The sequence below is a fragment of the Gorilla gorilla genome, chromosome 5 (genome assembly GCF_029281585.2).
Source record: "Gorilla gorilla gorilla isolate KB3781 chromosome 5, NHGRI_mGorGor1-v2.1_pri, whole genome shotgun sequence".
In the NCBI taxonomy this organism is placed as follows: Eukaryota; Metazoa; Chordata; class Mammalia; order Primates; family Hominidae; genus Gorilla; species Gorilla gorilla.
In genome coordinates this window covers 84,296,620-84,368,708 of record NC_073229.2, presented here as the reverse complement: position 1 = coordinate 84,368,708, position 72,089 = coordinate 84,296,620, and positions in this window count along the sequence as shown.

The following is a 72,089-nucleotide window of genomic DNA, read 5'->3' as shown; positions in this document are numbered from 1 at the left end:
AATAAGGCACAAGCAACCAATCCTAGAGTGACAAAGATACATAACCTTTCAGACAGGGAATTCAAAATAGCTGTTTTGAGGGAGCTCAACAAAATTCAAGGTAACCTAGAGGAGAAATTCAAAATTCTGTCACAGAAATTTAACAAAGAGATGTAAATGTTTTAAAAATATCAAGCAATCAAGCAGATATGCTAGAGCTAAAAAATTTAATTGACATATGGAAGAATGCATTAGGGACTGCCATTAGCAGAACTGATCAAGCAGAAGAAAGAATCAGTGAACTTGAAGACAAGCTATTTGAAAATACACAGAGGAGCAAAAGAAAAAAGGCTAAACAAGAATGAAAGATAACTACAAAACCTAGAAAATAGGCTCAAAATGACTAATCTACCAGTTGTTGGCCTTACAGACAAGGTAGAGAGAGAGATAGGGTTAAAAATCTTATTTAAAGGGATAATAAAAGAAAACTTTCCCAATTTAGAGAAAGATCAATATTCGAGTACAAGAAAGCTACAGGATACAAAGCAGATTTGACCCCCTTAAGACTATGCAGGACATTTAATAATCAAAATTCCAGATGTCAAGGATAAGGAAAGGATCCTAAAAGCAGCAAGAGAAAAGAAGCAACTAACATACCAAGTAGCTCCAATATATTTGGCAGCAGACTTCTCAGTGGGAAATTTACAGGCTGAGAGAGAGTCATGACATATTTAAAGTGCTGAAGAAAAATTCTTTTATCCTAAAATAGTATATCCAGAGAAAATATCCTTCAAACATGATGGAGAAATAAATAATTTTCCAGACAAACAAAAGATGGTGGATTTTATTAACACTGAACCTGTCCTAAAAGAAATGCTAACTGCAGTTCTTCAGTCTGAAATAAAAGGATGTTAATGAGCAATAAGAAATCATTTGAAGATGCAAAACTTATTGGTAGTAGTCCACAGAGAAATACAGAACATTATGATACCATAATTGTGGTGTTTGTAAGCTACTCATATATTAAGTAGAAAGACTAAAAGAAGAGCCTACCAAAAATAGTAACTACAATAACTTTTTAAGACATAGAGAGTATCGTACAATATAAACAGATACAACAAAAGGTAAAAAGTGAGAAGAAGGATGAAGTTAAGTGTAGAATTTTTATTAGTTTTTCTCTGTTAGTTTATTTTTGTTGCAATTAGTGCTATGTTGTAATCAGTTTAAAATAATGGGCTATAAGATGTTATTTGCAAGTCTCATGATAACCTCAAAACAAAAAACCTACAACAGATACAAAAAAAGAAAGAAATTAAAACATACCACTAGAGAAAATCACTTTTATAAAAAGGAAGACAGAAAGGAAGGAAGGAAAAAGGAAGGAAGGAAGGAAGGAAAGAAGGAAGGAAAAAAAAGACCAGAAAACAACAAAATGGCAGGAGTAAGTCCTTACTAATAACATTGGGCCGGGCTTAAGCCTGTAATCCCGGCACTTTGGGAGGCCAAGGCGGGTGGATCACGAGTTCAGGAGATCGAGACCATCCTGGCTAACACGGTGAAACCCTGTCTCTACTAAAAAAAAAAAAAAAAAACATTGAATGTGAAAGAACTGAACACTCCAATCAAAAGACATAGAGGGACGGAATGGGTATAAAAAGAGGACCCAACAATCTACTGCTATAAGAAACACACTTCACCTATAAAGACACACATAAGCTAAAAACAAAGGGATGGAGAAAGACATTCCACACAAATGGAAACCAAAAAGAACAGGAGTAATTATACTTATTAGACAAAATAGATTTTAAGAGAAAAAGTATAAAAAGAGACAAAAAGGTCATTATATAATGATAAAAGGAGTCAATTCAGCAAGAGGATATAACATCTGTAAATATATATGCACCCAGCACTAGAGGACCCAGATATATAAAGCAAAAATTATTAGAGCTAAAGAGAGAGATATACCCCAATACAATAATAACTGGAAACTTCAGAACCCTATTTTCAGCATTGGAAAGATCATCTAGACAGAAAATCGACAAAGAAACATAAAATGTAATTGGCACTCTAGTCCTAATGAACCTAATAGATATTTCATCAAACTATCTCATCTCATCTAAGAACATTTCATTCAATGGCCGAAGAATACATATTCTTTTTGTCAGCATATGGATCATTCTCAAAGATAGACCATATGTTAGGGCAAAAACAAGTTCTAAAAATTATAAAAATTAAAATAATATCACATATCTTTTCTGACCACAGTGGAATAAAACTAGAAATCAGTAACAGAAAAAACTTTGGAAACTATACAGACACATGGAAATTAAACAATTTGCTCCTGAATGACCAGTGAAGAAATTAAGAAGAAATCTAAACAATTTTTTGAAATAAATGTTAATGGTAACACACATGTCAAAATGTATAGGTCATGGAGAAAGCAGTATTAACAGAAAAGTTAATAGCAATAAGTACCTCCATTTAAAAAGTAGGAAATTCTCCAATAAATAACCTATTGATGCATCTTAAAGAATTAGAAAAACAAGAGCAAATGAAACAAAAGTAGTAGAGGAAAAGTTATAATAAATATTAGAATAAAAATTTTAAAAATGAAACAATAAAAAACAACTAAAAAGTCAATAAAATGAATAGTTGGTTTTTTGAAAAGATAAGCAAAATAAACAATAATTTCGCTAGACTAAGAAAAGAGAGAGAAGACTCAAGTAAATAAAATCAGAGATGAAAAAGGAGACATTACAACTGATACCAAAGAAATCCAAAAGATCATTAGAGACTACTACTATGAGCAACTATATGCCAATAAATAAAAAATTTAGAAAAAATGGATAAATTCTTATACAACTTATGACATTGAAAATGAAGAAATCCATAACATGACTACACTAATAACCAGAAGGAAGCTGTAATAAAAAGTTTCCCAGCAAGGAAAAGCCTGGGACCCAATGGCTTCACTGCTGAATTCTACCAAACATTTAAAGAAGAACTAATAGGAAATTGTACTCAAATTATTCAAAAATATAGAGAAGGAGGAAACACTTCCAAACTTATGCTATGAGTATATTTTGATAGCAAAACCAGACAAAGACACATGAAAAAAAAGAAAACTACAGGCCAATATATTTAATGAACATCGAATAAAAAATCTGCAACAAAGTACTAGCAAATCAAATTCAACAGTACATTAAAAAGATCATTTATCATGGAGATTATTAAAAAGACAGGAAACAACAGATGCTGGTGAGACTGTGCAGAAATAGGAATGCTTTTACACTGTTGGTGGGAGTGTAAATTAGTTTAAACATTGTGTAAGAGTGTGGTGATTAATCAAGGATCTAGAACCAGAAATACCATTTGACCCAGCAATCCCATTACTGGGTATATAACCAAAGGATTATAAATCATTCTACTATAAAGACACATGCAAACGTATGTTTACTGCAGCACTATTCACAATAGCAAAGACTTGGAACCAACCGAAAAGTCCATCAATGATAGGCTGCATAAAGAAAATGTGGCACATATACACCATGGAATATTATGCAGCCATAAAAAAGAATGAGTTCATGTTCTTTGCAGGGACATGGATGAAGGTGGAAGCCATCATTCTCAGCAAACTAACACAGCAACAGGAAACCAAACACTGCATGTTCTCACTCATAAGTAGGAGTTGAACAATGAGAACACATGGACACTGGGAGGGGAACATCACACACTCGGGCCAGTTGGCAGGTGGGGGGAAGGGGAGGGAGAGCATTAGGACAAATACCTAATGCATGAGAGGCTTAAAACCTAGATAACGGGTTGATGGGAGCAGCAAAGCACCATGGCACATGTATACCTATGTAACAAACCTGCACGTTCTGCACATGTATCCCAGAACTTCCAGTAAAATTTTTTAAAAAAAAGATCATTCATGATGACCAAGTGGGATTTATCTCAGGGATGCAAGGTTGGCTCAACATATGCAATTCAATCAACATAATACATCATATCATCAGCATGAAGGAGGAAAATTATACGATCATTTTAATTGATGTTGAAAAAGCATTTGATAAAATTTAACATCCCTTCATGATAAAACCCTCAAAAAAAAACTGATGTAGAAGGAACATACCTCAACACAATAAAAGCAATATATAACAGATTCACAGCTAGTATCACATTGAATGGGTAAAAACTGAGAGCATTTCCTGTAAGATCTGGAACACAAGGATGCCCACTTTCACTACTTTTATTCAATATAGTATTGGAAGTCTTAGCTAGACCAATCAGACAAGAGAAAGAAATAAAAGGCATCCAAATTGGAAAGAAAGAAGTCAAATTTTCTTAGTTTGCAGATGATACTGTCTTATATTTGGAAATAATTAAAGACTCCACCAAAATCTATTGGAACTGATAAATTCAGTAAAGTTGCAGGATGCAAAATCAATATACAAAAATCAATAGCATTTCCATATGCAGCAGTGAACAATCTGTTTAAAAAATTAAGAAAACAATCCTATTTATAATAGCTACAAATAAAATAAAATACATAGGACTAAACTTAACAAAAGAAGTGAAAGATCTCTACAATGAAAACTATAAAACACTGATGCAAGAAATTGAAGAAGACATAAGAAAATGGAAAAATATTTTATGTTCATGGATTGGAAGAATCAAAATTGTTAAAGTACTACATAAAGCAAGGTGCAGATTCAATGCAATTTCTAGTAAGTTACCAACAATATTCTTCAAAAAAATGGAAAGAAATTGTCTTAAATTTATATGGAACCACAAAAGATACAGAATAATGAAAGTCATCCTGAGCAAAAGGAATGAAACTGAAGGAATCACATTACCTTACTTAAAATTATACTACAGAGCTATAGTAACAAAAATGGCATTGTAACAAAAATGGCTATAGTAACAAAAAAGGCATTGTATTGGAATAAAAACAGACGCATAGACCAGTGGAACAGAATGCAGAACTCAGAAATAAATCCATACATCTACAGCAAGGTCATTTTCAATAAATAACCGAAGAAAATATACTGGTTAAAGGACAGTCTCATCAATAAATGACCCTGGGAAAACTGGCTATCCATATGCAGGAGAATGAAAGTAGACCCCTATCTCTCACCATATACAATAATTAAATCAAAATGGACCAAAATCTGAAATATAAGACTTGAAGCTATGAAACCCCTAAAGGAAAACCTTTGAAAAATTCTCCAGGAAATTGGTCTGGGCAAAGATTTCTTGAGTAATACCACAAAAACAAAGGCAACCAAAGCAAAAATGGACAAATGGTATCACAAGTTAAAAAGCTTCTGCACAGCAAAGGAAACAACCAACAAAGTGAAGATACAACCCACAGAATGGGTGAAAATATTTGCACATTATCTATCTTACAAGGAATTAACATATACCAGAATATATAAAAAGCTTAAACAACTCAATAGAAAAAAAATCTAATAATCTGATTAAAAAATGGGCAAAAGATTGGAATAGATATTTCTCAAAAGAAGACATACAAATGTCAAAAAGGTATATGAAAAGATGATCAACATCACTGACCATCAGAGAAATGCAAATCAAAACTACAATGAAATATCCTCTCACCCCAGTTAAAATGGTTTTTATCTAAAAGGTAGGCAATAATGCATGCTGGCGAGGGTGTGGAGAAAAGGAACCCTTGCACACTGTTGGTGGGAATGTAAATTAGTACATCCACTATGGAAGTTCCTCAAAAAACTAAAAAAAGAGCTATAACATGATCCAGTAATCCCATTCCTGGGCATATACCCAAAAGAAAGGAAGTCAGTGTATTGAAGAGATATCTGCATTTCCATGTTTAATATAGCACTGTTCACAATAGCCAAGATGTGGAAGCCACCTAAATGTTCATCAGTAGATGAAAGGATAAAGGAAACATGGTGGCCAGGGACAGAGGCTTATACCTGTAATCCCAACACTTTGGGAGGCCAAGGCAGGTGGATTTCTTGAGTCCAGGAGTTCAAAACCACACTGGGCAGCATAGAAAAACCCCACGTCTAAAAAAAAGTAGCCAGGTTAGTGGCACATGCCTCTTGTCCCAGCTACTCAGGAAGCTGAGGCAAGTGGATCAATTGAGTCTAAGAGGCCGAGGCTACAGTGAGCAGTGATCTCACCACTGCACTCCAGCCTGGGTGACAAAAAGAAACCCTGTTTCAATAAAAAAAAAGAAAAAAAAAGAAGAAAAATATGGTACATATACACAATGGAATATTATTTAGCCATAAAAAGAATGAAATCCTCTCATTTGCAACAACATGGATGGAACTGGAGGTCATTCTGTTAAGTGAAATAAGCCAGGCACAGAAAAACAAACTTCACATGTTCTCATTCATTTGTGGGAGCTAAAAATTAAAACAATTAAACTCATGGAGATAGAGAGTCAAATGATGGTTAGCAGAGGCTGGGAATGGTAGCAGGGGAGTGCGGATAGTTAATAGGTACAAAAATAAGATGAATAAGATCTATTATTTGATATCAAAAGGGTAATTACAATAAACAATAATTTATTGTATATTTTAAAATAACCAATATAATATAATCGGGATGTTTGTAACACAGCAAAGTGACAAATGCTTGAGGTGATGGATACCCCATTTACCCTGATGTGATTATTTCATGTAGTACACCTGTATCAAAATATCTCATATACCCCATAAATATATACACCTACTATGTACCCATAAAAATGGAAACATATTAAAAAGCTGTAAATAAACAACCTAATGATGCATCTTAATGAACAGAAAAGCAAGAGCAAAGCAATTACAAAATCAATAGAAGAAAAGAAATAAAAGATCAGAGAAGAAATAAAATTGAGCCTGAAAAGAAATACAAAATATCTATAAAATAAAAGGTTGTTTTTTTGAAATGATATAATAGCCAAACCTTTAGCCAGACTAGCTTAAAAAAACATGAAAAAGGAGATATTACAACTGATAGAAGAAATTCAAAGGATCATTGGAAACTGTTATTAGCAAGTGTATGCTAATAAATTGGAAAACCTAGAAGAGATGGATAAATTCCTAGATGCACACAACTTATGAAGATTGAGCCATGAAAAAATCTGAAACATAAACCGACCAATAACAAGTAGAAGATAGAAGCAGTAATAAAAAGTCTCCTATCAAACAAAAGCCCAGAATCTGATGATGTTCCTATGAATTCTGCAAATACTTAAAGAACCAAATACCAATCCTACTCAAGGTATTATTTCAAAAAATTAAGGAGTAGAGAATATTTTCAGATCCAATTTACAAAGCCAGTATTACCTTGATACCAATACCAAAGACACAACAAAAATTGAAAACCACACAGCACTATCTCTGATGAACATGGATGCAAAAATCCTCCATAAAATACTAGCAAACTGAATTCAACAACACTTAAAAAAGATTATTCATCATGATAAAGTGAGATTTGTACCAGGGTTGCAAGGATGGTTCAATATTTCCAAATCAATCAATGTGCTAAATCATACCAACAGAGTGAAGAACAAAATCCATATAATTATTTCAATAGATGTCAAAAAAGCATTTGATAAAAAGACTATCTAAAAAAAAATCCCCAAATTTGCATTTTTATTTAACCCAATATTATAATGTTTAGCATATCTGATTATACAAAATTCATGCAGTAAACATATATTTTGAAATTCTGTCAGCAAACTGTCACAAGGACAAAAAACCAAACACTGCATGTTCTCACTCATAGGTGGGAATTGAACAATGAGAACACGTGGACACAGGAAGGGGAACATCACACACTGGGGCCTGTTGTGGGGTGGGGGGAGTGGGGAGGCATAGCATTAGGAGATATACCTAATGTTAAATGACGAGTTAATGGGTGCAGCACACCAACATAGCACATGTATACATATGTAACTAAACTGCACATTGTGCACATGTACCCTAAAACTTAAAGTATAATAAAAAAAATTAAAAAAATGTTTTATTGAAGGACAACAGACATACAATAATGTATATAAATCATGTGTAAAGTTATATAAATTTTATACACACTTATTTATATTTATATTCACCTGAGTAATAACCTCATGGGTCAATATGCAAAATATTTACATGCATACCTTGTTTTATTGTGCTTCACTTTATTGCACTTAGCAGATATAAAATCTTTACAAATTGAAAGTTTGTGGCAACTGCATCAACCAAATCTATTGGTCCCGTTTTTCCAAAAGCATGTGTTTACTTTGTCTCTGTGTTACATTTTAGTAATTCTTATAATATTTAAAACCTTTTCATTATTATATCTGTTATAGTGATCTGTGATCAGTGATTTTTGATGTTACTATTGCAATTGTTTTGAGGTGCTACAACTACGCACATGTAAGATGGCAAACTGAAGAAATAATGTGTGTGTTCTGACTGCTCGACTGTCCAGTCATTTTCCCATCTCTCTCCTTCTTCTTGGAGCCTTTCTATTCCCTGAGACACAATGTTAAAATTAGGCCACCCAAAAATCTTACAATGACTTCTAAGTGCTCAAGCGAAATGAAGAGTTGCATGTCTCTCACTTAAAATCAAAGGCTAGAAATGATTAAGCTTAGTGAGGAAGACATGTTGAAAACTGAGAAAGGTTGAACTCTAGGCCCTGTGTCAAAAAGTTAGTCAAGTTATAAATTCAAGGGGAAATTTCTTAAAGGAAATTAAAAGTGCTACACACTTTTGTACTTTTGCTACACTCCAGTGAACACACAAATGATAAGAAAACGAAACAGCCTTATTGCTGATTTGGAGAAAGTTTGAGTAGTTTGGGTAGACGATCAAACCAGTGACAACATTCCCTTAAGCCAAAGCCTAATTTAGAGCAAGGTCATAACTCTTTAATTCTATGAAGGCTGATAGAAGTGAAGAAGCTGCAGAAGAAAAGTTTGAAGCTAGCAGAGGTTGGTCCATGAAGTTTAAGGAAATAAGCCGTCTCCATAACATAAAAGTGCAAAGTGAAACAGCAGCAAGTGCTAATGTAGGAGGAGCTGCAACAAGTTAACCAGAAGATCTAGCTAAAATCATTGATGAAGGTAGCTACACTAAACAACAGATTTTCAAGGTGAACAAAACAGCCTTCTATTGGAAAAAGATGCCATCGAGTACTTTTAACACTAGAGAGGAGAAGTCAATGCCTGGCTTCAAAGCTTCAAAAGACATGCTGAACCTTTTTAGGGGCTAGATGGTGACTAAGCTGAAGCCAATGTTCATTTACCATTCCAAAAATTGCAGGGCTCTTAATAATTATAAGTCTACTCTACCTGCACCCTATAAGTGGAGCAATAAAGTCTTGATGACGGCACTTCTGTTTAAAGCATAGTTTACTAAATATTTTAAGCCCACTGTTGAGACCCAATACTCAGAGAAAAAAATCATTTTATAATATTACCGCTCTTTGACAATGCATCTGGTGCCCTAAGGGCTTTAATTTGGATGTACAAGAAGTTTAATGTTGTTTTTATGTCTGCTGACAAAACAACCATTCTGTAGCCCATGAATCAAAACATAATTTTGACTTTCAAGTCTCATTATTTAAGAAATACATTTCATAAGGCTGTAAGTTGCCATAGATGGTGATTTCTCTGGTGGGTCTGGGGAAAGTCAATTGAAACCTCCTGGAAAGTGTTCACCATTCTACATGCCATTAAGAATATTAGTGATTCATGAGAGGAGGTCAAAATGCCCACATGCACAGGAATTTGGAATAAGTTAGTTGTAACCTTTACAGATGACTTTGAGGAGTTCAAGATTTCAGCAGTGGATATCACTGCAAATGTGGTAGAAATAGCAAGAGAAGCAGAGTGAGAAGTGGAGCATGAAGATGTGACTGAATTGCTGCAATCTCATCATCAAACTTGAATGAATGAAAACTTGCTTCCTATGGATAAGCAAAAAAGTGGTTTCTTGAGATGGAATCTATTCCAGGTGAAGATGTGTGAACTTGTTGCAATGAAAACAAAGGATTTAGAGTATTACATTAACTTAGTTCATAAAGCAGCAACAGGGTTTGAGAGGATTTACTCCAATTTTGAAACACGTTCTTCTCTGGGTAAAATAGCTTCACATGCTACAGAGAAATCTTTTCTGAAAGGAAGAGTCAATAGATGCCATAAACCTCAGTGTATTATTTTCAGAAATTGCTACAGATGCTCTAACCGTCAGTGACCACCACCCTTATGAGTCAGCAGCCATCAACGCTGAGACAAGACATTCCACGGGTAAAAACATTACAACTGGCTGAAGGTTCAGATGATTGCTAGTATTTTAAAATTAAAATATGTACTTTTTAGATATAATGTTATTGCACACTTACTAAACTTTTATATGCATTTAGAAAACAAACAATTTGTGTGATTCACTTTATTTGTTTAATTGCAGTTGCCTGGAATTCAGCCTGCAATATCTCTGAGGCACGCCTATATAAAACCCCAGATGACTCCCTCATTCCCTTTCTCAGTCAGCACAGTCCACCATCCACCTCCTTGCCACGGATGTAACCACTAGTTTTGTTACTGAAAATGGCTCACAGTCCAGACCCCAAAAGAGGGTTCCTGGATCTCACGCAAGAAAGAATTTGAAACGAATCCATACAGTAAAGTGAAAGCAAGTTTATTAAGAAAGTAAAGGAATAGGCCGGGCTGAGTGGCTCATGCCTGTAATCCTAGCACTTTAGGAGGCAGAGGTGGGTGGTTTGCCTGAGCTCAGGAGTTCAAGACTAGCCTGGGAAACATGGCGAAACCCTGTATCTACTGAAATACAAAAGAAATTAGCCGGGCATGGCAGTGTGTGCCTGTAGACCTAACTACTCGGGAGGCTGAGGCAGGAGAGTTATCTGAACCTGGGAAGTAGAGGTTGCAGTGAGCTGAGATGGCACCACTGCACCCCAGTCTGGGCAACAGAATGAGACTTTGTCTCAAAAAAAAAAAAAAAAAAAAAAAAAAAGAAAAAGAAAAAAAGATCGGTCACGGTGGCTCACACCTGTAATCCCAGCACTTTGGGAGGCTAACGTGGGTGGATCACGAGGTCAAGAGATCGAGACCATCCTGGCCAACATGGTGAAACCCCACCTCTACTAAAAATAGAAAAAAATTAGCTGGGCATGGTGGCCAAGCCTGTAATCCCAGCTATTCAGGAGGCTGAGGCAGGAAAATCTCTTGAACCCAAGAGGCGGAGGTTGCAGTGAGCCGAGATCGCACCACCGCACTCCAGCCTGGGCGACAGAGCGAGACTCCATTTTATTAAAAAAATGAATAAATAAATTTTAAAAAAGTAAAGGAATAAAAGAATGTTTACTTCATAATCAGAACAGTAGCCAAAAAAGAATGGCTACTTCATAATCAGAGCAGTAGCCTAGGCTGCTAGACTGAAGATATTTACAGTTATTTCTTGATTGTATGCTAAACAAGGGATGTGTTATTCACGAGTTTTCTGGGAAAGGTGTGGACAATTCCTGGAACTGAGGTTTTCTCCCCCTTTTTGACCATATAAGGTATTCCTGACATTGCCTTGGTATTTGTGAACTGTCATGGCACTGGTGGGAGTGTCTTTTAGCATGCTAATGAATTATAATTAGCTTGTAATGAGCAATGAGGACGACCGGAGGTCACTTTTGTTGCCATATTGGTTTTCGTGGGATTTGGCTGGCTTCTTTACCACATGATGTTTTATCAGCAAGGTCTTTATGACTGGCATCCTGTGTCGTCCTCCTATCTCAGCTTGTGATTGAGTGCCTTAACCTCCTGGGAATGCAGTGCAGTAGGTCTCAGACTTATTTTACCCAGCATGTATTCAAGATGAAGTCACTCTGGTTTAAACACCTCTGACAGTTGGAGATTAATTTTGCTTCTTCCTGAAATTCATATAAATGGAGTAGTTCATGCTTTTGTGTCTTCTTTATTTCCCCCTGTATATATTCTTTGAGATTCTCCCAAACCACATTTTGGTAATATAACACATTATTTGTTTTTGTTAAGATGCATTTTTTTGCTGGAAAGATGAGCACAAGACTGATAACCAAGGCCAATGCTTTGCTGAATTTGTCATTCCTAGATTAACATTTGCCTTGTTATTGTGCAATTCTTCCACCATTTTTGTCTAAATTTTAGATTATAATTATCACAAAAGTATAAAATTAAAAATTTTCTAATGATTATAAATCATCTGTGGATATGTGAAATCTGAAAACCCCAGTTTGGAATATACTGACTCAAAAGAAGAAATTGTCTAATACCTAATTAAATTAGCATTGACAGATGTATATGAGTAAAAACCCTGCTAAGGGCCTTTCATTAAGAAACTTTTTCAGAAGAAGGGAAGCAATACCACTTTCTAACTTGTCTGAGGACTGGTGCTGATTGCAGAACACATTTGATTTTAGCTAATGGGTTGTTTTCTTTTAGCTTACTTGGACAAAATTTGAACTTACATCATTAATGCTGACAATACTTGCAGGTTCTTCAGAAACTGCATCTGTGTTCAGCACTATATTTCAGAGAAAGTAACAATGGGGACACTGCAAATAAGTAGAACAATACCCATAATGTCAGGATAAAGTTCTTCTTTTGTAACTGAGTGAATTGATAAAAAGGATTGACACTAGACTAGCTTTGCTCTCAGGAGGGCTGTTAGGAAGCCTATGTAATGAAATTGAGGACAGTAAAAGGACCCTGTCATGCCATTTGTAAAATTCTTTATAGCAGCACTTGAAATTAAATGCATTCTTTATAGCTATGCTTAGATTGTAGTTTTATTCAAGTACTTATTTTGAGATCTTTGGGCAAGAGTGTTCTTACAGGCATAGAGAAAGTTGTAAAAGTGAGGTAAAAGTAGAAATAAATAAAAGGTAGCACTTAAATTGTATTTCTCCAGTTTAGGATGCTCCAATAGAGACAATATAAACCAATAATTAATAATTTGTCAGTTAGAAAACTATTTCCTTTATGTGTAGAGTCAAACTCTCTTTTCATCTCAGAAGGAAAACAAAGATGAGCATGCTCAAATTCTGACTATTGAAGGAAACCACCTGCACGTAAAATATATTTCAGTGGTTTTCAACTCTGACCACAAGAACTTTATCACTTACTGAAAAATTATAATACAGTATGAATCATAACAAACAGGTTAGGTAGTTTTTATTATTTTAATCCAAATGGCCATGTAATAAAATAAAAGTTCTAAATCCTACTTTGGGCTGAATTCAGCTTTCTTTTTAGATAAACATTTATGGTGCCTCAGGGGAATCTCTCTCATCACACCTGCTATTATTTTATAGTTTCCTAAGCTTTGGGTAATACCTAAGTCAAATATAATCGACCTACCAATGAACCCACCATACAAACAAACTGACCAACATGCAAACATAATTTGGTACTGAACTCTTTTTCCATGAAGAGTAAAAAATAAATTTCTTTTAGATATCTGAAGGAACTATAGATTTCTCATCTCATAAACCTAAATTATGTAATATGAAATAATATAAAAGAAGGGAATATTATAGAAAAAAATTAACTTTAAGTAAAAAAATGAATATTACCCTAAAATATTTGGTCAATAGTACTAGGAAGGATCAAACTTTTTGTTACTGATATGTATGTATGTACTGATACGTATGATCAGCTGTAATGGATCACATGCACTAACTTTTTGGTTTGTTCTTTGTAGTAGTCAGTAATGCTGTCTAAAAAATATTTGCCTTTCTGGTTTCTGAGATCAGTGGAATGGCAGTCTCCAGTTCTTTGAAATTAATTGTGGCCATGTGACTTGCTTTGGTCAATGAAGCATAAGAAGTTATATGGGTCACTTCTCTTTCTCTCTCTCTCTTTCTTTTTTCTTTTTAGAAAGAAACAGGGTCTTGCTCTTTTGTAAGACTGGAGTGTAATGGTGTAATCATAGCCCACTGAAACCTAGAACTCCTGGACTTAAGCAATCTTTCTGCCTCAGCCTCCTGAGTAGCTGGGACTACAGGCATGCATCACCATGCCCACCTAATTTATTTTTGCTTTTATTTTTTATAGAGACAGTCTTGATATGTTGCCCAGGCTGGTCTTAAACTCCTGGCCTCAAGTGATTCTCCCACCTTGGCCTCCCAAAGTGCTGAGATTGCAAGTGTGATCCACCATGCCTGGCCCATATGGGTCAATTCTGGAAGAAGGTTTTAAGAGCTGGCGTGTGACTTGCTTCTGCCTTTCTTCCTGGTGTGTTGACTTCAGGCAATGGTTGGCTGTCTTAGCCTCGTTCCCAGGATGAGGAGGACATGGTGCAGAGCCACAGCTATCTCAAGATGGATAAGGAGGGAGAATGAGAAATACATTTTTGTTTAAAGCTACTGAGAGTGGGGTGTTGTGTTACTGAGCCTTTATTGATGGAGTCCCATCTCATGTACTGTCTATGGAAGAATCCACATAGACAGACAACTTATATCAATTCTTGTGCTCAGAGTCTAAAAGAGGACACAAATAGAAAAAAGGCAAAAGAGCAAGGGAAAAGTGGAGGTGAGTTATGGTTACATAAGGGGAAGAGAAAGAAGAACATTTAGAGGGAAGAGAAAGACTAGAATATATTTTGATTATTTTACATTCAAATAATTATTCTCTAGGGTATTTGTTTTTTACTTGTAAAGATTAAGTTATAAAAAATAACTTGGAAAAGCATAAAACTTTAAGTATATTCCCCTGTTAATTTTGTACACACATAGGATGACTGGAGAGTAAAAGAACATAAAATTTTATGTTCCAGCGTGAAATAACTGATTGTGGTCTTCATTGCTTCTGTGGGAAATTCAGAGACCACTGATTCTAACTCTTCGGCAAATGTAGCTAATGCAAATTGAGGTGAAACATACCAAGTCTGTTTGCATGATGACAACTACTACAACATATGTTGAAAAGTGGGAAATACAGATACTTAAACATTTTGTCTGAATATCAGTCAGCTGCATGGACTCAGTATTTATTTTGCCTTTAAGACACTGCTAAGAAGAACATTCTTATTTAAAGAACTCAATTTGTCTGCTACCAAAATTACCCATTCAATACCAACAGAAAAGATTGTACACATTAACTATACTGCAAACAAACAAAAGGAATCAAAACAAAAAGACAGATGCACTCACATTCTTTCATTAGATTATAAAGCTAATTCAATTCAAGAATGATTCAGTATTTGCCACATGCTTTGTTTAGGAACCGTGATGTATTGCTCATATCATCCAACGAAGGAAAACAAGAACAGTTAACTCAGAATGCTAATGGATTTCTGAGATTGTTTTCTAAGTGCTTTAATAGAAGAAGTTATCTAAGCTTCTCAACCACACTGTTAGGTAAGTATTACCATAATCCCGTTTTATAGATGAGGAAACTAGGGCAAAGTGAGGTTAAGTAAACTGCCTGAGGTCCCCTGGTTAGTGAGGCAGAGAAGCCAAGAATCAAGCCCTGGATTCATAACTCCTCTGCGCTGCTGATCTTGGAGAGCAGGCAGCCAATGAGAGAGACTCAGGCATGAAGTCAGTCTGATTTTTCATAACTATGACTGGCTCTTATTTTGTATTTATAATGTACCTTCTCACCCACTGTGGTTAAACAATTTTTATTTTTCCATTTTTGTTCTAGACTTTAATAAAATACAGAATTTTTAAATACTTATGAGCTTTAGTATAATATACAACTTTATTTTTATCTATTTTCTTTTTCCACTAAGTACTTTTTATATATCAATGCAACTTTTAATAATCATACATTTTTAATGGCTGTCTAACATTTCATAGAGTTGAGGTACCAGAATTTACTTAATTATTTGTTCGTTTTGGCCATTTACATTGCTCTCATTCGTTTCATTTCATAAATAACACTGCAGTAGATTCTCATGAAATATTTCCTCAAGACATATTGTCATGTATCTACTTGTAATATATAACTTTTCTTTTTCCAAATTGTGTTCTAATTTATTGCATCACCGGTATATATGTGCAATGATTTTACCATAACTTTGCCAGTATTTGGAATAATCATTTTTTAGATTTTTGTTAGTTTAGAAGGTATAAAATGGTATCTGCTACTTAATTGGTTTCTTCGATGTCATAAATTGATCATTAACTGTCATAAATTGATGCCCTATGCGCTGATGTGCCAAAAATACATACATCTTTATTTCCTATGGTGACCTGATTTTTCTCATGTGTAAGTTCATATAGTGTCACTTCCTTATATTTTACTAAGGTTTATAAGTATTTAAAATATTCATTCTATTCAAAATTAAATTCTCTATTGGTGCTGACTTTGCTTTTTAAGATTATTCAGGCCCTTTAGATAAATGCTTAGTCTCTTATAGTTTCATCCCAACCCCCTCCCTCTTTGCATGTTGGAGTGTAGAAATCTAAGAGGGATTGTTTTGTCCATAAGCAGGAAAGGCAGAAGGAAGCTTCAGATTATTGCCTACCCCTTCTACACTCACTAATTGCTGCTGAAGAGTGGCTAATTTGGTTCTGCTTTTTGTGCTGGTGCAAGCTGAAGTATGACTGATGCTACTGATGACTTCTGGCTTTGGGGAGTGACTACTGGATGCCCTACAAAAGTGTATACCCTGAATAGTAAATCTCACACACAGAAGCCACTTTGTCATGCCACGATGTTTCTCCTTGCTCTCCTTGAAGTGCTCCTGCAGTGCTCACAATCTCTCACTGGTGGTTGTGGAAACTTATGGGTCTCCTGCACATACTGCATAGGTAACGAAGAGCTTGGAAGGCTGCTTCCAGGTCTGTACATCTTCCAGAGCTATAGCAGCAGTACTATCCTGTAGTAGGTTAATACTAATCATATGAGGGAATTTTCCCAGGGAATTTAAGCTGCCCAAACATGCCAGGGACAAAATTCTAGCAGCATCTACCATCTTGCCAATGGTCTTGAGCTTTCTAAACCTTGTTTAATATATTTTTCTGGACATTCCTCTTTGGAGTTCTACCAGCAAAGGATGAAAACAGGAACAAATACTATAACCACTCGTGACTCCTCCTGTCTTTCTTTTAAAGTGAAATATGCCAGGTAAGAAGAGACAGGATTTTACTGTTCAGTTCATATCTGATGTTACATTCTGTTTTTCCTAATGTGTTGTTTATCTTGCCTTCTTCTATAAAGTCCATTATGGCCAGGACATAGTGAAGGGAGGGATAGCTTGCTAAATAAGAAACAAAAATTTAGAACTATTCTTTAAACTTTTAAATTGAAGTGTAACATACATACTGTAAAATGCACACATCTTAAGCTATATGAACTTTTACACAGTGATAATACTTGTATAACTACCACCTAGGTTAAGATATAGAATATTAATAACATCCCGGACATTTCACTCAGGCTCCCTCCCAGACACTACCTATTCCATGGCTCAGAGAATGTGGCTAGAGTATGATTTTGTTTTTCTTTCTTCCCCCGTTTTTTTCCTTCTTATTTTTCCCCTCTTGAAGTATGAAGAGTTTCTTGAAACTTTGACTTGACGGCTCCCATCAGTTTTGAAAAATGCATGGCTGGTTTTCTTTATTCCTTCTGTCTTCAAAGCTTCTGGGGCTCCAAAAACTCTCCATTCGTTATATATCTTTTATGTATTTTCCACTTTTTAGCTATATTAGTCATAGTTTCTGCTATGTCTCATTTGGCTTTAAATTCATCTATTAAATGCTTATTTAGTTATTGTGTTTGTTTTAAATTTCTATAATGTTAATTAAATTTTCTCTATATATTCTAATTCTATGCTAAAATTCTTCACTTTTCATATATACTCAAATATATTAAGCATAGTTATTTAAAGTTAATGTCTAATAATTGCAATACTTGAACCACTGTTGGGTCTGTCACTGTGTCATTTTTTCCTTTTGTTTTTAAATTATTTGGTTCTGTATCTTGGCATGTCTGGTAATATCTTATTCAATTCAAGAATTATATATGTTAAATTGCATAAGCACGGACTGATTTTTTTTTCCTCTGCCCAGAATTTGTACATATCAATCAGACGTACCTTATTGATCATATTCTATAGTCTTCTCACCTTCTCAGTGGTCACTGAATGTTACTGTTCTATGGGTATTTGAAAAAAAAATGATGTATTCCCTATTTTCTGCCACCAAAAGTTATATACATCAGAGTAATCTTAGTAATTATATTATTCATATTCTATGTTTATTTTTTCTCTAATTTCATATGTAATATAATGAAGAGTAAATTAAAATCTTACTGCTACTGTCTCTCCTATCATTTCTGACATATAATTTTTGCTTATTCAATACATAATTGTATATTTATAACTGTAATATATTCATTATGAGTTGTAACTTTTAGCGTTACAAAGTGCCCTTTTGGTCTCCTTTAATAATTTGAGGTTGAAATCCATGTAATTTTATGTTAAGCTTGTGATATTGATATTATTTTTTAGTTTACAGTTGACACTTCTTTTATTTTCAGACTTAGAAAATCATTTTATTTTGCATGTGTCTCTTGTAAATATCCAAAGTTGGTGTTTGCATTATAATCTAAGCAGAACATTTCTTTCTTTAATAGGTCAAACTCATTTATATTTAATGCTATGACATATATGGGTTTTAATTTTGTCCTATGTGATGTTTTCTTTTTAGATGGCTCGTAAAGTTTTTTTTTTTTCTTCATGGTTGGTTTTTATTTATTGTTCGTTTTTGTGATTTTTTTTTCTTCAACTTTTATTTTAAGTTCCAGGGTACATGTACAAGATGTGCAGGTTTGTTACATGGGTAAATGTGTGCCATGGTGGTTTGCTGCACAGATCAACCCATCACCCAGGTATTAAGCCCAGCATCCATTAGCTATTCTTCCTGATGCTCTTCCTCCCCAAGCCCTCCACCGCACAACAGCCCCCAGTGTGTGTTATTCCCCTCCATGTGTCCATGTGTTCTCGTGATTCTTATTATAGTTAGAAAGTTTTCTATTGTTCTCTACCTCTCCACTCCTCTTCTTCATGATTCAATTTTAATCAATAGTATCCATTTCCTTAAATATACTTTTTCTCTTAAATATGCTAATACTCTTATTCCTTGATTTATTTATTAATTTGCTAAAACTCTTATTACTTGTTTATTTTTAATGATATTTTGTTGCCTCTAGCTCTTGAAATGCAAACTGCAAACTTATTCTGTCCTATCTTTTTCCCTTCTGCTTCTAAAGTGTTAAGAACCATATTCTTTCCATATAAAAATTATATTAAATTTGTCACCACCTTTGTCCTACCCTTTTTTGGTCTTCTGCAGTTAAATATTTTAAATCCTTATTCCTAGTCTTTTTTGTGAATTTCTCTAGTCATATTTAATTGACTAATGTTAGATATTTAGTAATTTTTTCAAGAAAATCTTATGAGTGCAAAATTACCAGAGTTAGTATGCATTCAAACATTTAGTTGCAGTGTTTATAACAGAGGTAAAATTTGGCTGGATGTAAATGTCAAACTTTATAACTTGGGTACCTTGTAAATGTTGCTCAACCATCTTCTAATAATGAATGTTGCTGTGTAGAAATCTGAAGCCAAGGTGACTTTTCCCTTCATTCTTAAGGTGACTTGGTAATATGTCTTCAAGAAAAATACACTATTTATAGGGAATAGAACAATAACTGCACAGGACACTAGAAAAACAGGTGTAACCCAGGGTTTTCTTTGTTAAATCGGAATGCATGAATACCTAACCTGATAGTGGCTTTCATGTATGTATAGCTGATTTTACTTTCCTTAGGGAATTTTAATTATGTCAATGTTGATGTTTGTTTGACAGTACATATTTACTTTAGAAATTTTTAAAAATTCCATTAAAATTTTTCCTCTCATTATCCTTTATTATCTTTTCCAGTGTTTAGCCTCTTTTTGCTCCTTCCAATGTTGTTATTTCTCTTATGTGTTTGTGTGTTTTTGGTCTATTTGTGTGTGTGTGTGTATGAGTGTGAGTTCTGCCAACTCAGATTTCATATCCACTTGTTGTCTTCCACTTCTGTGCTAAATTATTTTTTATTCACATGCAAAGGATGTCTTTATACTAGTCAAAAACAGAACCTATATTGAGACAAACTCATTATTTAAATAAATATCACACCAACTATTGGAGACATGCAAAAAATTCACAAAAACATAGTCATACGAACTGTAGTCATATATCCATACATAAAAATCTGTTTTGTACTGACAGGAATATGTTTCATTTTCAAGTTTCTAGGTATAACTTACTGAAATTTACTACATATGAGATGATGAAGAAAAGTTTAATAGAAACAAAATAATCCAAATATCTTTTTGCTGACCACAATGTAACAAACCAGAAATTAATAACTAAAGTAAACACGAAGTCTTGGAAATTAAAAAAAAAAGCTCTATCCTAAATAACTCGGGTATAATAAAAAAATTAAATTACAATTATAAAAAATAATAATTAGTACATTCTTTATAAAAATGTATGAGATATGATAAAAACTACTCAAATGAAATTTACAGTTTTATAAGCTGCTATTAAATGGAAAAAATGAAAAGAAAGCAAGAGAAGTTTTAGCACAGGAAGTTAGAAAAAGAATAACAAAATTTATCTAAGTAGAAAATATAAAAGAAACAAACATACTTAAAATCAGAGTCAATGTATTGGCATAGTAAAATAAGAGACTTGGCAAAAATCGTGGGTTAATTCCGACAGAGAAAATACAACGTCAAATCAATAGTCCAATTTTTCATAAAGGAGACATAATTTGAAAATTTTTCTAGAACATCTCGAAGGTCAAGGTGTTTTCATTTTTGAAAATGTGACAACTGTCTTATAATGAGGCCTACACTAAATTTCCTTTTAAAAACAAAATTATTCCCCCAACATTCCTTGCCCTTCTTAGTCTGCTTCATTTGTTTCTGTAATACTTACTGTCTTGTAACACACTATGGAATTTATTTGTTTATAATGCTTATGGCTTATTTTCTTTTCCCTAGCCCTAACTAAAATATAAGGTCTATAAGAGTAGAGATTTTGTCTTTGATTATTCACTAGAACTGTTCATGACATATAGTACGTGCTAAATAAATATTGAATGAGTAAACAAAAGTTTGTTATTTCAGTCTTTGTGGTAACAATAACAAAATAATATACAAAGAAAAGCATAAAAATAAGACCATGTTATTGTCAATTTTTTCACAATTTACAATGAGAAAACAGAGACAAAGAAAGTGATCAACATTTGACTTCTGAGTCTTGTAGATGGGACAAGGACTATAGTTTGTAGTTTTCTGGTCCATTTGTTGTTTCACTATATATGGTCTTTCTTGTCCCAAAGCTAAGCATTCGACCTTTAATTTTAATTACTCTGGCATATCAGATTCTAAATTTGTTCACACATAAGATAAAAATTCCAAAGCATAGGATAGTGAGTATGTCAGCAACATTTCATAGCTGGTTAGTAGTAGAACTTCTGACCCCTCCCTAACAGGTGTTATGTACTTGCTCCCCACTCTCATTATATGCAAAGGCATAAAACAGAAGAATATCAGCTAATTCTCATTTATTCACAGATGTTTCTTCCACCAGAGTATTTTACTGTTTAATTATAAAACTTTCTGAAGGTATTAATCATAAATCTTTTTGCTAAGTTTTTATTAGTCATCTCTTGCTTGGCTAAAGTTCATCTTGTACTAGTTTTCTCAAGACTCTTGTAAACAATGTTTTCTAACTCTTACTGTTCACAACTGTTTATAGCTGTTCTACTTAAAGGGCAGGTTGGATAATACTTCGTTTTCTTGAATAGTCAATGTGTAGCTTCAATGTCTTCCAGTATTGAATGTTCTTGTGAAAGCCTCATGCCAAACTGATTTTCTTCTTAAGTGACTTGATCTCTTTTATCTGACATATGCATTATTTCTTTATCTTTAAAATTTATTACCTTTGTAGCATATGTATTAGTGTTGATCTTTAGGTTAATTTTCCTCTACAGATAATGAGTCATTGCAATATGAAGAACCAAGCCTTTTTTTTTTTAATTTCATAATTTTTTTCTTGAATTTTTTTCAAATTTCAGATTCATTGTTTTTCTTTTCAGGACTCTCTACTTATGCTAGTTTGGATTGTATATATCTATGATCTATAGTTTTTATTTTCTCCCAATTATTTCATTCTTTCTGTGACTTCATTTTCATTTTATTTTGTTGTTTATCATTTTTTTTCACAAATTTCTTACTGGACTCTCATAGGATCTATTCCCCATTGAGTTCCTTATAATTTTTCTTCATTTCTGAAGTGATTTTGGTGTCTAAATTGTGCCATTTCCTGTTTTATCATGTTTTTTTAATAGAGATCATCCCTGGTCTTTGAGCATCTTTTCTCCAAATTCTTTTATTTCTGTCCTATAACCTTCCTTCATGCTTTGATCTTTGATTAAGAGGGCTACAGTGTTCATCTGCTTTGTGATGATTTTTTTTTTTTTGGTGAGTCTTCCTCATTTATAGAAAAGTTTGCATTGTAACTTTTATTGATGCTTGTTTATTTCTTTTGTTGTCACTCGTATTGGAATGAGTTGGATTTTCTGGGACTAAAGTTGAGTATCCCTTATGCAAAATGCTTGGGATCAGAAGTGTTTTGAATTTTAGCTTTCTTTTTGGATTTTGCAATATTTGCAGTTACAACAGTTGAACTTCACTAATCCAAAAAATAAAAATAAAACTGAAATGCTCTAATAAACATTTTCTTTGAGCATCATGTCAGCTCTCAAAAAGTTTTGGATTTTGGAGCACTTCAGATTTCAGATTTTCAGATTAGGGATACTCAGCCTTGCTAGAGTTCACCTCAGCATGTAAGATCAGGCCAGAGTAAATTTCCAGCAATCCATCCTTCCACACTGATGGATGGCTTCCTAGTTAACACATCTTCTCTGATTCTCAGAGGAGACTCTCAGAGCATCTCAAAGGTCAAAGTGTGTCATTTTGGAAAATGTAATTAGCTGATTTTAGTTTAACTGTCTTATAAAGAGGGCTACACTGAATTTCCTTTTTTTTTTTTTTTTTTTTTTTTTTTTTAGATGGAGTCTCACTCTGTCACCAGGCTGGAGTACAGTGGCAAGATCTTGGCTCACTGCAAGCTCCACCTCCTAGGTTCATGCCATTCACCTGCCTCAGCCTCCCAAGTAGCTGGGACTACAGGCACCCACCACCACGCCTGGCTAATTTTTTGTATTTTGTTTAGTAGAGACGGGGTTTCACTGTGTTAGCCAGGATGGTCTTGATCTCCTGACCTCGTGATCTGCCCGCCTCAGCCTCCCAAAGTGCTGGGATTCCAGGTGTGAGCCACTGCGCCTGGCCTGAATTTCCTTTTTAAAATAAAATTATTCCCCCAGCATTTCTGGGAACCATAAACATGGTACTGGATGACTTCTGCCTTCATCCCTGGACTTTCCTGGTTTTTTCACCAAGGAGATGGGTCTTGTTTTCCACAATGATACACTAATATTTCAAAGGTTTATCTTACTGATGCTTCCTAGATATTCCACCTCTGCCCTCCTCCCCCTTTCCTGTCTGCAAACTCTGCTTCTCCCAGTGCTTAGGCAATCCCTGTTCAAGACAGCCTGCACAGAGTCCTTCCTTTTTGTATTTAGGGCACGTACAGGATCTGCCACCACCAGACCACCAGATGCTGAGAGGTGAAGCTAGCTGGACTTCTGGGTTGGGTGGGGACTTGGAGAACTTTTCTGTCTTACAAGAGGATTATAAAATGCACTAATCAGCACTCTGTAAAAATGCACCAATCAGTGCTCTGTGGCTAGAGGTTTGTAAAATAGACCAATCAGCACACTGTAAATTGGACGAATAAGTGCTCTGTAAAATGAACCAATCAGCAGGACATGGGCAGGGACAAATAAGGGAATAAAAGCTGGCCACCCCAGCCAGCAGTGGCAACCCTCTTGTCCCCTTCCACACTGTGGAAGCTTTGTTCTTCAGCTCTTCACAATAAATCTTGCTGCTGCTCACTCTTCAGGTCCATGCCATCTTTAAGAGCTGTAACACTCACTGCGAAGGTCCATGGCTCCATTCTTGAAGTCAGTGAGACCACAAACCCACCAGAAGGAACCAACTCCAGACACATCTTGGGGGCTCGTCTGGAATATTTCCAAGTGGTGAGTACAATTGGACCCATTTTGCTTGCTATTTTCTCCTATTTTTCCTCAGAATTTGGGGGCTAAACACCGGGCACCTATCAGCCAGCTAAAAATGACTAGCGTGGCTGCAGGACTAAAGACATGGGTGTTAGGCTTTCTGGGAAAGAGCTCTCTAACTACTCCTGACTCTTCGGAGTTGGGAGCATTGGTTTGCCTGGAAACAGCCTAAACTTTTCCTGTACTTCTGGGCTGAGCTGAGTGTCAACAGAAAGGAAAGCCATTCAGCTCCAGGGTCCTGATAAAATGTTGGTTGACCCTATAGCCATGAGCAGAGCTCTCAAAGTCACGTCATCTAAGCAAGACTCGCCCATCTATCCTATCTAACTTGACCCTTGCCTCCTGGGTCCTAAAGCTTTTCAGACAAATTTCCTCCTGCCTCTCTTTTCTGAGGCTAGTCCCGCTTCTAAAAACCACTCCCTGTCTCTGGTGCTTTTCTAGTTTCTCCTGTAAGAATGATTTCTAGTATAAATTTTGGGACTCTGTTCCTTTCTTTAGGCACCCAGGCTTACCAATCAGAAAGACATAATTTTTGCCCAAAGCCCCACTGGGGGTTGGGGGAGACTATCTGGAATTTTAGGATCCCTCCTCAGACTAGCAGGCCTAACAAAGGCTATTTCTGAAGCTAGGCTATGGGGAGCCTCAGAAATGATATCCTTCCTATTCATGTGATGAGAAGTGAGGACAAAAGGTGTCACTCTTCCAATCCTGGAGATCCCTTCCCTCCCTTAGGGTGTGGCCCTCCACTCCATTTTTGGGGCATATCATCTTTATAGGACAGAGGTAAGGTCCCAATACTAACAGGAGAAAATGCTTGGGACTCTAATAGGTTTTTGAGAATGTGTCAGTAAGGACCACTAAATCTGATTTTTCTTGGTCCTCTTTGTGGTCTAAGAGGAAAGGCAAGGGTGCAGATTTTTGAGAATGTGTCGGTAAGGGCCACTAAATCCCACCTTCCTTGGTCCTCCTTGTGGTCTATGAGGAAAACCAGTGTTTCTGCTGCTGCTTCAGTGAGCACAACTATTCTGAATAGCAGGGTCCAGGGACCATTGTGGGTTCTTGGGCCAGTGAGGGGGAGACAAATAAACCAAAATGGTGGACAGTTTTTTTTTTCAGATGGGAAACACTCAGGCATCAACAGGCTCACCCTTGAAATGCATCCTAAGCCATTGGGACCAATTTGACCCACAAACTCTGAAAAAGATATGGCTCATTTTTCTCTGCACTACGTCCTGGCCCCAATATTCTCTCTGATGGGAAAAAATAGTCACCTGAGGGAAGTATAAATTACAATACTATCCTGCAGCTTAACCTTTTCTGTAAGAGGGAAGGCAAATGGAGTGAAATACCTCATGTCCAAGCTTTCTTTTATTGAAGGATAATCCACAACTATGCAAGCTTGCAATTTACATCCCACAGGAGGACCTCTCAACTTACCTCCACATCCTAGCCTCCTTACAGCTCCCCTTCCTATTAAGGATAAGGCTCCTCTAGTCTCCCTACCCAGAAGGAAACAAGCAAATAAATCTCCAAGGGACCACAAAAACCCCCAGGCTATTGGTTATGTCCCCTTCAAGCTGTAGGGGGAGGGGAATTTGGCCCAACCCAGGTGCATGTCCCCTTCTCCCTCTCTGATTTAAAGCAGATCAAGGAAGACCTGGGGAAGTTTTCAGATGATCCTGATAGGTACATAGATATCCTACAGGGTCTAGGGCAAACCTTTGACCTCACTTGGAGAGATGCCATGATATTGTTAGATCAAACCCTGGCCTTTAATGAAAAGAATGTGACTTTAGCTGCAGCCTGAGAGCTTGGAGATATTTGGTATCTTAGTCAAGTAAATGATAGAATTACGGCCAAAGAAAGGGATAAATTCCCTACCAGTCAGCAAGCCATCTGCAGTATGAATCCCCACTGGGACCTAGACTCAGATCATGGGGACTGGAGTCATAAACATCTGTTGACTTTTGTTCTAGAAGGACTAAGGAGAATTAGGAAAAAGCCCATGAATTATTCAATGATGTCCACCATAACTCAGGGAAAGGAAGAAAATCTTTCCGCCTTCCTTGAGCAGCTATGGGAGGCCCTAAGAAAATATACTCCCCTGACACCTGACTCCCTCAAAGGTCAATTGATCCTAAAAGGTAAGTTTATTACCCAGTCAGCCACAGATATCAGGAGAAAGCTCCAAAAGTGAGTCCTGGGCCATGAACATAATCTGGAGGCATTATTAAACCTGGCAACCTCGGTGTTCTATAATAGGGACCAAGAGGAACAGACCAAAAAGAAAGCAATATCAGAGAAAGGCTGCAGCCTTATTCATGGTCCTCAGACAAACAAACCTTGGTGGTTCAAAGAGGACAGAGAATGGAGCAGGCCAACCACCTGGTGGGGCTTGTTATCAGTGTGGTTTGTAATGACACTTTAAAAAGATTGTCCAATGATAAGCAAGCTGACCCCTCACCCATGTCCACTATACTGAGGCAATCACTGGAAGGCACACTACCCCAGAGGTCAAAGGTTCTCTGGGCCAGAAGCCCCAACCAGATAATCCAACAACAGAACTGAGGGTGCCTGGGGCAAGCACCAACTCATGTCCTCACCGTCACTGAGCCCTGGTACGTTTAACGATTGAGGGCCAGGAAATTGACTTCTTCCTGGACACTGGCATGGCTTTCTCAGTGTTAGTCTCTTGTTCCTGACAGCTGTCCTCTAGGTCCATTACCATCCGCGGAATCCTGGGACAGCCTGTAACCAGGTATTTCTCCCACCTCCTTAGTTGTAATTGGGAGACTTTGCTCTTTTCACATGCCTTTCTTGTTATGCTTGAAAGTTCCACACCCTTATTAGGGAGGGACATATTAGCCAAAGCTGGAGCTATTATCTGCACGAATATGGGGAACAAGTTACCCATTTGTTGTCTCCTGCTTGAGGAGGAAATCAACCCTGAAGTCTGGGCACTGGAAGGACAATTCAGAAGGGAAAAAAAGTGTCCACCCAGTCCAAATCAGGCTAAAAGACCCCACCACTTTTCCTTATCAAAGGCACTATCCCTTAAGGCCTGAAGCTCATAAAGGATTACAGGATATTGTTAGACATTTAAAAGCTCAAGACTTAGTAAGAAAATGCAGCAGTCCCTGAAACACCCCAATTCTAGGGTATAAAAACTGAACGGTCAGTTGACTAGTGCAAGATATTAGACTCTTCAATGAGACAGTAATTCCTCTATATCTAGTTATACCTAACCCCTATACTCTGCTCCCTGAAATACCAGAGGAAGCAGAATGGTTCATGGTTCTGGACCTCAAGGATGCCTTCTTCTGTATTCCCCTGCACTCTGACTTTCAGTTTCTCTTTGCCTTTGAGGATCCCACAGACCACATGTCCCAACTTACATGGACAGTCTTGCCCCAAGGGTTTAGGGATAGCCCTTATCTGTTTGGTCAGGTACTGGCCCAAGATCTAGGCCACTTCTGAAGTTCAGGCACTCTAGTCCTTCAGTATATAAATGATTTACTTTTGGCTACCAGTTTGGAAGCCTCATACCAGCAGGCTAGCTTAGATCTCTTAAATTTTCTAGCTAATCAAGAGTACAAGGTGTCTAAATTGAAGGCCCAACTCTGCCTACAACAAGTCAGATATCTAGGCCTAATCTTAGCCAGAGGAACAAGGGCCCCCAACAGGGAATGAATACAGCCTATACTGGCTTATTCTCACTCTAAGACATTAAAACTGTTGTTGGGGTTCCTTGGAATCACAGACTTTTGCTGACTATGGATCCCAAATACAGCGAGATGGCCAGGGCAGTCTATAATCTAATCAAGGAGACCCATAGGGCAAATGCTCATCTAGTAGAATGGGAACCAGAGGCAGAAACAGCCTTCAAGACCTTAAAGAAGACCCTAGTACAAGCTCCAGCTTTAAGCCTTCCTACAGGACAAAACTTCTCTTTATACATCACAGAGAGAGCAGGAATAGCTTGTGGAGTCCTTACTCAGACTCATGGGACAATCCCACAACCAGTGGCATACTTAAGTAAGGAAATTGATGTAGTAGCAAAAAGCTGGCCTCACTGTTTACAGGTAGTTGTGGTGGTAGCCATCTTAGTATCAGAGGCTATCAAAATAATACAAGGAAAGGATCTCACCATCTGGACTACACATGAAGTAAATGGCATACTAGGTGACAAAGGAAGTTTATGGCTATCAGACAACTGCCTGCTCAGATACCAGGAACTACTCCTTGAGGGACTGGTGCTTCAAATATGCATGTGTGCAGCCCTCAACCCTGCCACTTTTCTCCCAGAGGATGGGGAACCAATCAAGCATGACTGCCAACAAATTATAGTCCAGACTTATGCCACCTGAGAGGATCTCTTAGAAGTCCCCTTAGCTAATGCTGACCTTAACCTATATACTGATGTAAGTTCATTTGTGCAGAATGGGATATGTAGAGCAGGTTATGTCATAGTTAGTGATGTAACAGTAATTAAAAGTAAGCCTCTTTTCCCAGGGACCGGAGCCCAGTTAGCAGAACTAGTGGCACTTACCCAAGCCTTAGAACTGGGAAAGGGAAAGAGAATAGATGTGTATACAGATAGCAAGTATGCTTATCTAATCCTATATACCTATGCTGCAATATGGAAAGAAAGGGAGTTCCTAACCTCTGGGGGAACCCCCATTAAATACCACAAGGAAATCATGGAGTTATTGCATGCAGGGCAAAAACCCAAGGAGGTGGCAGTCTTACACTGCCAAACCCATCAAAAAAGTAAAGGAGAAAAGGCAGAAGGAAACTGTTGGGCAAACACTGAGGCCAAATTTGGTACCAGATGGAACCTTCCATTAGAAATTACCATGGGAGGACCCTTGGTATGGAACAACCCTCTCCAAGAGATGAAGCCCCAGTATTCCCTGACTGAAATAGAATGGGGACTTTCATGAGGGCATAGTTTTCTCCCCTCGGGGTGGTTAATGATGGAAGAGGGAAAGGTACTGATACCTGAAGCCAGCCAGTGGAAAATACTTAAAACCCTCCACCAAACTTTTCACATGGGTCTTGAGAACACTCATCAAATGGCCAAATCCCTATTTTCAGCACCAAATCTCCTCCGGACCATCCAACAAAGTAGTCAAAGCCTGTGAGATGTGCCAAAGGAATAATCCCTTGGTCCATCATAAGGCCCCTCTGGGGGAACAAGGAATAGGTCACTGTCCCAGAGAGGACTGGCAGTTAGACTTCACCCGTATGCCCAAGTCAAAGGGATTTTAATACTTGTTGGTCTGTGTTGATACCTTTACAACTTGGATAGAAGCCTTCCCCTGCAAGACAGAGAAGGCTCAGGAAGTGGTTAAAGTCCTAATTCATGAAATAATTCCTAGATTTGGGCTTCCTCAAAGCTTACAAAGTGACAGTGGTCTGGCTTGTAAAGCCACAATAACGCGGGGAATTTCCAGGGCATAGGGGTACAATATCACCTTCACTGCGCCTGGAGGCCATAATCCTCAGGGAAGGGTGAGAAGGCAAATGAAACATACTCAAGAGGCACTTAAGGAAACTAACACAAGAAACTCATCTCCCATGGCCTACTGTCTTGCCCATGGCCTTGTTGAGAATACAAAATTCTCCTCACAAAATGGGGCTCAGTCCAGTGAAATGCTGTATGGACGACCTTTTCTCATAAATGACCTCCTACTTGATCAGGAAATGGCCAACTTGGTCAAAGATATAACTTCTTTGGCAAAATATCAATGAAACCTTAAAAACTTACCTGAAGGATGTCACAGAGAAGAGGGAATGGAGTTGTTTCAACTGGGAGATCTAGTATTGGTCAAATCCCTCCCCTCTGCCTCCCCGTCTATGGATTCTTTGTGGGAAGGAGCATACTCAGTAATCCTCTCTACCCCCACTGCAGTTAAGGTGGCAGGAGTGGAATCTTGGATTCACCACACCCAAGTTAAAGTTTGGACACCCCCTGAGGAAACTGCGGGATTGACAGCTCAGGGGTCCCAAGATCAGCCAGACCAGCCTCGATACACCTGTGAACCATTGGAGGACTTGCATCTCCTATTTCAGAAGGAAACATCCCAGACTAAAAAGGCTTCTACCACTGATCCTGAGGAAAAACCCCTTCCACCTTAAAAAAGATAAGTGAAAACCTACATAATCTTTAACACTTCTCCCTGCTCCTTTAATGGAATCCTTTTACTGTTTCATCATATTAATAAGCAGCATACTAACCATGCTCTTTGCAATAGGACTATATACTGTAGCTCCTGCTGGGATTAAAATCCTAATCACATCAACCTTCTTTCTATCATCCTTTCTTCTGACAGCAATTTACTCCTACCTTTAACTCAGACTGGATAAAATGATCTCATGTTCCAGGTCACCCTCTTTACCTTCCTACTTACTCTTTGCCTATCTATCCCTCCCACTTCCTTGGATGCCCCAGACAGTTGCCCCTCCCCTTCCACTAGCTCCTAGTTATCTCTACAAGACTTTCAACCCACTCTCTGTTAAACCAGTCCAATCCTTCCCTGGCAAATGACTGTTGGCTTTGTATCTCTCTATCAACCACTGCTTACGTTGCCATTCCTGTTCCTGCAAAAAACTGGGTCTTTACTAATTGAACCTATCACCCTTGTTATGAAGGAAAAGATCCTTCCAACTTCTAAATATGCAATCATTAGCTGACTTCCCCATCTCTGATAGGACCAAGAATACCCTAATAGGATGTGCAATCCAACTTTTACGTTCTTACATTTCCAACTTCACCTGTTACACAAGCAATGAAAAACCCATACATGGCCCTGTAACCATGAATACCATCTTAACTTTCCAAGCTCCTTTATGCATCCAATACAGCCTGTTATCAGGCCTGCCCCTGGGGCACCTACTATCCCATCGGTGTAATTACACCCTACAACTTCAAACCCTAACTGATCATAGCAACTTCCAAGTCACCCAAACAGCTCCATTCAAAAGACTTCTCAGGGCCTCCAAAAATCATCACCTCCTCCCTGGTTAACAAACAGTCCAGGTTTTGTAATCCCCTCTTTCAATCACTCTCTCAAATGGTTCCTAGTAGATACAAAAATATTTTTTCTCCAATGGGAAAATAGAACACAGGGAGCCACTCAGTTTGCTCCCAACACCCCTTTCCAGCTGCTCACTGGAGCTACCTTGGCAAGTACTCTAGGAGTATGAAAAAATGAAAACAACAAACTCACACACCTTGTTAACATACACAACCAGTTCTGTCTACCCAGCCAAGGCATATTCTTCTTATGTGTAATTTCAACCTATATCTGCCTCCCCACCAACTGGACAGGAACCTGCACCTCAGTCTTCCTGAGTCCCGACATTAACATTGCTCCAGGAAATCAGACCCTATCATTGCCCCTCAAAGCTCAAGTCCATCAGCACAGGGCCATACATCTAATACCTCTACTTATAGGGTTAGGAATGCCACTGCTACAGGAACCAGAATAGCCTGTTTATCTACTTCACTATCCTACTACCACACACTCTCAAAAGATTTCTCAGATGGTTTACAAGAAATAACAAAACTTATCCTTACTCTACAATCCCAAATAGACTCTTTGGCAGCAGTGACTCTCCAGAACTGCTGAGGCCTAGACCTCCTCACTGCTGAGAAAGGAGGACTCTGCACCTTCTTAGGGGAGGAGTGTTGCTTTTACACTAACCAGTCAGGGATAGTATGAGATGCCACCGGCCGTTTACAGGAAAAGGCTTCTGAAATCAGACAATGTCTTTCAAACTCTTATGCCAACCTTTGGAGTTGGGAGACATGGCTTCTCCCCTTTCTAGGTCCTGTGACAGCCATCTTGCTATTATTCATCTCACACTTGGGCCTTGTGTTTTTAACCTCCTTGTCAAATTTGTTTCCTCCAGGATTGGTGCCATCAAGTTACAGATGGTGTTACAAATGGAACCCCAAGTGAGCTCAACTACAACTTCTATGGAGGACCCCTGGACCAACCCACTGACCTTATGGCTGGCCTAGAGAGTTCCCTTCTGGAAGACACTACCACTGCAAGGTCCCTTCTTCACCCCTATCCAGCAGGATGTAGCTTGAGTGGTCATTGCCCAATTCCCAACAGCAGTTGGGGTGTCCTGTTTAGAGGGGGGATTGAGAGGTGAATCCAGCTGGACTTCTGGGTCAGGTGGGGACTTGGAGAACTTTTCTGTCTTACAAGAGGATTGTAAAATGCACCAATCAGCACTCTGTAAAAATGCACCAATCAGTGCTCTGTGGCTAGCTAGAGGTTGGTAAAATGGACCAATCAGCACACTGTAAAATGGACCAATCAGTGCTCTGTAAAATGGACCAATCAGCAGGACATGGGCAGGGACAAATAAGGGAATAAAAGCTGGCCACCCCAGCCAGCAGCGACAACCTAGTTGGGTCCCCTTCCACACTGCGGAAGCTTTGTTCTTTTGCTCTTCACAATAAATCTTGTTGCTGCTCACTCTTCAGGTCCATGCCATCTTTAAGAGCTGTAACGCTCACCATGAAGGTCTGCAGCTCCATTCTTGAAGTCAGCAAGACCACGAACCCACCAGAAGGAACCAACTCTGGACACAATGGCTTCATGGCTTTTTTTTTTTTTTTTCTAACAACAGGTAGCATCATCATAGTCTCAATTGCCAATTGCCATGCTCACATGTAATTTGGAATTTGTGAGTTTTCTCATTCTTTATGTTTAGGAAGTATGTACTTCAGGTTTTTAACTATCTCTTTTATCTTTCAGGGCTTGTTTTGTATGTTTTCCAGTAGCACAATTCAGAATTAAGCTGCCATCACTTACCTAATAGATGAAAATATTTCTTCCCTTAGTTTTATATTTCTGCTTTGTTATTCCTTCATAGTGGCTAAATTTTAATATTATATATTAATCATATATATATATAAACTCATGGTGGAATGTTTGCAGCAATTTCCATCTGCTTTGTGTCTGAGGGTGTTTTATGTCTTCTTCTATAAAAACTTACTCATATTTTATTGGTGTTATGTTGTTTCTTTTTTATTTCTTATGGTGGGAAAGTTGGATTTTCTTGGAAGACCATTTTTCAGGACATTTTTTTGGCTGGGGAGAAAAATGTAGCTTCCAGACATTGTAATCATGAGTTCTGTCTTCTGTTGCTACAGATTCTTCTCACATATGGTACTTTGCTGTATTCCCCTGAGCCAGTTGAGCTCCTCTGTTTCCCCAAAGCAAACAACATCTAGAAGGATCTCTGCTGCCAGCCATGTTTTCCCCATTCCCCTGCTGACTACTGCAGTTAAAAAACATGGGCTCTGTTCCAAGGTAGGCTCCTCATTTTCAACAAGTAAATAATTGCTAGTGAATTCTGAGACCTGCTGCTGGCATCTCTCTGCCTGTAACCCCCAAGCTCTCAGCCCTGCTTAGACTCAGCTCTCTCTGAGCTCAGCCTTGCTCACAGCATATCCCACTAAAGTTATAGTAGAGTAGCATTGGGCTTTATTGTCAGAATAAAGTTGCCACTTTGGAAATCTGCCATGCTCAAGCCCCTTGACATTTCTAATGGCATTTTCTGTATGTCTTTTGCCAGTTCTCAGATCTTTCTGACAGCTTTATGTGTATTTTGGATTGGAAGATTTTCCTTTCTCTTAATTACATTGGAAATGGAGTGTGTAGGATCGTTCCAAGATGGGAGAATAGGAACAGCTCCAGTCTGCAGCTCCCAGTGTAAGTGATGAGGAAGACAGGAGATTTCTGCATTTCCAACTGAGGTACTGGGTTCATCTCATCAGGACTCGTTGGACAGTGGGTGCAGCTCATGGAGAGTGAGTTGAAGCAGGGTGGGGCATCACCTCACCTGGGAAGCACAAAGGGTTGGGGAATTCCCTTTCCTAGCCAAGGAAAGCCATGACAGATGGTACCTGGAAAATTGGCACTCCCGCCCTAACTCTGTGCTTTTCCAATGGTCTTAGCAAACAGCACACCAGGAGATTATATCCCATGCAAGCTCAGTGGGTCCCACATCCATGGAGCCTTGCTCACTGCTAGCACAGCAGTCCAAGATTGAACTGTGAGGCAGCAGTGAGGCTGGGGGAGGGGGGTCCACCATTGCTGAGGATTAACTAGGTAAATAAAGTGGCCAGGAAGCTCAAAATGGGTGGAGCCCACCACAGGTCAACAAGGCCTCCTGCCTCTAGACTCCACCTCTGGGGCCAGACATAGCTGAACAAAAGGCAGCAGACAACTTCCACAGACATAAACATCCCTGTCTGACAGCTTTGAAGAGAGCAGTGGTTCTCCCAGCGTAGAGTTTGACATCTGAGAATGGACAGACTGCCTCCTCAAGTGGATCCTAAACCCCCGAGTAGCCTAACTGGGAGACATCTCCCAGTAGGGGCCAATTGACACCTCATACACCCAGGTGCCCCTCTGAGATGAAGCTTCCAGAAGGATCAGGCAGCAATGCTTGCTGTTCTGCAATATTTGCTGTTCTGCAGCCTCTACTGGGGATACCCAGGCAAACAGGGTCTGGAGTGGAACTCCAGCAAAGTTCAACAGACCTGAAGCTGAGGGTCCTGACGAGGGTCCTAGTTAGAAGAAAAACTAACAAACAGAAAGGAATAGCATCAACATCAACAAAAAGGACATCCAAACCAAAACCCCATTTGTAAGTCACCGTCATCAAAGACCAAAGGTAGACAAAACCACACAGATGGGGAGAAACCAGAACAGAAAAGCTGAAAATTCTAAAAACCAGACCACCTCTTCTCCTCCAAAGAATCACAGCTCCTCACCAGCAACGGAACAAACCTGGATGGAGAACGACTTTAATGAGTTGACAGAAGTGGGCTTCAGAAGATTGGTAATAACAAACTTTTCCAAGCTAAAGGAGAAAGTTTGATCCCATTGCAAAGAAGCCAAAAATCTTGAAAAAAGTTTAGAAGATTGGCTAACTACAATAAACAGCATAGAGAAGACCTTAAATGACCTGATGGAGCTGAAAACCATGGCACTGGAACTATGTGACACATGCATAAGCTTCAGTAGCTGATTTGATCAAGTGGAAGAAAGAGTATCAGTGATTGAAGATCAAATGAATGAAATAAAGTGAGAAGAGAAGTTTAGAGAAAAAAGAGCAAAAAGAAATGAACAAACCTCCAAGAAATATGGGACTATGTGAAAAGACCAAATCTACATTTGATTGGTGTACCTGAGAGTGATGGGGAGAATGCAACGATTTGGAAAACACTCTTCAGGATATTATCCAGGAGGACTTCCCCAACATGGCAAAGCAGGCCAAGATTCAAATTCAGGAAATACAGAGAATGCCACAAAGATACTCCTCAAGAAGAGCAACCACAAAACACATAATTGTCAGATTCACCAAGGTTCAAATGAAGGAAAAAATGTTAAGGGCAGCCAGAGAGAAAGGTCAGGTTACCCACAAAGGAAAGCCCATCAGACTAATAGCTGATATCTCAGCAGAAACTCTACAAGCCAGAAGAGAGTGGGGGCCGATATTCAGCATCTTAAAGAAAAGAATTTTCAACCCAGAATTTCGTATCCAGCCAAACTAAGCTTCATAAGTGAAGGAGAAATAAAATCCTTTATAGACAGGCAAATGCTGAGAGATGTTGTCACCAACAGGCATGCCTTATAAGAACTCCTGAAGGAAGCACTAAACATGGAAAGGAACAATCAGTACCAGCCACTGCAGAAACATGACATATTGTAAAGACCACCAATGCTAGGAAGAAACTGCATCAGCTACTGAGCAAAATAACCAGCTAATATCATAATAATATGAGCAAATTCACACATAACAATATTAACCTTAAATGTAAAGGGGCTAAGTGCCCCAATTAAAAGACACAGAATGGCAAATTGGATAAAGAGTCAAGACCCATCAGTGTGCTGTATTCAGGAGAACCATCTCACATGCAAAGACACACATAGGCTCAAATAAAGAGATGGAGGAAGATCTACCAAGTAAATGGAAAACAAAAAAAACAAGGGTTGCAATCCTAGTCTCTGATAAAACAGACTTTAATCCAACAAAGATGAAAAGAGACAAAGAAGGCCATTACATAATGGTAAAGGGATCAATTCAACAAGAAGAGTTAACTATCCTAAACATATAAGCATCCAATACAGGAGTAACCAGATTCATAAAGCAAGTCCTTAGAGATCTAGAAAGAGACTTACATTCCCACACAATAATAATGGGAGAATTTAACACCCCACTGTCAACATTAGACAGATCAATGAGACAGAAAGTTAACAAAGATATCCAGGACTTGAACTCAGCTCTGTGCCAAGCAGACCTAATAGACATTTACAGAACTCTCCACCCCAAATCAACAGAATATACATTCTTCTCGGCACCATATCTCACTTATGCCAAAATTGATGACATAGTTGGAAGTAAAGCACTCCTCAGCAAATGTAAAAGAACAGAAATCATAACAAACTGTCTCTCAGGCAACAATGCAATCAAATTAGAACTCAGGATTAAGAAACACTCAAAACTGCAAAACTACATGGAAACTGAACAACCTGCTCCTGATTGACTACTGGGTAAATAACAAAATGAAGGCAGAAATAAAGATGTTCTTTGAAACCAATGGGGAAAAAGACACAACATACCAGAATCTCTGGGACACATTTAAAGCACTGTGTAAAGGGAACTTTATAGCACTAAATGCCCACAAGAGAAAGCAGGAAAGATCTAAAATTGACAACCTTCCATCACAATTAAAAGCACTAGAGAAGCAAGACCAAACACATTCAAAAGCTAGCAGAAGGTAAGAAGTAACTAAGATCAGAGCAAAACTGAAGTAGATAGAGACGCAAAAAAACTCTTCAAAAATTCTATGTATCCAGGAGCTGGTTTTTTGAAAAGATCAACCAAATTGATAAACCACTGGCAAGACTAATAAAGAAGAAAAGAGAGAAGAATCAAATACACACAATAAAAAATGATAAAGGGGATATCACCACTGATGCCACAGAAATACAAACTACCATCAGAGAATACTATAAACACCTCTACACAAATAAACTAGAAAATCTAGAAGGAATGGATAAATTCCTGGACACATATACCCTCCCAAGACTGAACCAGGAAGAAGTTGAATCCCTTAATGGACCAATAACATTCTCTGAAATTGAGGCAATAATTAATAGACTACCAACCAAAAAAAGTCCAGGAGCAGACAGATTCACAGCTGAATTCTACCAGAAGTACAAAGAGGAACTGGTACTTCTTCTGAAACTATTCCAATCAATAGAAAAAGAGGGAATCCTCCCTAACTCATTTTATGAGGCTAGCATCATCCTGATACCAAAGCCTGGCAGAGACATGCAAAAAACCAGAATTTTAGACCAATATCCCTGACGAACATCAATGCAAAAAACCTCAATAAAATACTGGCAAACTGAATCCAGCAGCACATCAAAAAGCTTATCCACCACAATCAACTTGGCTTCATCCCTGGGATGCAAGGCTGGTTCAACATACAAAATCAATAAATGTAATCCATCATATAAACAGAATCAAAGACAAAAACCACATGATTATTTCAATAGATGCAGAAAAGGCCTTGACAAAATTCAACAACAATTCATGCTAAAAACTCTCAATAAACTGGGTATTGATGAGACATATCTCAAAATAATAAGAGCTATTTATGACAGACTCACAGCCAATATCATACTGAATGGGCAAAAACTGGAAGAATTCCCTTTGAAAACCTGCACAAGACAGGGATGCCCTCTCTCACCACTCCTATTCAACATAGTGTTGGAAGTTCTGGCCAGGGCACTCAGGCAGGAGAAAGAAATAAAAGGTATTCAGTTAGGAAAATAAGAAGTCAAATTGTCCCTATTTGCATATGACATGATTGTATATTTAGAAAACCCCATTGTCTCAGCCCAAAATCTCCTTAAGCTGATAAGCAAAGTCTCAGGATAGGAAATCAATGTGCAAAAATCACAAGCATTCCTATACACCAATAACAGACAGAGAGCCAAATCATGAGTGAACTCCCATTCACAGTTGCTTCAAAGAGAATAAAATACCTAGGAATCCAACTTACAAGGGATGTGAAGGACCTCTTCAAGGAGAACTACAAACCACTGCTCAAGGAAATAAAAGAGGACACAAACAACTGGAAGAACATTCCATGTTCATGGATAGGAAGAATCAATATCGTGAAAATGGCCATACTACCCAAGGTAATTTATAGATTCAATGCCATCCCCATCAAGCTACCAATGATTGTCTTCACAAAATTGGAAAAATCTACTTTAAAGTTCATATGGAACCAAGAAAGAGCCCGCATAGCCAAGACAATCCTAAGCCAAAAGAACAAAGCTGGAGGCATCATGCTACCTGACTTCAAAATATACTACAAGGCCACAGTGACCAAAACAGCATGGTGCTGGTACTAAAACAGAGATATAGACCAATGGAACAGAATAGAGCCCTCATAAATGATACCACACATCTACAGCCATCTGATCTTTGACAAACCTGACAAAAACAAGAAATGGAGAAAGGATTCCCTATTTAACAAATGGTGCTGGGAAAATGGGTAGCCATATGTAGAAAGCTGAAATTGAATCCCTTCCTTACACCTTGTAAAAAAAATTAATTCAACATGGATTAAAGACTTAAATCAAACCTAAAACCATAAATACCCTAGAAGAAAGCCTAGGCAATACCATTCAGGACATAGGCATGGGTAAGGACTTCATGAGTAAAATACCAAAAGCAATGGCAACAAAAGCCAAAAAAGACAAATGGGATCTAATTAAACTAAAGAGCTTCTGCACAGCTAAAGAAACTACCATCAGAGTGAACAGGCAACCTACAGAATGGGAGAAAATTTTTACAATCTACCCATCTGGCAAAGGGCTAATATCCAGAATCTACAAAGAACTTAAACCAATTTACAAGAAAAAAATCAAAAAACCCCATCAAAATGTGGGCAAAAGATATGAACAGATACTTCTCAAAAGAAGACATTTACGCAGCCAACAGACATATTAAAAATGCTCATCATCACTGGCCATTAGAGAAATGCAAATCAAAACCACAATGAGATACCATCTCACACCAGTTAGAATGTCAATCAATTAAAAAGTCAGGAAACAACAGATACTGGAGAGGATGTGGAGAAATAGGAACACTTTTACACTGTTGGTGGGACTGTAAACTAGTTCTACCATTGCAGAAGACAGTGCGGCAATTCCTCAAGGATTTAGAACTAGAAATAACATTTGACCCAGCAATCCCTTTACTGGGTATATACCTAAAGGATTATAAATCATGCTGTTATAAAGACACATGCACACGTATGTTTATTGTGGCACTATTCACAATAGCAAAGACTTGGAACCAACCCAAATGTCCATCAATGATAGACTGGATTAAGAAAATGTGGCACATACACACCATGGAATACTATGCAGCCATAAAAAAGGATGCATTCATGTCCTTTGTAGGGACATGGATGAAGCTGGAAACCATCATTCTGAACAAACTATTGCAAGGACAGAAAACTAAACACCGCATGTTCTCACTCATAGGTGGGAATTGAACAATGAGAACGCTTGAACACAGAGTGGGGAACACCACACACTGAGGCTTGTTGTGGGGTGGGGGGAGGGATAGCATTAGGAGAAATGCCTAATGTAAATGACGAGTTAATGGGTGCAATACAGCAATATGGCACATGTATACATATATAACAAACCTGCACGTTGTGCACATGTACCCTGGAACTTAAAGTATAATAAAAAATAAAAATAAAAATAAATAAAAAGAAAATGGAGTGTGTGTGTGTGAGACATTTTTATTTTCCATGTTTCCTGGAATGTTTTTCAATTCGTTCAAAATATTCCTTAGAATTAGCACCTCTTCTTAACTACTTTCTTGGTGATAAAGAAGTGATTATGCCTTTAAAACTGTTACATCTAAATACTCTGTTAATTTCTGCTGTTATTCCTATACAACATAGAACTTCTTCCAATTCACAATGCTTATTCTTTGCTATCTTCATATGATTTATAGTACACTAACTTTTAACATGCAACTTTTCCTGTAGAAGAAATTAGAGCCATCCCTGTTCACGAAATTTCTGTTGTTTTGAATTAAATGTTAACATCTGCAAAATCTTGTGTTTCTAACCTCGGTTAATTAACAACGGTATTTCAGAAAATACATATTGATATGCTGTTCCTGAGGGATTTAAATTGTAAAAGAGTATTAACTTTGAATAGGCATTTAAATCTCATATTTTGTTTCTTTTTATCGGAAAAGTCAAGAAATTAACTTATGTGTCTGTCCTGCATGATTATCAGGGACCACAGCACGAATGGGGATTATAATGCAAGATGCAAATTTTAAAAGTGATCTCTTGGAATTCACTGTATTTTAGCAATTATACTTTCCTCTGCAAGAAAGAACAGATCTTCCATAAGCTCCTATCACTTTATAAAACCAAAAAGGGTGGTGGCCTGCTATGGCAGAGAAAAAAATTACTGGTTGTGTAATCATAAAGATTTTATTTAGATGGGATCATGGCAGGCGGGAGGCAGGACTAGATTGTCCATCTGGGGAGAACAGCATACGGAGGCTTGCATTGTAAATTTTAGCTTCAAATCGACTTGAAGAACAAACCGGCAATTCCAAGAGGACCCACAGTTCCTCTGAAGGAAGTGGACTGCTCCTGCATGACCTGAGAGACATCCCAAATTCTGTGAGTGCCACAACTGCATAAGTGGGAAAAGGAGAGCCTTCTCTCCTGAGCACACACCTCCACTGGAGAAGCTGAAGGTCCATTTGCAGAAGTTTCTGACTTTATCTGGAGCCAAGTCAAGTTAGAGAGCCAAACCAAGTGAAATACAGGGGTAGAGGGACGCAGCAGAAAGGCCCTGGGAGCTCGCTGGGTCCCCAAGCAGTCCATTCCTGCCTGGCACCACAGGGATCCATTGGGAGAGTGGCCAGAGGAGCAGTGGGTAAAACTCCACAGGGAGAAGGAATTCTGTAGCTGAACTTTGTAACAATTTGAAGGGGGGAAGAAGCCTCCTGGTCAGAACTCAGGGGAAGGTGTGAATGAGGCTTGCAGACTTCACAGGCCAGGGAAGAACTAAAACCCTTTTCTCTCACAGCTGGGAAGTGGATAGCCTTGGGCAAGTTTTCAAGCCTGTCTCATCCTCTGCCAGGGAACAGGCTTGTGCTGTTGTGGGGGGTGGGGGACACTGTGGGAGTGAGACTGGCCCTTCAGTTTGTGTGGAACCTGGATGAGGCCTGTGATTGCCAGCTTTCCCCTACTTTCCTGACAACCTGCATAACTCAGCAGAGGCAGCTGTAATCCTCCTAGGTACACAACTCCAGTGACCTGGGAATTTCACCTCATCCCCCACAGTAGCAGCAGCAAGACCCACCCAAGGAGAGTCTGAGCTCAGACACACTTAGCCCCGCCCCCACCTGTCAGTCCTTCTCTATTCACCCTGGTAGCAGAAGACAAAAGGCATATAATCTTGGAAGTTCTAGGGTCCCACTCACTGCTGGCCCCTCTCCACACTACTACAGCTGATGCTTTCTGGAAAGTGCCACCTCCTGGTAGGAGGCCAACCAGCAAAAAAATAGAGCATTAAACCACCAAAGCTAAGGACCCTCATGGGGTCCATTGCACTCTCTGCCACCTCCATAGGAACAGGCGCTGGTATCCATGGCTGAGGGACCATAGATAGTTCACATCACAGGACTTTGTGCAGTACCAGCATGGAGCCGGGTAGACTCGCTAAGTGGCTAGACCCAGAAGAACGACAACAGTCACTGCAATTCAGCTCACAGAAAGCCACAATCATAGGAAAAGGGGGAGAGTACTACCTCAAGGGAATACTCCATGGGACAAAAGAATCTGAACAATAGCCTTCAGCCCCAAACCTTCCCTGTGACAGAGCCTACCAAAATGAGAAGGAAACAGAAAACCATCCCTGGTAATATGACAAAACAAGTCTCTTCAACACCTCTAAAAATCACACCAGTTCACTAGCAATGGATCAAAAGCAAGAAAAAATCCCTGATTTACCTGAAAAATAATTCAGGAGGTTACTTATTAAGCTAATCAGGGAGGGGACAGAGAAAGGTGAAACCCAATGCAAGGAAATCCAAAAAATGATACAAGAAGTGAAGGGAGAAATACTTATGGAAATAGATAGCTTAAAGAAAAAACAGTAGAAAATTCAGGAAGTTTTGGGCACACTTTTAGAAATTCAACATGCTCTGGAAAGTCTCAGCAATATAACTGAACAAGTAGAAGAGAGGAATTCAGAGCTTGAAGGGGTAAGGACATGAATAGAAAATTCTCAAGAGAAGATATACAAACGGCAAACAAACATATGAAAAATGCTCAACATTACTAATGATCAGGGAAATGCAAATCAAAACCACAGTGTGAGAATAGACTTACTCTTACTCTTGCAAGAATGGCCATAATAAGAATAAAAATAAAAAACAGCAAATGTTGGCATGGATACGGTGATCAGGGAGCACTTCTACACTATTTGTGGGAATGTAAACTAGTAGAGACATTATGGAAAACAGTATGGAGGTTTCTTAAAGAATGAAAAGTAGAACTACCATTTGATTCAGCAATCCCACTACTGGGTATCTATCCAGAAAAAAAGAAGTCATTATTCGAAAAAGATACTTGCACATGGATGTTTATAGCAGCACAATTCACAATTGCAAAATCGTGGAACCAACCCAAAAACCAACCCATCAATCAACAAGTGGATAAAGAAACTGTGGTGTGTGTGTGTGTGTGTGTGTGTGTGTGTGTGTGTGTGTATAAAATGGAATACTACACAGCTGTAAAAAGAATGAATTAACAACTTTTGCAGTGACCTGAATGAGATTAGAGACTATTATTCTAAGTGATGTAACTCAGGAACAGAAAACCAAACATCATAAACATCATATGTTCTCACTGATACGTGGGGGCTAAGCTATGAGGATGCAAAGGCATAAAGATGATACAATGGACTTTGGAGACTTGGGGGGAAGAGTGGGAGGGGGTTGAGGGATAAAAGACTACAAATATTTTCCAGTGTATACTGCTGGGGTTATGGGTGTACCAAAATCTCACAAATCACCACTAAAGAGCTTACTCATGTAACCAAATACCATCTGTACCCCAATAACTTATGAAAAAAATGTAAAAAGATGTTAATTAATGTTACTGAATCTCACTCATCTGTAAAATAGGATTGAGAAGAATATTTCACATTAAGTTATGTTGAAGATTATAAAAACAAAATTTTATGTGTATTGTAAAACATATAGTCTATTTTTTAAGTGGTAATTATTATTTGGCAGAATGTGGTAAAAGGAACACTTATAAGAAAAGTGGCTGTAGGTATTGGATGTTGTGATGTGCTATCCAACTTCCCTGCTTGGTGACGGTGGAACTCCTTCTAGCTGCAGGGACTTTTGGCTGATAACAGATCAGAGCTAAACCTAGTGACTGATTGATAAGGATTTCAAAGGCCCAGCCCCCCTGCCTTAGTGTGGCATCTCTGAGGGCTGTCCTGGCTCCAGATGTCCCTATGTGGTTGGCTGAGGCCTCTGCTGCAACTGCATTGAAGTTCAACTTCTCCCTTTGCCCAATCTTTCTTTATTCTCTCTCTCATGAGTGCTGCTTCTGAGGATATTCCCCAAGAAACTTCCTATAACCAAATCTGTCTCAAGAGTCTGTGCCCAGGGCATTCACCTATGAGCATGTGACTTGAGGAATGCTGAAATTTCTCCCCCTGCTGGCCTACATGAATGTCAAATATTAGTGTCAACCACTTATTCATTCAACACTCACTTCTCTTTGTTGACAACCTACTACATGTCAAGCGCATCTTTTTCAGTTTTCTTAAACTAGAAAGTTCCTCATTCTAGTTAGAGAGTCCCTACTTTAAGAGTTCCTACTCTTAAATAGGGACAAAACATTCTAACATGTTGACAGCAGTGAGAATTTCTGATTGTCTATTACAAGGTGTCAGCTAGTAGGAAACTTTCTGTCAGGTTTACTGGAAAACATTTGCTAAGTAAAAGAAATATACATTTGATTTATATTGAGAAAAAATAATGTAACAGCATGAATAAATTATGAAAAGATGCAATTATAACACAGGCAGTACATTAGAATAACAGATGCAAACTTGTTTTGTGAATTATGAGATTATTCTCAAATTATGTGTGATTTTATTCTCAAGCTGTTCATTATATCATTTCTCCTATTTCATTTTATTTGAAAGCATGTTTTTCTAAATGGGAACTGGTTTATGCTCTAAAATTAGAGGCAGCAGGGTGAAATGAGAACATGAGTTTTAGTGTAAAAAAGATTTGGGGCTGAATTCGTTTACCATTTTATAATTGTGACCTTGGGGAAATTACCTTGTTTTTGAAGCTTGGCTTTCTTATAAGTTCAATGACTATACTAATACCTACTCAGTAGGATTTTAAGATAATTAAACAAAAGTATACGTGTAGAAAGAACAATGTCACTTTAAAAGAATTCAATGAATAAAGATAATTATTGTTATTATCATAGTATCTTGTTCATATATGATGCTCATCATATGATAAACTTCATTACACAGTTAAATGCATTACCAATACCTGGGAATTCAGGATTCCCAAATGATCATTTGAGAGGTCACATAACAGAAAATTCTCATGCAGACCAACTAATTCAATACTGTGAGAATTAAATGAGTTGATATAAGCACATGCCCAAAATCAGCTTTTTATGGTGCTTATTGAGTATGTCCTTTAAATAGTACTTTGTTAAACACGTAGTTGCTTAAATATTTCTTGTTCTAAATAAGCATTTTGTTCTATTGTTAAAATTATTGGTCTGCTTCCAGTTACAATAGCGTGGGTCTTACAACTTTTATCTGTTTACAAGGAAGGCAAATTTTCTAAAAAATTGTTCTAACTTGGTCACAGATAAGTGAACTATGTCTATGTCTACGTATTGAAAACAAAACAATAAAAATAAAATAGAAAAATTATTGAACATAACTTTGACGGAAATAGAACTTTAAAAGAATTGTAGTTCGTACATTTTTCTGACTTCTACATCAATTAATACTGTATTTGAGTTTTCTAATACGGAAAAGCTATCTTGAATATACCTAAGATGGATCTCGACCAAATGCTTCAATGTAGACCAAAAGTGAGGCTCAGTTCATTTTGAAGGTGCCAGATGAAAAAAAATAGGTTTCTTTTTAGTGGTCTTCCTACCTTGGGAGTTTTGAGATATTTTCTAGAATGCTATTTCTAGTAAATACAAGGGAAAGACCTTGGTGCACTTTGATAGTGCCATGCTAGTCACAGTTCTGAACTAAAAACTTAGATATGGCATCATGCCAGGACCACCTTGAAATATATGACAAATGCATTAGCTTGGAGCAAGAGAGATTCATATATCTTAATTTTCTAATATTTTAAAACTCTGGTGTGGCATGGAAAATAAATGATTTCATAGCAATCCTGAAAACTTTTCATTTTACCTGGGTCACATTTGTAATAGTTGCCAAAGAAGAAAAAAAGTCTTTATAATATGTGTGTACATGTGGTTATGGCTTTAATTTCCAACCTTTGGATGACTATTACAATGCTGGTTAGGCTACAGCAAAGTAGCAGAATCATCATGGAGAGGATATCCCATTCTACTCTTTGCAGGGAGTCATAAGGCAGGTGAGGGACCTGGAAAATGCCATGGTTCTTGTTATGGGGGAGCCTATGTGATAAAATGACATTGAGAGCCACAACAGGAATCCCATGTGAGTACAGCTAATATAGAATTTGTCTACTTGTGGCAATGGCTTCCTTTAGTAAGGTCAAATTCACAGAAAAGAAAAGCAAATGCGAATCTTGCATCTTTGTTATAAGTGTTATAGCTAGTTAGCTGTGTTCCTTTAGGCAAGTCACTTTAAGTATTCATGACTGCTCTACCAAGGGCGGGGGCATAATATAGTTAGAAGGATGTTGAAAAACATAAAGTGCCACATAAACGTAAGTTATTGCCATTTATAATTTAATTCATTTTTAGAAACTTTTAAATGTCAAAGATATTTTCATGTTTAATTTTCTTCTAACATAGTATTGAAAATACCATTTCCAAGGTAAAGGCAGAAGAGAGTTTCCTTTCTGATCCTAGAATTCTTTTTCATGAATGGCTAATGGAGATGCTATCAGAGAGGCTGTATGACTGGTTCCAAAGATGTTTTGTTTTGTTTTGTTTTTCAACTTTTATTTTAAGTTCTGGGGTACATGTGCAGAATATACAGGTTTGTTACATAGGTAAACGTGTGGGTCCAGGCATTGGGTAAATACACCCCATTCCTTGTGGCAGAAATTGGCCAAAACAATGGGACTACAGGCCCCATGTGAGTTAGAAATCCAGCAGGGTAGTCAAATCTTAAAGCTCCAAAATGATCTCCTTTGACCCCAGGTCTCACATCCAGGTCATGCTGATACAAAAAGTGGGCTCCCATGGTCTTGAGCAGCTCCACCACTGTGGCTTTGTGGGGTACAGCCCCCCTCATGGCTGCTTTAATGGGCTGGTATTGGTTGCTTGTGGCTTTTCCAGATGCACACTGCAAGCTGTTGGTGGATCTGCCATTCTAGGGTCTAGAGGATGGTGGCCCTCTTCTCACAGCTCCATTAGGCAGTGCCCATTAGGGCACTTCTCACAGCTCCATTAGGCAGTGGGGACTCTGTGGGGGCTCCAACCCCACATTTCCCTTCTTCATGGGCATAGCGGAGATTCTCCTTGAGGGCTCTACCCCTGCAGTAAGCTTTTGCCTGGACATTCAGGCCTTTCCATACATCCTCTGAAATCTAGGTGGAGGTTCCCACACCTCAGTTCTTGACTTCTGTGCACCAAAAGGCCCAACACCACATGGAAGCTACCAACGCTTGGGGCTTTTACCTTCTGAAGCAATAGTCTGAGCTATATGTTGGCTCCTTTTAGCGATGGCTAGAGCAGCTGGGATGCAGTCTTGAGGGTGCAGAGAGCAGGGGGTCCTTGACCCTGCCAGAAAATCATTTTTTCCTCCTAGTCCTCCAGACCTGTAATGGGAGGGGCTGCCATGAAAGTCTGTGACATGCCTTGGGGACATTTTTCCCATTGTCTTGGTGATTAACATTTGGCTCCTTGTTATTTATGCAAATTTCTGCAGCCAGCTTGAATTTCTCCCCAGAAAAATGGTGTTTCTTTTCTATCACATCATCAGGCTGCAAATTTTCCAAACTTTTGTCCTCTGCTTCCTCTTGAATGCTTTGTCATTTAGAAATTTCTTCCACCAGATACCCTAAATCATCTCTCTCAAGTTCAAAGTTCCACAGATCTCTAGGGTAGGGGCAGAATGCTGCCAGTCTCTGCATAACAAGAGTGACATTTAGTCCAGTTCCCAACAAGTTCCAACTGAGACCACCTCAGCCTGGACTTTATTGTTCATATCACTATCAGCATTTTAGTCAAAGCCATTAAGCAAATCTCTGGGAAGTTCCAAACTTTCACATTTTCCTGTGTTCTTCTGAGCCTTCCAAACTGTTTCAATCTCTGCTTGTTACCCAGTTCCAAAATCACTTTCACATTTTAGGTATCTTTACAGCAGCTCCCCACTACTTGATACCAATTTACTGTATAAGTCCACTCACATGCTGCTAATAAAAACACATCTGAGACTGGGTAATTTATAAAATAAATAAGTTTAATTGACTCATAGCTCAGCATGGCTGGGGAGTCCTCAGGAAACTTTCAATCATGCTGGAAGGGGGAGCAAACACATCCTTCTTCATATGGTGCAGGAAGGAGAAGTGCTGAGCAAAAGGGGAAAAAGCCCCTTATAAAACCATCAGATCTCGTGGGAACTCACTCAGTATCATGAGAGCACCAGGATGAGGGTAACTGCTCCCATGACTCAATTACCTCCCACTGGGTTCCTCCTGTGACATGTGGGCATTATGGGTACTACAATTCAAGACTAGATTTGGGTGGGGACTCAGCAAAACCATATCACCAGGCATATTATTTCTGAGGAATTATTTGACAAGCAATTATTTGCATTCAAAAGAGACAGGCAGTTGATGATTCTGATATATTTTGCTGAAGCTTGGATAACTGAGAGAATGAATGGTGAAGGCGTTTGCAGAATGGCATTTCTCCTAGGTGAAGCCTAGATGACAGAGGTTGAAAATAATGAGTGTTTCAGAGACCTCGGGTATCATACCGAAAATAGATGATTTAAATAAAGATGTATATATTAAACATTGACACCTCTGTTATTTTCTCCTACTTTGCTCTAAGTATGATGAACCCAGCACCACAACTTTCAATCCAGGGAACAATTGAGAATTAATTTTTCTTATTATTATTGAGACAAGGTCTCACTCTATTGCCAGACTAGAACACAGTGGCACATCATGGCTCACTGTAACCTTAAACTCCTGGGCTCGTGTGTTACTCCTGCCTCAGTCCCTCAAGTAGCTGGGAGCACAGGAATGTACCATCACATCTGGCTGTGTTTTATTTTTTGTAGAGACAGAGTTTCACTGTGTCGCCTAGGCTGATCTCAAACTCCTGACATCAAGTGATCTTACCTCAGCCTTCCAAAGTGTGGGATTACGGATGTGATCCATCACACCTGGCCTATAAGTCTTTCTTAATGAAACTGATGAGATCTACGGATATGACTATTTTGAGGATGCCCCAACAAAGGACAAGGTTTCTTACTGATCTCTCCAATATGTAGTGTACCACAGCCCGTTTAATTAGATATTGCTTCTAGTAAGCTTGAACAAGAATTTACTCTTAAATATCACAGGATGACAAAATATTACTTTATATTTTGGGCAATTGTCAAACAATAACAACAACAATAAAATCAGACAAAACAAACAAATGACAAAAGAAATTCAGAGAAGACAGTTTGAATACAAGCACCAGAAGAAAAATGCAAAGACACCTGTAACTAATATCCTTGGAATGAAAAGAGAATATGTGGAATATAACAACATGGAAGAGGATACTATTAAAATAAATTGTCAACAAAAATATTTTTTTAGGAATAAAATGCTTGGAAATGTTAAATCTAACAGCAAAAATACAATACATAGCAGTTTCTTTGAAAACATTTTCCAGAAAATAAAAAGAAAAGGCAAGAAGGTTCAACATCCAAATGGTAAGATTTCCAGAAAGTGGATGAGAAAATTATTAAAGAAAAAATCCAAGATTTTAAATAAATTTCCCCAAACAGTAAGCAGAACAGTAAGTTGTGGACTGAAGGCCCAGTGAATATCCAGTTAAATAAATGGAAACAAGGCAATGGCAAAGAGATTCCTATTATGAAAGTATTGTCTGCCACACAGTGATCTTTTAGTTAATGTCCACTATAGCGAGAATGATCAGACATTTGTCCCATTATTTTAGTTCTTTTTTGTTGTTGTTAGAATGTAGCAATGAGGACATGAGATAATTAAAGGCAGTGCAATAGTAGTTAAAAACTTAGTCTTGGATTTTTATATATCTGAATTAAAATAGTCTAGAGAGCGAAACATCTGAATTCTCAAAAAATGTTTGCTATTTATATTAATAGTAGATATTTTCCTTTCATGTTAACTGATAACTGCTTAACAGTTTGGTTTGAATATAATTCATAACTTGTTTCTGTTATGGTGTATATCAGGAAATAAAGATTTCAACAATAATAGCTAAAAATATTAAATACATATTTACATATTATATTGGTGTTGGTTTTGATGCAGCTTTGTTAATATTCCTTAATCAGATGTTATGTTAGTTTATTTTCTGAGCTTATAATAAGAATAATACACTACAATTGAGCACATTTGTCCTCACCACTCATATTTGTGATTGAACTTCTAGTACATTTTCCATTTCATTAATGTGTATCACAATTGATTTACCACCTCTAGGAAAAAAATTGCATATGATCATATTGTGTTTGGAAATTTAACACATCTTTCTCTTCTGGCATTGGAATGCTTGGAACATGTATAAGAATAGGACAATATCTATGTCAAAAAGAGAATCAGTTGAAGCCCCTTGATGTTACCAGTTCTGGATTGTTTAACTTCTAGACTTTTTAAGTGGGAAAACCAAGACAAAGCAAACACATAAAAACCATTTAGTGGATTTAAACCTTTGTTAGGTTTTTTATTATGCTTGCAGCATAATTCTTTTCCTAATACAACTAGACAATTTATAGTAATATCTGAATTACTGTACTCACGACATAGTTTCATTGTCTTATACTAGTCAATAAAATTTATTGTTTCCTAAGGGATCCATACTATGGAAAACAAGTAGTGAGTAAATTGGAAAATATCTTTGATTTAGAAAAGGCCATTGAACTCATTTCTCTGCTTTGCATCTTAGCCCAGCTACTGGACCTTGAGTCTAAGTTCAGTAGCTAAACCTCTGTCACCTTGAAAAATAATAGATAGGACATTCATTCATGGATTTAATGAAAATATATTTGTGTATGTTTAACAGAGTGTTTATTTTGTTAGGTTTGGTATAGCATAATACTAGTTTTGTAAAATATATTCAATAATATTTCATTTTTTTATATGTTGTGAAGCATTCACATAGAATAGGGATAACCCATTTCTTAAAAATGTGGGAAAATTTCTCTATAAATATTTCTGAATCCTACATTGCCCTTGGAGTTTATTCTTTGAGACTGTTTCTTATTTTCTCATGCTTTTGTTCTATTTAGTTTCAATCTCTCCTTGAGATTATTTTGATATTTTAGATTTTATTTTTTAATTTCTAATTTTATTCTTGAAATTTGTAATTTACTAAATAGAATTCGTTAATCGTCTGTAAACAATAAAAATTTATACAGTTTATATAATTTTCAAATTGCCTTTCCTATGGTTGTGTTTCATTTTTATGATAATCAATGTTATAGTTTTGTGAAACTGAATATTTTATAAATTTCATTTGCTTTTAAAAGTAGCTCTAACATAGAGAAAGTTCCACAATAGGTAGTTCAAGGACGTCTAACTCCTTCCAGATTTCTGGTTTCCTGTAATTAGCACATAATTTTCAACCCAATGTTTAACCCAAAATAGTTTCTGGAAACCCAGACACTCTTCACAACTGAGTTCAAGGCAGAAAGCGAAAACAAGAGGGAAGGTAAAAAGGGAAGCTCCAGGCTATACATCCCCCTTACATTTCATTGGCCTCCACCATTTTCAAGGGTAACTGGGAAATGTAGTTTAGTAATTGGGCATATTGATCAAGTTGTTAGTAAAGAAAGGGAGGATGGCAATTGGGTAGGCAGTTCTCAGTGTCTGACACACTAAAATAAATAAATAAATAAATAAATAAATAAATAAGTAAACAAACAAATAAAATTGTGCATACCACCTAGTCCAAGTTATGGGAAGATCTATTGGGAAGAATGCTTGAAGTAATTTATTACTGGTTCCTTAGCTTTCAAAGATAAAATTAAGATTGTTCAAGTGCAATTAACAAAATTTTACACTGCTAAACATCATTAAGTAGTGCAGCAGAATTGCAGTGACAGTTGTAGTTTAGAAACCAAAATTTGTTATGTTCATTTCTTTTTGGCCTATAATAAGCAATAATAAATTAATTTTTCTTCATTACAGAGTTGGCTATATCTTAGTCTTTGTTTTATATTTCCAGTTGTGTGTTCTCATAGGTTTAGTTTTTCTCTCAAACATAAAAAAAATATTGTTTTACTAATACTCTTCTCAGGATAACAAAATGAAATATAGGTAGTTTCTTTTTTCTTTTTTTTTTCATTATACTTTAAGTTTTAGGGTACATGTGCACAATGTGCAGGTTAGTTACATATGTATACATTTAACATGCTGGTGCACTGCACCCACTAACTCGTCATCTAGCATTAGGTATATCTCCCAATGCTATCCCTCCCCACTCCCCCCACCCCACAACAGGCCCCAGAGTGTGATGTTCCCCTTCCTGTGTCCATGTGTTCTCATTGTTCAATTCCCACCTATGAGTGAGAATATGCGGTGTTTGGTTTTTTGTTCTTGCGATAGTTTACTGAGAATGATGATTTCCAATTTCATCCATGTCCCTACAAAGGACATGAACTCATCATTTTTTATGGCTGCATAGTATTCCATGGTGTATATGTGCCACATTTTCTTAATCCAGTCTATCATTGTTGGACATTTGGGTTGGTTCCAAGTCTTTGCTATTGTGAATAATGCCGCAATAAACATACGTGTGCATATGTCTTTATAGCAGCATGATTTATAGTCCTTTGGGTAGATACCCAGTAATGGGATGGCTGGGTCAAATGGTATTTCTAGTTCTAGATACCTGAGGAATCGCCACACTGACTTCCACAATAGTTGAACTAGTTTACAGTCCCACCAACAGTGTAAAAGTGTTCCTATTTCTCCACATCCTCTCCAGCACCTGTTGTTTCCTGACTTTTTAATGATTGCCATTCTAACTGGTGTGAGATGATATCTCATTGTGGTTTTGATTTGCATTTCTCTCATGGCCAGTGATGGTGAACATTTTTTCATGTGTATTTTGGCTGCATAAATGTCTTCTTTTGAGAAGTGTCTGTTCATGTCCTTCACCCACTTTTTGATGGGGTTGTTCGTTTTCTTCTTGTAAATTTGTTTGAGTTTATTGTAGATTCCGGATATTAGCCCTTTGTCAGATGAGTAGGTTGTGAAAATTTTCTCCCATTTTGTGGGTTGCCTGTTGACTCTGATGGTAGTTTCTTTTGCTGTGCAGAAGCTCTGTAGTTTAATTAGATCCCATTTGTCAATTTTGGCTTTTGTTGCCATTGCTTTTGGTGTTTTAGACATGAAGTCCTTGTCCATGCCTATGTCCTGAAGGGTAATGCCTAGGTTTTCTTCTAGGGTTTTTATGGTTTTAGGTCTAACGTTTAAGTCTTTAATCCATCTTGAATTAATTTTTGTATAAGGTGTAAGGAAGGGATCCAGTTTCAGCTTTCTACATATGGCTAGCCAGTTTTCCCAGAACCATTTATTAAATAGGGAATCCTTTCCCTATTGCTTGTTTTTCTCAGATTTGTCAAAGATCAGATAGTTGTAGATATGTGGCATTATTTCTGAGGGCTCTGTTCTGTTCCATTGGTCTATATCTCTGTTTTGGTAGCAGCACCATGCTGTTTTGGTTACTGTAGCCTTGTAGTATAGTTTGAAGTCAGGTAGCATGATGCCTCCAGCTTTGTTCTTTTGGCTTAGGATTGACTTGGCGATGTGGGCTCTTTTTTGGTTCCATATGAACTTTAAAGTAGTTTTTTCCAATTCTGTGAAGAAAGTCATTTGTAGCTTGATGGAGATGGCATTGAATCTATAAATTACCTTGGGCAGTATGGCCATTTTCATGATATTGATTCTTCCTATCCATGAACATGGAATGTTCTTCCATTTGTTTGTATCCTCTTTTATTTCATTGAGCAGTAGTTTGTAGTTCTCCTTGAAGAGGTCCTTCACATCCCTTGTAAGGTGGATTCCTAGGTATTTTATTCTCTTTGAAGCAATTGTGAATGGGAGTTCACTCATGATTTGGCTCTCTGTTTGTCTGTTATTGGTGTAAAAGAATGCTTGTGATTTTTGTACATTGATTTTGTATCCTGAGACTTTGCTGAAGTTGCTTATCAGCTTAAGGAGATTTTGGGCTGAGACAATGGGGTTTTCTAGATATACAATCATGTCATCTGCAAACAGGGACAATTTGACTTCCTCTTTTCCTACTTGAATACCATTTATTTCCTTCTCCTGCCTAATTGCCCTGGCCAGAACTTCCAACACTATGTTGAATAGGAGTGGTGAGAGAGGGCATCCCTGTCTTGTGCCAGTTTTCAAAAGGAATGCTTCCAGTTTTTGTCCATTCAGTATGATATTGGCTGTGAGTTTGTCATAGATAGCTCTTATTATTTTGAGATATGTCCCATCAATACCGAATTTATTGAGAGTTTTTAGCATGAAGGTTGTTGAATTTTGTCAAAGGCCTTTTCTGCATCTATTGAGATAATCGTGGTTTTTGTCTTTGGTTCTGTTTATATGCTGGATTACATTTATTGATTTGCATATATTGAACCAGTCTTGCATCCCAGGGATGAAGCCCACTTGATCATGGTGGATAAGTTTTTGATGTGCTGCTGGATTCAGTTTGCCAGTATTGTATTGAGGATTTTTGCATCAATGTTCATCAAGACTACTGGTCTAAAATTCTCTTTTCTGGTTGTGTATCTACCCAGCTTTGGTATCAGGATGATGCTGGCCTCATAAAATGACTTAGGGAGGATTCCCTCTTTTTCTATTGACTGGAATAGTTTCAGAAGGAATGGTACCCGCTCTTCCTTCTACCTCTGATAGAATTCAGCTGTGAATTCATCTGGTTCTGGACTTTTTTTTGGTTGGTAGGCTGTTAATTATTACCTCAATTTCAGAGCCTGTTATTGGTCTATTCAGAGATTCAACTTCTTCCTGGTTTAGTCTTGGGAGAGTGTATGTGTCAAGGAATTTATCCATTTCTTCTAGATTTTCTAGTTTATTTGCATAAAGGTGTTTGTAGTATTCTCTGATGGTAGTTTGTATTTCTGTGGGATTGGTGGTGATATCTCCTTTATCATTTTTTATTGTGTCTATTTGATTCTTCTCTCTTTTTTTCTTTATCAGTCTTGTTAGCAGTCTATCAATTTTGTTGATCCTTTCAAAAAACCAGCTCCTGGATTCATTAATTTTTTGAAGGGCTTTTTGTGTCTCTATTTCCTTCAGTTCTGCTCTGATTTTAGTTATTTCTTGCCTTCTGCTAGTTTTTGAATGTGTTTGCTCTTGCTTTTCTAGTTCTTTTAATTGTGATGTTAGGGTGTCAATTTTGGATCTTTCCTGCTTTCTTTTGTTGGCATTTAGTGCTATAAATTTCCCTCTACACACTGCTTTGAATGTGTCCCAGAGATTCTGGTATGTTGTGTCTTTGTTCTCATTGGTTTCAAAGAACATCTTTATTTCTGCCTTCATTTCGTTATGTACCCAGCAGCCATTCAGGGGCAGGTTGTTCAGTTTCCATGTAGTTGAGTGGTTTTGAGTGAGTTTCTTAATCCTGAGTTCTAGTTTGATTGCACTGTGGTCTGAGAGATAGTTTGTTATCATTTCTGTTCCTTTACATTTGCTGAGGAGAGCTTTACTTCCAACTATGTGGTCAATTTTGTAATAGGTGTGGTGTGGTGCTGAAAAAAATGTGTATTCTGTTGATTTGGGGTGGAGAGTTCTGTAGATATCTATTAGGTCCGCTTGGTGCAGAGCTGAGTTCAATTCCTTGGTATCCTTGTTGACTTTCTGTCTCGTTGATCTGTCTAATGTTGACAGTGGGGTGTTAAAGTCTCCCACTATTAATGTGTGGGAGTCTAAGTCTCTTTGTAGGTCACTCAGGACTTGCTTTATTAATCTGGGTGCTCCTGTATTGGGTGCATATATATTTCGGATAGTTAGCTCTTCTTGTTGAATTGATCCCTTTACCATTATGTAATGGCCTTCTTTGTCCCTTTTGATCTTTGTTGGTTTAAAGTCTGTTTTATCAGAGACTAGGATTGCAACCCCTGCCTTTTTTTGTTTTCCATTTTCTTGGTAGATCTTCCTCCATCCTTTTATTTTGAGCCTATGTGTGTCTCTGCATGTGAGATGGGTTTCCTGAATACAGCACACTGGTAGGTCTTGACTCTATCCAATTTGCCAGTCTGTGTCTTTTAATTGGAGCATTTAGTCCATTTACATTTTAAAGTTATTATTGTTATGTGTGAATTTGATCCTGTCATTATGATGTTAGCTGGTTATTTTGCTCATTAGTTGATGCAGTTTTTTCCTAGTCTCAATAGTCTTTACATTTTGGCATGATTTTGCAGTGGCTGGTACCGGTTGTTCCTTTCCATGTTTAGTGCTTCCTTCAGGAGCTCTTTTAGGGCAGGCCTGGTGGTGACAGAATCTCTCAGCATTTGCTTGTCTGTAAAGTATTTTATTTCTCCTTCACTTATGAAGTTCATTTTGGCTGGATATGAAATTCTGGGATGAAAATTCTTTTCTTTAAGAATGTTGAATATTGGCTCCCACTCTCTTCTGGCTTGTAGAGTTTCTGCCGAGAGATCTGCTGTTAGTCTGAGGGGCTTCCCATTGTGGGTAACCAGACCTTTCTCTCTGGCTGCCCTTAACATTTTTTCCTTCATTTCAACTGTGGTGAATCTGACAATTACGTGTCTTGGAGTTGCTCTTCTTGAGGAGTATCTTTGTGGCATTCTCTGTATTTCTTTAATCTGAATGTTGGCCTGCCTTGCTAGATTGGGGAAGTTCTCCTGGATACTATCCTGCAGAGTGTTTTCCAATTTGGTTCCATTCTCCCCATCACTTTCAGGTACACCAATCAGACGTAGATTTGGTCTTTTCACATAGTCCCATATTTCTTGGAGGCTTTGTTCGTTTCTTTTTATTCTTTTTTCTCTAAACTTCCCTTCTTGCTTCATTTCATTCATTTCATCTTCCATCGCTGATACCCTTTCTTCCAGTTGATTGCATCGGCTCTTGAGGCTTCTGCATTCTTCATGTAGTTCTCGAGCCTTGGTTTTCTGCTCCATCATCTCCTTTAAGCACTTCTCTGTATTGGTTATTCTAGCTATCCATTCATCTAAATTTTTTTCAAAGTTTTTAACTTCTTTGCCTTTGGTTTGAATTTCCTCCTGTAGCTCGTAGTTTGATCGTCTGAAGCCTTCTTCTCTCAACTAGTCAAAGTCCAGCTTTGTTCCATTGCTGGTGAGGAACTGCGATCCTTTGGAGGAGGAGAGGTGCTCTTCTTTTTAGAGTTTCCAGTTTTTCTGCTCTGTTTTTTCCCCATCTTTGTGGTTTTATCTACTTTTGGTCTTTGATGATGGTGATGTACAGATGGGTTTTTGGTGTGTATGTCCTTTCTGTTAGTTAGTTTTCCTTCTAACAGACAGGACCTCAACTGCAGGTCTGTTGGAGTTTGCTAGAGGTCCACTCCAGACCCTGTTTGCCTGGGTATCAGCAGCGGTGTCTGCAGATCAGTGGTTTTTCGTGAACCGCGAATGCTGCTGTCTGATCGTTCCTCTGTAAGTTTAGTCTCAGAGGAGTACCTGGCCGTGTGAGGTGTCAGTCTGCCCCTACTGGGGGGTACCTCTCAGTTAGGCTGCTCAGGGGTCAGGGTTCAGGGACCCACTTGAGGAGGCAGTCTGCCCATTCTCAGATCTCCAGCTGCGTGCTGGGAGAACCACTGCTCTCTTCAAAGCTGTCAGACAGGGACATTTAAGTCTGCAGAGGTTACTGCTGTCTTTTTATTTGTCTGTGCCCTGCCCCCAGAGGTGGAGCCTACACAGGCAGGCAGGCCTCCTTGAGATGTGGTGGGCTCCACCTAGTTGGAGCTTCCCGGCTGCTTTGTTTACCTAAGCAAGCCTGGGCAATGGCGGGTGCCCCTCCCCCAGCCTCGCTGCCTCCTTGCAGTTTGATCTCAGACTGCTTGCTTTACTAGCAATCAGCGGGACTCCGTGGGCGTAGGACCCTCCAAGCCAGGTGCAGGATATAATCTCGTGGTGCGCCGTTTTTTAAGCCCGTCAGAAAAGCGCAGTGTTCTGGTGGGAGTGACCCGATTTTCCAGGTGCCGTCTGTCACCCCTTTCTTTGACTAGGAAAGGGAACCCCCTGACCCCTTGCACTTCCCGAGTGAGGCAATGCCTCACTCTGCTTCGGCTCACGCACAGTGCGCTGCACCCACTGACCTGCGCCCACTGTCTGGCACTCCCTAGTGAGATGAACCCGGTACCTCAGATGGAAATACAGAATTCACCCCTCTCCTGCGTTGCTCACATTATGGGTAGTTTACTTTGCTGTGCAGAATCTCTTAATTAGATCCTATTTGTCAAGTTTTGCTTTTGTTGTGATTGTTTTTGGCATTTTCATAATGAAATCCTCACCCAAGCCTACGTCCTGAATGGTATTGCCTCAGTTGTCTTCCAGGGTTTTTATAGTTTTTGGTTTACATTTAAGTCCTTAATCCTCTTGAGTTAATATTTTTATATGGTGAAAGGTAAGGGTCCAGCTTCAGTCTTCTGCATAGGCTGACCAGTTATCCCAGCGCCATTTATTGAATAGTGAATTATTTCCTCCATTGCTTTTTTTTGTCAGTTTTGTCAAAGATCAGATGGTTGTAGGCCTGCAGCATTACTTCTGGGCTCTCTATTTTGTTCCATTCGTCTATGTATCTGTTTTTGTACCAGTACCATGCTGTTTTGGTTACTGTAGCCTGTAGTATAGTTTGAATTTGGGTGGTGTGATGCCTCCAGCTTTTATTTTTTTATTATTTGTTTTTTACTTTGCATTGCCTTGGCTACTCAGGCTTTAATGGTTCTATATGAATTTTAAAATAGTTTTTTCAAGTTCTATGAAGATTGTCATTTTCAAAAGAAGACATACATGTGACCAACAAGCATGTAAAAAAAGTGCAACATTACTGATCATTAGGGAAGTTTAAATCAAAACCACAATGAGATACCATCTCACACCTGTCAGAATGGCTATTATTAAAAAGTAAAAGTAAAAACAAAAACAAAAACAAAAAACAAAACAAACAAAACAGATACTAGCAAGGCTGTAGAAAAAAGGGAATGCTTATCACTGTTGATGGGAGTATAAATTAGTTCAACCATTGTGGAAAACAGTGTGGTGATTCCTCAAAGAGCTAAACATAGAACCTCCATTCAATCCAGCAATTCAATTATTGTGCATATACCCAAGAGAATATAAATTATTCGATTATAAAGACACATGCATATGTTCATTGCACCACTATTCACAATAGCAAAGATATGGAATCAGCCTAAATGTGCACCAGTGGTAGACTGGATAAAGAAAATATTTTACATATACACCATGAAATACTATGCAGCCATAAAAAAGTACAAGTTCATATCCTTTCCAGGAACATGGAGGGAGCTAGAGACCATTACCCTTAGCAAACTAAGGTGGGAACAGAAACCAAATACCACATGTTCTCACTTATAAGTGGGAGCTAAATGATGAGGACACGTGGACACATGGAGGGGAACAACACACATTGGGACCTATGGGAGGGTGGAAGGTGGGAGGAGAGAGAGGATCAGGAAATATAACTAATGGGTATTAGATTTAATACCTAGGTGATGAAATAATCTGTACAAAAGTGGCCCATGACATACATTAACCTGTGTAACAAACCTGCACATCCTGCATATGTATGCCAAACTTAAAATAAAAGTTAAAAATTTTTTTCTTCAGCATAAATATACCAGGCATTTGCTTAACTAGATCACTTAGAATCATTATGGTAAGTTCATTTGCTTAATCAATATAAGGAACCACAACAAGATATTCTTCAGCTTTCCCCTTTCTCTTTAGAAATGAAAAGTTTTAGTTCAATAATTATAAGCAAATTCTATTTAAGGAAAACACATGTAGAATTGGGCTCAGTTCCAACAAGAATTTGTCTAATCTAGGTTAATTGTTTTTGTTAAAATGAATTACAAATTTAGTCTCTTTTTACATGTGTATATACATTGGCAGTAGCATCAGTCTGCAAGTTGATTGAAAATATATCAACTATATATTGACAAATGTTTCTAATTATTTAGTTTCTATTTTATGGTATTTTGTTTTAATCAGCATAGGTTACTTAATAGCTTCTGCACAGCAAAAGAAACTATTAACAGAGTAAACAGCCTACACAATGAAAGAAAATTTCTGCAAACTATGCATCTGACAAAGGTCTAATATCTAGCATCTATAAAGAACGTAAGCAATTTACAAGAAAAAAAAAACATAAAAAACCATTAAAAAGTGGCCAAAGGATATGAACAGAAACTTTTCAAAAGAAAATTCTTTATGTTTGGTGACATTTCAAATGTATTATAAATTGCTATTTGTTTTTAACTTTATGACTAAAGTTTGGTGATAGAATTTCTTATATTAGCTTTTTATGTATATGGTGATTCCATTTCTGTCACCTAATAATTATCAATCCCTAAGTGACCTTTGTGGTTCTGCCACCACATTTCTAAAGTAAGTATATTATGGTACCTAACATTTTAGTTTCTTATGAGAAAGAGATAATAAGCCAACACTTTCAGAAAAATGTCTGGCTTATAGTAATAATTTTTTTTACAATTATGTCCAATATTAATATCATGATCATCATCATCGCAAGTATTGATTCACTTATTAATTTGTGACAGTATATAGGTCATTAAACTTGGGTTTAATTACTTTGGTCCTCCACTAATTAGATATATAACATAGGGCAAGGCACTTAGATCTTCTGGGCCTTATTTCTTCATCTGTAAAGTGAAACTAACTATAAGGGTCTACAGTGCTGTACAACATAGCTTTCTTCCTATATATGTTCACTAGCCGCACAAGGAACACAAGGAACTGAATATTACTTCTAAATAGGGCCATGTGGCTGGTAGTTATCATGTTAGAAAATGGTGATCTATAATATTCCAAGATTCTAAATTTAAGTACATTCATCAACAAAACAAGACTATAACTGGAAAAAGTAGTTTTTAGACCCATGATATTCATTTATTCCCAGAAGTGGCCAGCTTTCAGGGAGTATCCGAGGTGCTGGGTATTATTGGGCTGAGATGGCCTTACTTGTTTTCACTTATACACAAGTCAATTTATTTTTCCATTAAATTTGCATATTTTAATGATGAGTGACCACTTTCTTAATGAAGTCTAGGCTTGTTTTGTGTGTGTGTGTGTGTGTGTGTGTGTGTGTGTTTTCTGTTTTTTTTTTTTTTGAGACAGAGTCTCGTTCTGTCAGCAGGCTGGAGTGCGGTGTCGTGATCTTGGCCTCTTGAGTTCCAGTGATTCTTATGTCTCAGCCTCCCAAGTGTCTGGGACTACAGGTGTGTGCTACCACACCCAGCTAATTTTTTGCATTTTCAGTAGAGATGGGCTTTTGCCATGTTGGCCAGGCTGGTCTTGGCCTCAAGTGATCTACCCGCCTTGGTGGCCCAAAGTGCAGGCATTATAGATGTGAGCTGCCATGCCTGGCCTATGCTTGTGGTTTTAATTGAGATATTTTAAAATATGGTGATTGTACTGAAGTTGGCTCAGAAAAGCCAACCTATGTTCATAGAAATAAACCTATGTTTTCATCAGAAATAAACCTATATTTATTTCATCAGAAATAAACCTATATTTATTTCATCAGAAATAAACCTATATTTATTTCATCAGAAATAAACCTATATTTATTTCATCAGAAATAAACCTATATTTATTTCATCAGAAATAAACCTATATTTATTTCATCAGAAATAAACCTATATTTATTTCATCAGAAATAAACCTATATTTATTTCATCAGAAATAAACCTATATTTATTTCATCAGAAATAAACCTATATTTATTTCATCAGAAATAAACCTATATTTATTTCATCAGAAATAAACCTATATTTATTTCATCAGAAATAAACCTATATTTATTTCATCAGAAATAAACCTATATTTATTTCATCAGAAATAAACCTAATTTATTTCATCAGAAATAAACCTATGTTAATAGTGAAAAATATAGGCTTATACAGTAGTGGCATTTCTACCCTGGACACAATTAGAATTACTTGGGAGATGGGGGCTTTTAAAATCCTGTTTTTTGAATCCCATTCTCAGATTCTTATTTACTTGGTATAAGATGGGGCCATGCATTGGAATGTTTTCAGGTGATTCAAATAGGCAGTTAGGGTGAGAACCACTGGCTAAAACCTTTGGGGGAGAGTAGCATAACATCAATTGTCACAGCATTCCAGGAACTGGGGCCAAGAGCTGTTATGTACATTTCAGAGTCACATTTGTCAAATCTCGGTATGTGTAGAATTCCCTTAGGGGCTTAGAGGAATCTTCATTTTGTCAGGTGCGCCAGTGATTCTGATGCAGAAGGAGCTTGAGAAGTGAAAGATCTCTACAATGAGAACACAAAACACTGGTGAAAAAAATCATAGATGACACTAACAAATGGAAAACCATCCCATGTGCACAGATTGGAAAAATCAATATCAACAAAGTGACCATACTGCCCAAAGCAATTCAGCACTATTCCTATCATACTACCAATGTCATTTTTCACAGAAATAGAAAAAAACTATTCTGAAATTCACATGGAACCAAAAAAGAGCCCAAATAGATAAGGCAATGCTAAGAAAAAAAAAAAGAAAAGGTGGAGGCAGCACATTACCTGACTTCAAACTATACTATCAGGCTATTCACAATAGCAAAGATGTGGAATCAACCTAAATACTCATCAACAGTGGATTGGATAAATAAAATGTTATACTATATATCAATGGAATACTATGCATCCATAAAAAAGAATGAAATCATGTCCTTTGCAGCAACATGGATGCAGCTAGAGGTCATTATTCTAAGAAAATTAATGCAGAACTAGGAAAACGAATACCACATGTTCTGACTTCTAAGTGGTTGCTAAATGTACACATGGAGATAAAGATGAGAACAATAGACACTAGGGACTACTACAGGGGAGATGAAGAGGGGAACAAGGGTTGAAAAACTATCCGGTACTATGCTCAGTATCTGGGTGATGAGATCAGTCATATCATAAACCTCAGCATCACAAAATATACCCATGTAACAAACCTGTGGATGTACCCCCTGAATCTAAAATGAAAGTTGAAATTATTTTAAAAAATAAATTTTTAAAAAGAAGGAGTTTGGATTACATGTTGAGAAGCATTGTTTTACAGCACAGTCATATTTTCTGCCAACTTGTTAAGCTTGAGATAAGATATAAAATAAATAAGTGAAAGAATTTTGACTACCTTAAAATACTATGTAAATGTGTAGTATTTCATATTTGTTAGATTTGGAATTCTTGGGTAAGTGGCTTTGAATTGAGTACAGTGTCAGATGAGATGGTGACATTGTGGTTGGTATTAGCAGAGATAGCACATGTTAATGAATGTGGTCTGGAAGGAAAAAATGAGCCTCCTCTTTTTTTTTTTTTAGTTTTATTATTATTATACTTTAAGTTTTAGGGTACACGTGCACAACGTGCAGGTTTGTTACATATGTATACATGTGCCATTTTGGTGTGCTGTACCCATTAACTCACCATTTAGCATTAGGTAGGAGCCTCCTCTTAATGAATGTGGTCTGGAAGGAAAAAACGAGCCTCCTCTATTTGCCTCTTTAGTAATGGATGATGACATCATTCCTTTCTAGTTGTCACTGTGGAAATTTAAATAGGAAAAGAAGGCTTTGGTTTATAGCCTATGGCAATGACATTTTTGGTCACTGGTTGTCTTCTAAGAGGTATTCTTAGGTGCCCTTTGTTACTATGGTAAATTTAAAGTGACCCAGTTCTGATTCCAAGCCTTTTCAAAGTAAGAAATCTTATTTTGTCTGAAAGCATATGCAATCACTGGATATTGTATTTTTGTTAACTGAATTAACTCAAGTGATATAAACAAAGAATTCCAATTTATTCATTCAAAATGATAAATTGTTACTACATTGAGCATAACACTCATGTCCCAATGATTAATGCATTTTATTTCTGTTGACTCATGAACATGAGAAACAAAACCATAATCTAAGTTTGCTTACTAGATATGAAATGCAAATAAAGAGAACATTTGGATTAATTGAACTGTTATTCCATCAGACTAAAAAGAGATAGAAGCTTCCATATCACACTTAGATGTTCTTATAATGAATCAGATCACTTGCAGTCCAAAAACTAGTTTTCCTTTCCCTTTGGCAGTGCTAAGATGGACACTCAATATTTTCTTCTGTGGCTTTCCTTCCATCATGCTTTCATAGCTAGTTAACCTTTTTTAAAAATAGGTATAAGATTACTCTACACATGGTAATGCATTTGGCTGGGTTTGAGTCTTCTTTTAGCACAGTCTCATTGAGGTTGCAAAGAATAGTCATTCTCAGATTTCCACAGGTGATATTGAATGCAGGTTTATTATAAGAGTTCAAGGAAAGAATAATTTTGTAGCTGGTATCAGTCAGAATCTATTAATAGCAGCATCTCTATTCACTAATCATATGAATATGCTCCCAGAAGTGGTCTTTTATAATGTCAACTTAAGCATTTCTTTTACTTTTTTACTTTTTATTTTTTTAGATACAGGATTTCTCCCTGTCACCCAGGCTAAAATGCAGTGGCACATCTTTGCTCACCATAACCTCAAACTCCTGGGCTCAAGTGATCCTCCCACCTCAGCCTCCACACATAACTGGTACAGGTGCATGCTATCGTGCCCAGTTAATTTTTAAATTTTTGATTAAGACAGGGTCTCGCTGTGTTGCCAAGACTGGTCTCTAACTCCTGGCCTCAAGTGATCCTCTTGCCTTTGCCTCTCAAAGTGCTGGGATTGGATTGCAGACATGAGCTACCACGCCTGGCTAGCATTTCTAAATATAGTTGTAAACCATCTTTTCTTTATATTTCTCTTTTATTACCTTTGGTTCTCTCTGAATGTCTCACAATCAATATGTCTTGGAGAGAATATGATTTGCTGGGTTTCTTACTAACATCAAACACTCATATTGTATAGGATTCCCAGACTATCTCTCTTCATAAGCCATTTCTCTCCTATATGTTCAGTGTATGGATGGCTGCCTTTGTTAGAATGCTTATCTATGGGTCTCAACACAAAAGGAATGGATACTCATGAACCAATTCCTGGTTTAGACAGCTTCCCTCACAAGCGGGCTATGGACCTGTCAGGCACTGATGTCTTCACAGCCTTTATAGCTTGCATCAAGTACTGAAGTCCTATGAGCGAGTCTGTCTTTCTGAGGTGCTTTGTAACTCTTTCCTCTGATCAATTATGTATTGATTTTAAAATTTAAATCTCAGAGAGCAATCTTATTTTCTTTATAAGTTCTTGGGGGAATGTCCCTTTAATACTGCAACAGAGATTAAATTCATCCAACTTGTTTTAAACAGTATTGATAGATCTAGCAAGATAAATCAGATATAAAATCTGGTCAAAGTAATCAGAGAATAAAAAAATTACTACAAAATGGAACTTATGTAAAATCCAAGATACTTAATGGAAAATCTTTCCAATCATTTTCAACATTGTGATTATTATTTAGATGAGGTTCCATATGAAAATAATATAAAGTCAAGTTAACATATCATGGGACAAAATAGGAATTACTACTATCAAAATTGAAAAATATGTCATTTAATTCATTAAAAGAAAGGAATGAATTCCCGTTATGAAGTAAAATATCCTTCTTATTCTTTATTCAACAGTATAAATTTTAAAGAAACCCAAATCTACCTGAACCTAAAGTTGGTATATGTTCCATATTTTATAAATATTAAATTTTGAATCCAAAGTCAAATGCTGCATGTAATAATATTCAGTAAATTTTTAATAAATGTGTAGATTAAATTTTTAAAGGAAATAAATATTAATATAATGTATCCACTGCCATTTGAATGTTCTCAAATCACTTATTAATTATCCTTCTGATGAATTTAATTTTTATGCAGTCTATCTTATAGGTATATGTCTTGTTGAACAACAAAAAAAATATTTTTATATTTAAGGCAGACAGTCCCAGATCCTTGTAACTTTGACACTTGCTATCATTGTAAAACCATTTCAGTATCTTATTTCAGTATCAAGGATCTCAAGGGTAAGTGGAAATGAGAAGTAAATTCCCAATTAAGTTTAATCAATTTTGTGTTTTAACCAGCACTCTCTTTCAAATATTCTATATATGAATGCTTTGTGTTGCTCTTTGATGTGGGTATAAATGTCAATATAAGTAAATAGAGTAGTCCCTCAGTATCCAAGGGAGAAATTGATTCCAAGACCTCCCTTGGATGCCCAAATCCATGAATGCACAAGTCTGAGATAGAAAATGGCATAATATTTTCTTATAACCTAAGCATATCTTCCTATATACTTTAAATCATCTCTAGATTACTTATAACACCTAATATGATGTCAGTACTATGTAAATATTTTTATACTGTATTGTTTAGGGAATATGACAAGAAAGAAAAGCCTGTACATGTTCAATACAGATGCATCTTTTTCTCAAATATTTGAATATAGTAATATTTGGACTGTGGTTGGTTGAATTCACGGATTAATACAAGAGGCCAACTGTACTCCGACTGTGGCTCTAAATCTAATTTGTTATACATCCACTTTATTTTATTTTTTACTTTTATTTTTTTGAGATAGAGTCTCACTGTGTCATCCAGGCTGGAATGCAGTGGCACATCTTGGCTCACTGCAACCTCCACCTCCAGGTCCAAGCAATTCTCTTGCCTCAGCCTCTCAAGTAGCTGGGACCACAGGTGCGAGCCACCATGTCAGGCTAATTTTTGTAATTTCAGTAGATACGGGGTTTCACCATGCTGCCCAGGCTGGTCTCAAACTCCTGAATTAAGATGATCCACCTGGTTCGGCCTATCAAAGTGCTGGAATTACAGGTGTGAGCCACTGCAACCAGCGTGTACATCACTTTCTTCAGGATACAGTAACATTGAAATAAATGATTTTTAAAATAAGAGCAAAGAAAATGTTTTTCCTTCCAGAAGGGAGCAGCATTCATATGAAGGCCAACAACCATATGAAGGAAAGCTCAATATCACTTATTGTTAGAGAAATGCAAATCAAAGGTACAATGAGATATCGTCTCACACCAGTCAGAATGGCTACTACGAAAATAAAAAAATAGATGCTGGTGAGGTCGTAGAGAAAAAAGGAATACTTATACACTGTTGGTGGGAGTGTAAATTAGCTCAACCATTGTAGAATACAGTCTAGTGATTTCTCAAAGATCTAGACAGAAATACCATTCAACCCAACAATCCCATTACTGGGTATATATCAAAAGGAATATAAATCATTCCATCATAAACACACGTGCATGCATATGTTCACTGCAGCACTATTCACAATAGCAAAGATATGGAATCAACTTACATGCCCACCAATAAAAGCAAGAATAAAGAAAATATGGTACATGCACACCATGCAATACTACACAGACATAAAAAGAACGGTATCATGTCTTTTACAGGGACATGGATTGAGCTGGAGGCCATTATCCTTAGCAAAGTAATGCAGGAACAGCAAACCAAATACCACATGTTCTCACTTATAAATGGGAGCTAAACGATGAGAACACACGAACTCATGGAGGAAAACAACACACACTGGGGCCTATGGGAGGATGCAAGATGGGAGGAGGGAGAGAATTAGGAAAAATAACTAATGGGTACTGAGCTTAATGTCTGGGTGATGAAATAATCTGTACAAAAAAAAAAGCCCATGACACCATTTACCTATGTGACAAACTTGCACATCCTGCACATGTATTCTAAACTTAAAATAAACATTAAAAAAGGATACAAAAATAAACAAGCATGCATAACTTTAACTTTTAGTATTGCAACTTTTTACAGAATACTCTGCTGCATAAATGAATTAAGTGTACTATTTTGTTTAACAGCATTTTTACTGTTGTTCTCCAATCAAATCTATAACATAAAATCTTTAAAATCAGGCAAACTGATACTGGACACTGCAAAACATACCAAATTGCAAAGACTATCGACACTCTGAGGAAACTGCATCAACTAGTAGGCAAAATAACCAGCTAGCTTCATAATGACAGGATCAAATTCACACATAACAATATTAACCTCAAATGTAAATGGGCTAAATGACCCAATTAAAAGACACAGACTGGCATATTAGATAAAGAGTCAAGACCCATCGGTGTGCTGTATTCAGAAGGCCCATCTCAAAATAAACGGATGGAGGAATATTTACCAAGCAAATGGAAAGCAAGTAAAATAAAATAAAATAAAAGCAGGGGTTGCAATCCTAGTCTCTAATAAAACAGACTTTAAACCAACAAAGATAAAAAATGACAAAGAAAGGCATTACATAATGGTCAAGGGATTAATGCAACAAGAAGAGCTAACTATCCTAAATATACATGCACCCAATACAGGAGCGCCAGATTCATAAAGCAAGATCTTAGAGACCTACAAGGAGACTTAGACTCCCACACAATAATAGTGGGAGACTTTAACACCCCACTGTCAATATCATACAGATCAATGAGATAGAAAATTAACAAGGATATTCAGGAATTGAACTCAGATGTGGACCAAGCAGACCTAATAGACATCTACAGAACTCTCCACCCCAAATCAACAGATTATACATTCTTCTCAGCACCACATCACACTTATTCTAAAATTGACCACATAATTGGAAGTAAAACACTCCTCAGAAAATGCAAAAGAATGGAAATCATAACTAACAGTCTCTCAGAACATAGTGCAATCAAATTAGAACTCAGGATTAATAAATTCACTCAAAACTGCACAACTACATGGAAACTGAACAACCTGCTCCTGAATGACTACGGTAAATAACGAAATTAAGGCAGAAATGGATAAGTTCCTTGAAACCAATGAGAACAAAGAGACAACATACCAGAATCTCTGGAACACATTTAATGCAGTTTTTAGAGGGAAATTTACAGCACTAAATGTTCACAGGAGAAAGACAGAAAGATCAAAAATTGACCCCCTAACATCACAATTAAAAGAACTAGAGAAGCAAGAGCAAACAAATTCAAAAGCTAGCAGAAGATAAGAAATAACTAAGATCAGAGCGGAACTGAAGGAGATAGAGACACAAAAAACCCTTAAAAAAAATCAATGAGCCCAGAAGCTAGTTTATTGAGAAGATTAACAAAATAGATAAACCACTAGCCAGACTAATAAAGAAGAAAAGAGAGAAGAATCAAACAGACACAATAAAAAATGATAAAGGGGAGATCACCACTGACCCCACAGAAATACAAACTACCATCAGGGAATACTATAAACACCTCTAAGCAAATAAACTAGAACATCTAGAAGAAATGGATAAATTTCTGGATACATACACCCTACCAAGACTAAACCAGGAAGCTGTTGAATCCCTGAATAGATCAATAGCAAGTTCTGAAATTGAGGCAGTAATTAATAGCCTACCAACCAAGAAAAGCCCAGGACCAGATGGATTCACAGCCAAATTCTACCGGAGGTACAAAGAGGAGCTGGTACCATTCTTTCTGAAACTATTCCAAAGAGTGTAAAATGAGGGACTCCTCTCTAACTCATTTTATGAGGCCAGCATCATCCTGATACCGAAACCTGGCAGAGACACAACAAAAAAAGAAAATTTCAGGCCAATATACCTGATGAACATCTATGTAAAAATCCTCAATAAAATACTGGCAAACCAAATCCAGCAAAATATCAAAAAGCTTATCCACCATGATCACGTTGGCTTCATCCCTGAGATGCAAGGCTGGTTCAACATATGCAAATCAATAAACATAATTGGTCACATAAACAGAAGCAATGACAAAAATCACATGATTATCTCAGTAGATGCAGAAAAGACCTTCGATAAAATTCAACACCCCTTCATGCTAAAAACTCTCAATAAACTAGGTATTGATGGAACATATCTTAAAATAATTAGAGCTACTTATGACAAACCCACAGCCAATATCATACTGAATGGGCAAAAACTGGAAGCATTCCCTTTGAAAACTGGCAGAAGACAAGGATGTCCTCTCTCACAACTTCTATTCAACATAGTATTGGAAATTTTGACCAGGGCAATCAGGCAAGAGAAAGAAATAAAGCGTTTTCAAATAGGAAGAGAAGAAGTCAAATTGTCTTTATTTGCAGATGACATGATTGTATATTTAGAAAACCCCATTGTCTCAGCCCAAAATCTCCTTTAGCTGATAAGCAACTTCAGCAAATTCTCAGGATAGAAAATCAATGTGCAAAAATCACAAGCATTCCTATATACCAGTAGCAGAGAAACAGAGAGCCAAATCATGATTGAACTCCCATTCACAATTGCTACAAAGAGAATAAAATACCTAGGAATGCAACTTAAAGGGATGTGAAGGACCTCTTCTAGGAGAACTACAAACCACTGCTCAAGGAAATAAGAGAGGACACAAACAAATGGAAAAACATTCCATGCTCATGGATAGAAAGAATCAATATTGTGAAAATGGCCACCCTGCCCAAAATAATTTATAGATTCAATGGTATCCCCATCAAGCTAACATTGACTTTCTTCACAGAATTAGAAAACTCTACTTTAAATTTCATATAGAACCAAAAGAGAACCTGTATAGCCAAGACAATCCTAAGCCAAAAGAACAAAGCTGTAGGCATCACGCTACCTGACTTCAAACTATACTGCAAGGCTACAGTAACCAAAACAGCATGGTCCTGGTTCAAAAACAGATATATAGACCAATGGAATAGAACAGAGGCCTCAGAAGTAACATCACACATCTACAAACATCTGATCTTTGACAAACCTGACAAAAACAAGAAATGGGGAAAGGATTCCCTATTTAATAAATGGTGCTGGGAAAACTGGCTAGCCATATGTAGAAAGCTGAAACTGGATCCCTTCCTTACACTTTACATAAAAATTAATTCAAGATGGATTAAGGACTTAAATTTTAGACCTAAAACCACAAAAGCCATAGAAGAAAACCTAGGCAATGCCATCCAGGACATAGGCATGGGCAATGAATTCATGACTAAAACACCAAAAGCAGTGGCAACAAAGGACAAAATTGACAAATGGGATCTAATTAAACCAAAGAGCTTCTGCATGGCAAAAGAAACTACCATCAGAGTGAACAGGCAACCTATAGAATGGAAGACAATTTTTGCAACCTACCCATCTGACAAAGGTCTAATATCCACAATCTACAAATAACTTAAACAAATTTACGAGAAAACAACCCCATCAAAAAGTGGGCAAAGGATATGAACAGACACTTCTCAAAAGAAGACATTTATGCAGCCAAAAACATGAAAAAAAGTCATCATCACTGGTCATTAGACAAATGCAAATCAAAACCAAAATGAGATATCATCTCACACCAGTAGAATGGAGATCAATAAAAAGTCAGGAAACAACAGATGCTGGAGCGGATGTGAAGAAATAGAAATGCTTTTACACTGTTGGTGGGAGTGTAAATTAATTCAACCATTGTGGAAGACAGTGTGGTGATCCTCAAGGATCTAGAGCCAGAACTACCATTTGATCCAGCAATCCCATTACTGGAGACAACCCAAAGGATTATAAATCATTCTACTATAAAGAAACATGCACTCGTATGTTTATTACAGCACTGTTCACAATAGCAAAGACTCGGAACCAACCCCAATGCCCATCAGTGATAGACTGGATAAAGAAAATGTGGCACACATGCACCATAGAATACCATGCAGCTATAAAAAAGGATGAGTTCATGTCCTTTGCAGGGACATGGATGAAGCTGGAAACCATCATTCTCAGCAAACTGATACAAGAACAGAAAACCAAACACTGCATGTTCTCACTCATAAGTGGGAGTTGAACAAAGAGAATACATGGACACAGGGAGGGGAGCATCACACACTGAGGCCTGTCGGGGGGTCAGGGGTTATGAGAGGGATAGCATTAGGAGAAATACCTAATGTAGATGATGGGTTGATGAGTGCAGCAAACCACTGTGGCACGTGTATACCTATGTAACAAACCTGCTCATTCTGCACATGTATCACAGAACTTAAAGTACAATAATGAAAAAGAAAGAATAAGATAAAAAAACGAAATTTGATTTTGCCAGGACAC